At 33.9% G+C, this 72,089-nt stretch overlaps 5 protein-coding genes across 7 annotated transcripts in view; 3 read left to right on the top strand and 2 right to left on the bottom strand.

The window, feature by feature from the left end:
• The window catches only part of LOC110107758 (importin beta-like SAD2), a 27,875-nt gene extending 3,174 nt beyond the window's left edge, over window positions 1-24,701 (bottom strand). Inside the window, exons 1-20 of the mRNA XM_020838130.2 lie at window positions 24,416-24,701; window positions 23,815-23,950; window positions 23,640-23,727; window positions 22,848-23,003; window positions 19,583-19,745; window positions 19,277-19,461; window positions 19,026-19,199; window positions 15,492-15,637; window positions 15,266-15,389; window positions 14,995-15,175; window positions 14,734-14,893; window positions 14,605-14,646; window positions 14,412-14,530; window positions 14,137-14,335; window positions 12,453-12,584; window positions 3,328-3,431; window positions 2,228-2,407; window positions 1,097-1,236; window positions 856-995; window positions 374-528 (exon numbers count right to left, since the gene is read on the bottom strand). Coding sequence (XP_020693789.1) covers window positions 374-528; window positions 856-995; window positions 1,097-1,236; window positions 2,228-2,407; window positions 3,328-3,431; window positions 12,453-12,584; window positions 14,137-14,335; window positions 14,412-14,530; window positions 14,605-14,646; window positions 14,734-14,893; window positions 14,995-15,175; window positions 15,266-15,389; window positions 15,492-15,637; window positions 19,026-19,199; window positions 19,277-19,461; window positions 19,583-19,745; window positions 22,848-23,003; window positions 23,640-23,727; window positions 23,815-23,950; window positions 24,416-24,505 — 2,814 coding nt within the window. The 5' untranslated portion in view covers window positions 24,506-24,701. The remainder of the gene's footprint in view (window positions 1-373; window positions 529-855; window positions 996-1,096; window positions 1,237-2,227; window positions 2,408-3,327; window positions 3,432-12,452; window positions 12,585-14,136; window positions 14,336-14,411; window positions 14,531-14,604; window positions 14,647-14,733; window positions 14,894-14,994; window positions 15,176-15,265; window positions 15,390-15,491; window positions 15,638-19,025; window positions 19,200-19,276; window positions 19,462-19,582; window positions 19,746-22,847; window positions 23,004-23,639; window positions 23,728-23,814; window positions 23,951-24,415) is intronic.
• A 6,285-nt stretch (window positions 24,702-30,986) lies between these two features.
• On the top strand, window positions 30,987-33,153 carry LOC110107754. The gene is made up of 5 exons (XM_028694571.1): window positions 30,987-31,317; window positions 31,447-31,518; window positions 32,354-32,430; window positions 32,824-32,974; window positions 33,046-33,153. The coding sequence occupies exons 1-5, from the start codon at window positions 31,180-31,182 to the stop codon at window positions 33,151-33,153; spliced, it is 546 nt and encodes a 181-aa protein (XP_028550404.1). The 5' UTR covers window positions 30,987-31,179.
• Window positions 33,154-36,258: 3,105 nt separating this feature from the next.
• On the bottom strand, window positions 36,259-44,809 carry LOC110107748 (pentatricopeptide repeat-containing protein At3g62470, mitochondrial-like). Its single transcript, XM_028694598.1, has 2 exons — window positions 42,811-44,809; window positions 36,259-36,554 (listed from the first exon to the last, which is right to left on the bottom strand). Exon 1 carries the CDS (start codon window positions 44,729-44,731, stop codon window positions 42,896-42,898), a length of 1,836 nt encoding a protein of 611 aa, XP_028550431.1. The 5' UTR covers window positions 44,732-44,809; the 3' UTR covers window positions 36,259-36,554; window positions 42,811-42,895.
• A 7,246-nt stretch (window positions 44,810-52,055) lies between these two features.
• Window positions 52,056-62,993, top strand: LOC110107741 (probable inactive UDP-arabinopyranose mutase 2). 2 transcript variants are annotated; one of them, XM_020838104.2, is made up of 3 exons: window positions 52,056-52,298; window positions 61,421-61,550; window positions 61,696-62,993. In XM_020838104.2, the coding sequence occupies exons 1-3, from the start codon at window positions 52,188-52,190 to the stop codon at window positions 62,751-62,753; spliced, it is 1,299 nt and encodes a 432-aa protein (XP_020693763.1). In that variant the 5' UTR covers window positions 52,056-52,187; the 3' UTR covers window positions 62,754-62,993. The 2 variants fall into 2 exon arrangements, with proteins under 2 accessions (XP_020693763.1, XP_028550430.1); XM_028694597.1 differs by lacking the exon at window positions 52,056-52,298 and having other exon boundaries at window positions 61,632-62,993.
• Window positions 62,994-67,310: 4,317 nt separating this feature from the next.
• Window positions 67,311-72,089, top strand: part of LOC110107726 (DExH-box ATP-dependent RNA helicase DExH9) — a 27,759-nt gene continuing 22,980 nt past the window's right edge. The window contains exon 1 of one of the 2 annotated variants that reach the window (XM_020838082.2): window positions 67,311-67,744. In XM_020838082.2, the coding sequence (XP_020693741.1) occupies window positions 67,472-67,744 (273 nt within the window). In that variant the 5' untranslated portion in view covers window positions 67,311-67,471. The remainder of the gene's footprint in view (window positions 67,745-72,089) is intronic. The other variant, XM_020838081.2, reaches the window with a different exon arrangement.

The following is a 72,089-nucleotide window of genomic DNA, read 5'->3' as shown; positions in this document are numbered from 1 at the left end:
ACTCATCAAAGAGTTGGCGTCAGAATTGCTGTTTACAACATTAAAAAGAATTATATTCTAAAATAAAGGTAGTACGCAAGTAAAGAAGAGTGGGAATCTATGGAGCAACCATGCTTGGGTAAATTTTGGACGGGAAACCAAAATAAAACATATAATGAATAAAAATATTTGATTTCATATCAGATCATGAGGAATCAACTACATCAAGCTTTAAGTTTAGCCGCAAAAGAACCAAGGAAAATTCGATTGATATAAAGCCTGGTGCATTGAAAATTCAAGCAATAAGACAAAACCAATATTTAATCTAAATTTTCAAATAAAAATGTCAGCAGTTCTGAAATTTAGTATGAACTTAATATCAAACTAAAGATACCTGTGCAGCTAATTTTTTGAGCTTTCGGCTGTCTGCCTCATCTCCATCCTCCTCCTCATCATCACCCATGTCTCTGTCAGATTCATCATCCTCATCATCGTCAGTTTGGAAGCCATCCATATCATCATCTTCAACATCAGCTTCCTTCTTGGCTTCTGTTAGAAAAGTTCAAATAATTATAGCTTGAACCAATCTTAGGAAGTAAATAACAAAAAGCAAATGAGCACTGGTTTATGCGTTTCAACCGGATTTCATTAACAGAATAACAAATTCCAGAAAATCATTAAAGCATTCAGAGCAACATGGCCACGCATTGAATATATACATGACACCGCACACAAAACACTCCAATGGTGTGCCAAAATAGACAAATCAAGGAAAAAATAAAAACCATAGAAAAACATTGACGGAAATGAATGTTTTGAGAGCGCAATGGTGAAGTCGAAGTTAAAATCATATATGTGATTCAAGTAATAGATCACCTGCAACTTGATCCTTATAAGCCACAAGAAGTTCTAGAGTTGCACAGAACACACGCCCTAAAGCATCTGCTGGCAGTTGTTCCTCGGAAAGTGCAATAAGTGAAGTTAGCCCCAAGCAGCACACCTTCTTGTCATATTCTCTGAAATCATGGTAACATATTGAGGTTGAAATAATGGTGTAAATTGGCCAAGCCACCTTGCGTGTGCTAACAGGAATGTGGAGGAAGGAGAGATCAAGTACCGTCTAAAATTCGCCCTAGCACCACTCTTCTTAATCTCTTGTAGCATCTGAAACCACCTATTGAAAACTTCTGACGCAACACCAAGCTTATGCAGTATCCCAAGGGTCAAAGAACCATTGTAATACAGGGCATCAGCAATCTACAAAAAAGAACCCAAAAAAATTATTTCATTGTCGCAAGACTGTAAGTGAAGACATCATGAAGGTGAACAACACTGCTATGTCAGCAAACCACCAAAAAAATGATTTTAATTATCAATAAGAAAGTCACAAGAAAATGTAGGAGATATTACAAGAATAGAAAATTTGAAAAATAAATACACCAAAATAGGCACAGGATTTTAAGCGATCATTACCCACATAAGCCTTTTGCTTAATGGAAATATATCCTAAAATTTTTATTAATAGAAAGTAAGGCACAATCTTATTTAAATATTAAATTCCACGCATGAGGCTAGAAAAAAAAAATTTAAAGGTCACGGGGCTTAGACTTGAATTATAACCACTATAAAGGTAACAAGTAAATATTCAGCTTAAGTTAGAGCTCTTTTCGTTTCCCATATAAACTATGCCATAGAACTTGATAGAAAGCATCTGGTCTCTAAAACATAATTGATTTTTCATATTATCATGTTTAAAATTTGTCAATTTAGTAACATATTATGTGATTCTACCACTTTTATTTAATATTTGATTATCCCAAATGCCAATTATTTAAGTAACTATTCACTAACGTACAATTACGTATATTTTACGTATTGTACTTATGCTTCTTACAGTCTTTAGAGTTAAATTTGATCAAAGTTATTACCATAGGCTGCCAACAAAAGCACATATATCAGGCTGTTAGGCACTGGATGCTGAACATGTATTAATGGTTTTTAAATTGTGATAAAGAGAATAGATAGAAATAGCAATTCTCCTTTTTCTAGTGCAGACTAGATGGCACACGACATAATAAAGATCCCCATGAACTGATTGTATTCTATAAGGACATTCTTACATGGAAAGAAAAACATTAACAGTTATAATGATTAGGTTCCCGATAACAGTTTCAAGAAGACAAAAAAAAAGAGAGAAGTGGCATACTTGAATCTATTTCGAAAATAAATAAAAAATAATAAATCTTACCACTTCAATTAGAAGGCATCGTAAGGATGACTTCTCCGTTCTTAGAAGGCGTTCAATTGTGATCCGGAGATATGGTTCAACCCAATGATCCAACTGACCTTTACAATTCTGAAATAGCACTTGAATAAGTTTTGGTGCAGGATGGATATCATTATCCTCCATATTTTTGTCTGCCATTATCTGCATATTTTTCAGAAAAACTACAAATTTTACATATATCACCACCAAAGTTTCCCATGTTATTCATTAATTTCCAAGAATAAGGTAGTAGTGCAAACCAAAAACTGGAAGAGTAGAACAGAAAGCTAGAAAGGTTAATTTTATTCTGTTTTCTGATAGTATACTTCCAATCATGTTTGACACATATATCATGCAAGTTTTACTCTAGCGAAAAAAAACTGGAAAAATGACACTTACATTGTACCACTTCCTAAATGGAAAAGATTCACAATTATATCTGCATCCTGAGGGTAATTCTTTAAAAAGGCTTCTTGTAATCCATGCATGCGCAACTACAGCACTTGATGTCAATTTTATAAAAAACGTTAAAATAAGTAAATGTTTTATACTATTCTTTTTTCTTTCATAATTTGATGATGTGGAAAGGGGCTGCTAAAGTCACATATATCTCAAATATAATATCTAATGATTTGAAAAAATTAGTTGTAGTCCAAGTAATTGATTCTAGGCAACGAAAAGGATCTTTTGATGAATCCGGATATCATTTTAGTTCCATTAAAAGTAAAGAAAAGTAACTTCATATGTTGATCAAAATAATATCATGACTACAGCTAGCTAAAGATAACAACAAAACAAATGTTATATACAATTATCAATAATCAAAATAACTTCAGCCATGCTCCTAGTGAGCACATACATTCACATCCCAAAACATTAGATTCTTTTAAATACTAGCAATCATATGGAATTACAAAAATCAACAAGAGATCACTAAGCATACAATAACTGGTAAATTTAAAGAAATCATTACCATATGCAGTCAAATTTCTTCTCAAGCAGCATTATGTGGAGAAACACAGCTAAACAAATAATATAAAGAGATAATTTTGTTTGATAGCATGAAGAAATTCATCACTCACGGAAGAAAGCATATTCCAGAGGCTCTGCTGGTAATCAGGCTCTTTGCTTGTTAGGAAATGTGTAGTGCCTCTGGATATATAGTTGTCCAGCGGAATAAGAATATCTGCAATGTAAGTGGCTTAGACAGTTTCAAGAGTGTTCATAAGATAAATCAGAGAAAAATCACATAAAGTGACCACAATAAATTTTTATTTCATCCAATTGTATTATTAAGATAGCATTTATCAGTAATATGTCTTCATTTTTCCAGATTCATGAAGAAATACATAGCCAAAAATCAGAAAAAGATAGAGAGAGAGAGAGAGACAGAGAGAGAGAGAGAGAGAAAGAAGGGCAATTTGTTAACCAAGTAAACCTAAAAAGAGTTGTGAAACAAATACACTCATATTAATTCTCTTTCATCTTTAGGTATTGGTGTTCTTGTATGCTTTGCTCTGCTACACAAAATACACAACGTTTATCAAATTAGATCAATGACTAACCAAAAAAAGGTCAAAAATAATCCTCCAATTATTCATATGTTTCAAATTTAGTCCCAGAGTATCTTAGTTTTTTCAGTTTAAGCCCTTGACTAAAAGAATCTCAAATGGTCCCTCAGAGACTAAATTAGGATCAATTTTGTATTTCAACTTCAATCAATTTCTACTTGAGGTGCCTTTTGGGAATAGTTTTATATAATCGAGAGACTAAATTGAAGAATGTGATATTCTAAAGCTAAATTAGCCACGTATAAAAAATCAGATGACTATTTTGGGCTTTTTCCCTGACTAACTAGGTAAACACTAGAACTTCTTATCATAAGATGCATAAATTATATACAGGAAGGCATTTTTCAAACTCACTTCCATATAAGAAATATTCAACAAGCAAAATTTATAGTTAAATATAGATGTCTCTATCTCACATAAAATTCATCCTCACAACAGTCCTAAGAACTTCTACCATAAACCTAACCGTCAATGTGATAGGAAAAACTTGGGTTCGCAAGTAAACCTAACCGAAATCAATACCAAAACAAAAGAAAACTGCTGTTTTCAGCAGGAAAACAGCAAATCGCAGCAGTTTTAGTGGAGAAAACTCAAGGAAAATGGAGAAAAACAATATAATTCACTAGTAGATTCAAGAACACAAACAAAGATACAATTTCCTTCAATCCGAGAGGAAGGAATGACTCTCCAAATCTCTAGCCGTAGCCTAGAGCCCAAGAACACAAACCCTAGATCTCCCAACCAAATTCAAATGCAAGATCCTCCCCCCTTTTCCTCCTAACCTCCTAATTAACCATAAAGGAGTTTTACAAAATGTCTAAACAGCCCCTCGCATTCAAAATTTCCCTCCCAAAATTCTTCCCTGGCCCCCGTCGACTTTGCTCCCTCCGCTCGGTTCCGCTTGCGGGTTGCGTTTCCGTCGCGAGAAGACCCGGACCGGTCCGGGTTGGACCGGTCCAGCCGGCCCCTCCTGGGCCGGCGTAACACAATGCTACCCAATTTTACTATAATATCACCATCATCATTGCCAGATTTGCACAGTATTGCTCCTGACAGCAAGTAATCTCCATTGCAATGTCAACATAGCACATCACTTCATAAAATCACCCCGTGGCTAACACTGAAGAAAGTCACTCAACCAACCGCTTTGAATACGAAAACCAATAATACACCGTCCAAACCATGAACAATTAGTATCACAGACTTCACAAACATAATCTGACACAAACCCTCATCTTAAAGAAAATGCAAAGTGTGAGATAAACATGAAATAAATAAAAAAAATGCAAGAACTTATCAATAATTTAAAGGATTTTAATTTGAAAATTACTGTTATAACATTCAAAATAACAATACAATGTTGACATGTTAATAAAATAATGCAATTAAAGAGGAATAATATGATTCAAGATTGGAAAAGAACTATTCTAATGAAAAATCATTTAAAATCAAGAAAAAAAATTTAAAGCAGAAAATATTAAATCTAATAATTCAAAATTTCAAATACACTTCTATCCATGTATGTACGATATGCCCTTTATATGCCAAAACTTCAGACATCCAATGGCTTCATTCACTGATATATAAACTTTCAAAACAGCTACTAGCTATTAAGTCATTAGTTGTACTGGCAGCCTGAGCATTACTACGCAAGTTGTCCTGTAAGATGCACCCTTAACGCAAGGTATAGTGAACATCAATGATTAAAAATAGCGCACACTTCAAGGACCGCCTCATTATGAGGTGAACAAAAAATATCTCAAGGCTTAAGTTACGCCTTTTTTCCTGAGGCATTTGAGATCACCTCAAATTAATTATAATATACTTAATAGTTAACATAACTTAAAGTATACTCATGTACCTTCTTTTTTCTAAGTTAGTTGAGCAATATAGGATTTTGGTCAAGCGAGCAGCTGCGAGTAGAGTGAAATAAGTATCGAGTGCAGAAGGTAGCAAGTAGGTATTCCACAAGGAAGGAATACTAAGAGCATTAGAGTGGTTAGAGAGTGCGCGTATTTCTGTAAGAGTGGTTTTAGGGTTAGTTTTTTTTCTTTTATTTTCTTTTAGAAAAAAGACATAATTTACTTGATTTTCATTTAATACATTTACTTTCATTTATTTTTTTAACTTATTTTTACTCATTTTTCTTTTAAGTAATTTCTCTTATGCTCAATATTTTATTTTTACTTTTTCCTGTTTTTATAAGTTTTCATTTTCTTCAGTTTGAGCTTTGCGCCTCAATCTACCTTGAGGTTTAAATCATGCCTCATTAAGAAAAAATACCTCAATTCCCAATTTCGCCTCTTTAAATTTTGGTAAACACAATCAAATTATAACTAAACTAAAATTGCAATCTATTATAGTAGATAAAATAGTCAAACGCTATCTTATAAATTCTAATTTCTAAGACTATAAACAAATAAGTAAAAAGAAATAAGTTTAATAAAAAGTGATCCAAAAAATCATGAGGCAGAAAATGTCTTTAGAAACATTAACAAACTTTACCAACTTGCCTACTACCCTAAATACATGTTCAAAAAGAGCAAAAGCAAAAAATTGAAGCTCTTCACCCCCTTGCAAAATAAAGGCCACACTTCATGGATTTATATTAACAATAATTTAAATGTCTTTAGAAACATTAACAAACTTTACCAACTTGCCTACTACCCTAAATACATGTTCAAAAAGAGCAAAAGCAAAAAATTGAAGCTCTTCACCCCCTTGCAAAATAAAGGCCACACTTCATGGATTTATATTAACAATAATTTTTAGTATTCCAACGATATAAATAAGACTATAAATAAGAATTTAAATAGAAAATGAATACTACTTTATATCCTCAAAATTGTGAATATTTTCTCCTCATTAGATGCCTTGTATTCGCCTTTTATGCCTCTATGGAGGCACTCATAATCAATCAATAATACACAACATGATTTTTAACCTCTAGGGTGGCAATGCAACAAGGTTAATCTTATAACCCCATCCATCGTTACCGCTCCCCACTCTCATTTATGTCGCAAAACAACACCTGAATACCTCGCTACCTCACAAATCTCAAGCACCATATCGCATAGCTTGCGCCCCGATTGCTCAGACTCTCAAGCACCACATCACTTACTTGTGTTCCAACACACACTCGTCCCACAAAAATTGCTCAATCATCTACCCTAGTGTCTGCTCTCTCACGCATCAGAATCCCAATGCTTGTTCCTTATGCACATCACAAACCCAACTACCCAATCTTTATATATCTATCTATTGTGTATGTCCACCCTTGTAATGCCTCACACAACAACCCCGAAATGCCTCATAGCTCATGCATCCCACACTCACAACACCTCACCTATGATGAGCCTTGGTTGGCTCCCATTTATATGTGCACAAAGCAACTTGATGCTATTCGCCCCCAACTTAAGGCCTAGCATGTTTTGCTTCACCCACTCTCAATGATCTAAGCAAACTCTTAGATTCTATGTACCTCTCTCTTTAAAGTGTCATGACTTCTTCATTTTCTCTCAATGCGGCAAACCCATCTACCATCCATACACAATCTCCTATGATAGAGGGATGTTTGTTTCCTCATTAAATCTCATGACAAATTTCAATGTTGTGATTTATCTCCCCCGATTCATAATGAAACCATCAAATTTTTTAAATGGAAAGCATCTATGTTGTATTCACATGGTTACTAAATAGTCTCGAAATATCCATTACCTCAACTATAATGGTGACTTTCATTTCATTTATTTCTAACAAAATAATATGTGTGCATCTACATCTTATATTATCAGATCTTTTATCTTCAACATTATGATTTTTACATCCAAGAATACTACAATATATTGAAAAGATGATAGGATGAACTTCAACAATACAAATAATTTACCAATGAGTTAAGCATTTGGTAAAATAGAATGAGCTTCTTGTGGTTAATTCTTACTTTGAACTTCATTACTCCATCCAACATTTATAATCTCAAATGGTGCCCAACATCGCCAATATTATCTTCAGAGTTTTTGGGTCACTGAGCTTTCAACTTCCACACCACTAGTTTCTACCCAATCTTCCCTTGCTACTAGGCATCTTGATGGTTGTGGTTGTGGGGTTGAATAAATGATGGTCATGGTAATCAAGGAAAATCCTTTACCCCTTACACTCGTTAGAATATTATGATTTTGTATCATTCAACTCTCCCAAACATGTGTTTCTCTCATGCAATTTCCTTTAATGTTTTTTATTCAATTTCTCATGCTAAAATCACCCACACTCATCTCATACACCCTTTCAACATCTCGTACATTTCTTTTATTCACCTTCTTCCAATCCCTAATATCTTCTTCATGTGAACAACTCCAAGTAAATCCTCTTCATTGATCATCTTTGCATAGCCAATTCACTTTCATCAATTTTTGTGCCAAAAAGTTTTACAACACATGCTCCTCATAGAACCTTTTCATGCGAACATTCTCAAAGCCTTTTATGCTCATTTATTTGTGGCACCTTGGTCACACGTTAATATCTTCGTGTTGGCACAATGTAATCTAGCATCTCAATTATTTATTTCTAGCAGCTTCACAAGCTCGCAATCTTAACGTTTTCCAATTGCTATCCTATAGACATGAAAACTCTCGAGCTACTTGCTTCCTACTCATAGCTCTAGCATCCAAATCCTCTCATCTCTAACTCAAGTATTACTAGTAATGCTAATAGTTCAAAGCCTTTAACTTTACTCCTACAACCACAATTTCAATTTTTCTTGTTTGTCTTTTTTTTTTCGTGAAACTATAAATTACAATCTCTGTTTAAAATTGCGCAATAAGAGGCGCGCCTCTGCGCAATTTGTCCCAAAACCGCCTCGAAGCTTACGCAATTCCACCCCTGGCAGAGGCGTATGCCTCACTTGGACTAAGGCGCGCCTCAGAGGCGCAATTGCGCAACTCTGGGTGAGGCGTACGCCTCATGGGTTTAGGGCCCACCCACTTAAAATGAAGTTTTTTTCTCCTTATACCCGAACGACAATAGCTCTCCCGAAATTTTCCCATCCCGCAAAGCTTCAGTTCGCGAAACAGAGGGCTCCAGCACGGTGCTTACCCGTCGGCTTCCCTTCCCGCCGCTTCTCCCGCCAGCGCCGCCTCTCTCCGGCGAAGTTGAAGTTTCCGGCCGCCCTCTAGGAGTACTCCACATTGAATTTTAAGTATTTTTTTTTTAGTTTAGGGTTTGATTTTTCAAGTGTAAGAAAATCTAGGATTTATGTTTTTTAGATTGTTTTTGTGTGTTTTTGGATTTTTGCTTTAGGAGACATGATTAGAGGTAAAGAAAAGGTGAATACGTCATTGCGGCGTGACCCTTCTTAGAAATATAGCGTGCAAGTTGACGTAGGAGGGGGCGAGAAGACGTATGTCTATTTAAAATGCAATTTTTGTGAGAAAGTAGTGAAGGGCGGAGCAACACGCATGAAGGAACACTTATCATACTCTCATAAGAACGTAGCCCCGTGTGCAAAAGTGTCGGACAATGTGAAGGATGAAATAATTGCTTACATGAAGAAAACTACCACGGAAAAACACTTACAGCAGGAGCAATTTGATGAAAGGGGTCGAACATGGTGCTTATTTTGGGAGCGAGAGTGGAAAGGGGTCTTCCTCCACTATACATAATAGAGGAGCGCAGGGTCCTATGGATCAGTATATGACTAATCCAGGAGAGGATAGAGGACAAGCAGAGATGATGCCTGCGGTTGGTACCAGAGAGGGTTGTCGACAGGTTTGCATGGACATTGGGAGGTTTTTTTTTGAGATAGGGAGCTTGCAGATTTACAACTTGTTCTATTCCGGAATAAATAGGGTTTTTTTGGTCTGAATGCAGCAAAATCAACCATTTCCAAACGGTCTCCAGGTATAGTTATTTTGGTAAATGCAAGACACTTTATTTAGTTCTGATTATCTTTTTTCTTCTTGAAAACAGTTGAATGGTGGATCCAATTTGGTGATTCCACCCCTGAGTTACAGAGTTTTGCTGTAAGAGTGTTGGGCCTCGCTTGTTCTACTTCTGGATGTGAGTGAAACTGGAGTACATATAGTCAAGTGCAAACAAAGAGAAGAAATCGCCTATTAATACTCAGAATGAACTCTCTCGTATATATTACGCACAACAAGAGGTTAAGAGATAGAAGGTTGAGGAATAAGGGGTTGAAGGATGATGAGGACCCGTTGTTGTGTGATGATGTGTCATCTGATAATGAGTGGTTTATAGATGATGAGACAGATTTGCCATTATCAGACTTACAGCTAGAGGATCTAAGTGTGGATGTCTTGAGAGGCGAAGCAGATCAAGTGGGCACATCCACTACACCACACACATCCACTAGCTCTGCAGCACAACAATCAAGTAAAGGTATATTCCACAACTTCTTATATGCTATTGCATTATATTTATATCAAGTGAGCAATTAACATGATAATGATCTTTTCTCTTATTGAACAGGGAAAAGAAAAGTGAGTCATATTGAAGATGATGATGATATGTCATTCATAGATACAATTGGAGAAGAAGATTCTCTTGAAGACCCATTTAGTGATGGGATATGATTGCATTTTATATGTTCTTTGTACTTTGGGAGTTTTATTAAACTAATATTTTATGATTTTGTACTTTGAAACATGATTTTATTGCATATATTTTCTTACTTTCGACTATTTTCATATATCATTTAGATGTTTTTATTGTAAGATAAAATATTGCTATTATTTACCTGCTAAAACCCTTAATTTCTCATTTACGCAATTCTGTGTCCGTGAGGCTTACACCTCAGACCGCCTCAAGGCTTAATTACGCAATTTTAAACCTTGATTACAATATTGATAAACTTCTTGCGTTAATAAAAACTAGTAAATCCAAAGGATCAAATACAATTATAGAAAATATTGGTTAGTGTAAGACTAAAATGATATTTAATGTTCATGATACAAGTTTCCCTCCACCTCAATTTGATTTTATTGGATTTAGTAGAATCCCAAACCTAAAACCTTGTAACTTGATCAATTCTTGTAAATCATCAAACATAAACCAACCTCAAACCAAACAAAACAATTATTTCTATCGGTCATCAATTATAATTAAAAAAAAGAATTATTTATAGTGATCTGAATGTTTTACTTTAGCCAATTTTCATGCCAATCTCAATCAGCCATTTTAATCATTAAACGTTAAGCCTCATGTTGATTACTCGAACACAAAGACAGTTAAATTCTGGTGAATCAGGTCATATTAGATCTTGATAAATTTGTAACCTGATCTCAAGCCCAGGAATATGATCTCCCTCAAACCCAATTTGGCGCTAAAACTGCAATTGCGTCACCACAGAAAACATCTTTGAAAGGGTGGAAAACACATTAAGGAGGAAAAACCAATACAAACCACCTTCAATGACCTCAAGTTGGTACGTTGATGCCAGAATATTGTGGGAAGATAAGAAAAAATCAAATATTTTTTTATGAGATAAAGAAACACTATGATTCGCACTTTGATCAAGCCCTAGATTCCTTCATTTCCCCAATCACTATGTTTCCTAACTTCCACTACAACAGGTGCCGCAGACAACACATAACAGGTTATGCCTCCCTAACTGCATCCATTATTTGCTTTTTTCGTGTAACATGAGGCTTCCTCCAGCATTGGGATTATAGGCAAAGTACTCAACACGTCAAAAACAGTCAAGGGAGGAAGCTATCATTGCAAAAATATCATTCAAATTTGTGTTCAAAAATGATACCTAAAGCATAGAAATGGGGGGAGGGCTGACATCTCTTTCATTTTTACAAGATCAATCATCCAATCCTCTCAGTCTAAAAGCTGAAGAATTGCAGAACTATGAAGCACTGATGCATGGCAAAGTAGGATACAAGAAAATTGGAGATTGAAAGAGAAAGAAAAGGGTCACTAGGTTTAGCCCACACCTTTGCTACCTTCCTTAAGGCTCTTGGTGACAATGGAAAAGCAAGTTTGGAAGCAAATCAGGCATTCTATAGGTCATCCCCTGAAAAATGCACTACTTGCCCAGCTGTTTTCTTTTAATAAAAATTATAATAAAAAGGTCAAGATGCATTTGATCATGTTGATAAAGTCAGCACGTCTTCTAATTACAAAATAAGATAAAAGTTCGTTCATAATCACCATCTTCACTAGCCTTATCCCAACTAAAAAAACAAATAATAGGCATTGTTCAGAGACCTTTTGTATTTTGAAAAGGCACATTAAACTGTGTTCCTTCAAAGAGTTTGTCCACTGAGCGTCACAATTGGTGATCTCTGATGCAAAAGCACAAAAGATGTTCAAATATGAAAACATTTAAAAGGATTTAGGGTGAGATAACGAATGGGGAAGTGGGAATTAAGATTGGACATTAACTCACTACAAAACTAGCATGCAAGTTTATTGATGAACTACTAACTTAAATGAAGTTGCGTCATGGATAACTAAAGCATTCAGATAAGAAAATGTCAAAAATAAAGGCATCTTTTTTGTCAAACAAATACATGAACTAAAAGAGCCATGCTAAACAAAATTGTAAATAAGAAAAAAGCACAAGCTCGATGAACATATCAAAAGGGGCCATATCTGATTTATAAACTCACTATCAAAGTAATCTATAGCCCAATCATTGAGTGCTTCAATCATAAGAGGCCAAAGAGACCACATCTCCAAAGATATCGATGGGGAATAAAACGTCATGTAGGAGACCATCTCTAAGACCTCCTCAAAAACGTCTGTAAAAGCATGTCAAAAAATAAGTGAATTAATAATGATCACAGATAAAAAACAAGGAATATGTACTGCAGCTTGAATAATGCATTGGCAATTTTAAGAAATGAGAAACAAACAATTTTAAGGATGAAAAACAAAAGAACAACCCAAACCTAAAGAACGTCTAAAAAAGGGAAGATTTAAATTAAAAATTAAAAAAAAAAAAAAAAAAAAAAAAAAAAAAAAAACTTGAAAGATAGGCAACCTGAGTTACATTTCTAAGGTAACACGGTAATGTAAAACTAAGAAGATAAAAGGCAAGACTATTACACCATCCTAGCTAGCATCATGCAACCTCACAAACAGCAGCAAATCAAATTTTCATTTACAGGGTATTATAGTACTCGCAAATATCTCGGTTTCAGTCCTCGAGCATTCTTAAATTCAACCAATTTGACCACAAAACCTAAGTAGAATTCAAATAATATTGTACTTTAGACAAATGCCTTCCACATAAATTGTTCAGTAGAGTCATAATCATGCATCATTTATAAAAATCAAACATTTCAATTATAAATAGCATAACTTCAAAAAACGATAGTTCAAAAAAAGCACTAAACCAATGAAACAAGATAATTTTCTTTCATGCTTTCTCTAACTTCACCACTGCTACAAACTCAGAAGTTACAGATCTATGAAAGTCCTTAATCTATGCTGTAAGTTGTGCACTGATGGCCAAAAACATTTAACTGACGAAATAACAACAAGAGCACATGGAGAGCAGAGCTAAAACAATTTCTATTTTACTTGCATGCAGCCCAGGCAAAACGATGCAATTCTAAAAATTTCTCCACGATTGGATCAACTATCAAGAACTATTCTAAAAATAAACTTCTTTTCTGAAAAAAAAATAAAGTTTGCCATCTCAAATACAACAAATTTAAAAGGAAAAGATTTAGGACCTGTTTGGGTAAATGTTATAAAGATATTATGGTTATCTGGAATACTGGATAGTAATGATACTAAGGTAGCAGTTTCTGTTATCTTTCAAATTTAGAGTGCCTGGTTTAATATAATTTTGAGGAATAAAATGGTATTCAGAATAATTAATGATAATTAAAACCTTTTTTTCTTCTTGTCTTTTAAGTGATCGAGAGATTAATGTAATATACATAGCATCCAATTTAGCATATCTAAAACTTGGCTGCTAACATTATACAAATTACCTCAATTGGGATATAACATCAAAGCTAACATCTTATACTTACATCAAAGAAAACATTATTGATTGTATCAAACAACCCCTTAGTACCTTTGGTAGTAAATGATTCAATGATTAATAGAAGAATTTAAGAAGTATTTTTTGTCTGGAATGAATATAAACCATTCAAGCTGGTAAGAAATGTGAATCATCCACGGAATTCCACAGTAAAAGATTTTCTCAACAACAAAAGCTCCCGCCGCGCAACTATTTAAACAAAATAGTAAATTCCATACTTAGCAGACATTACGAATGAGAACACCTTGGTATGGCAAATAAGAATACAAATTACACAGTTCACTAAGCAATGATACCTTGTCCATCTGTAGTCAACATCTTCCGCATAATTGGCAACAATGTTGGCTCAATCTGGACGTAAAGATGAGGAAGTCTGCTCACAGATTCAAGAATTGTGCTTATGGCACGCAAGCAGCCAACAGCAGCAAGAGCACCTGAGTCATCCCCTTCATCTTCAGCTTCGGATGCATTCAAGCACCTCCAAAACGCAGCAGCCTTGACATAACCAGAATAAAATGAATAAACAGAATAAACCAACACTACAGCCCTGAAATAAGAACTATAGCGTTACCAAATTTTGGCATAATCCAAGAGCATATGGAGCCATCTCTTCACCAAATTTATCAACAATCGTTTCAAGAGTGAATACAAGATCCTCATTCTCGACCTCATTCATAAGTTTAAAGAAATCTAGAAAATAAGGCATTAACAAATTATGTAATCCATAGCATCATAAACGCCAAATTAAGAGTGTCAGCGCATACCATCAAGTAATTGAGGAAGCATGGGACGTATCTCATCTAGATCTGAACAAGAAATAATTTATCATTGTTGTATATTTCGAAAAAAAAAATGCTAACACCACAAAAAAAAAATCCATGAAATCATCATACCTTTACATGCTTCAACAAAAGGACGCAATGCAAATATAGAATCTACACGAACAGGAAGCTCTGGATCCTTCAAACCAGAAACAATACAGTGCAATGCTCTACGGAAATTGTTTTGGTCTGAAAAATTAGTGTATGCATATTGACCTGCAACCCATGCTGCCTATAGACCAAATAAACAAGAAGAATCACAAAAAGGTCTTCCTGCAAAGATAAGCAACTTGTGAAAAGTAAAGGTCTCATGAATGCTATAAATTCAACCACCTTAGCTCTAAGGTATCCAACGGGGCTTGTAAATTCAGGGAATACATGTTGCACCAACATACGCTCAAGTTCTGACTTATAAGGCTCAGTTTGCTTTAATTTATCACATAATGTTCCAATTGCAAGAAGAGCGCCATCTTTTTGCCGATATGTTTTTAACTCAATACTCGCCTCATCGTATCTAAATATAATTGCATACAAAAATTAAAATCCTAAATGAAAATGATAGCGGCATCTTATATAACAACCTATATAAATAAGTAACAAGTACCTCCTTAATATCTCCACAATGAATTGAACAAACTTCTGAAGGTTCCCCTTACCACGTTTTCTCACTAATTCACTCACAAAGTCCATAGCTGCAGTCCTTGGACTGTACAGATCTTCAATGATATCTACAAGGGAGAGTCAATATCAAAAGCATAGTTGAATTTATATTAGGAAGAATAAGATTTCAACATGTTCTCTTAAGAAAAAAATTATGAGTGAAAGCTCACCATATCCTTTCCGAACATATTCATGAGGATCTTCATTCCACAATCTCTGATCATTGTCATTGAAGCACATTAATGGAAATATAATCTCAAAAAGAACTATATCCAATTGTGGCTGCAGCAGCTGATACATGCTACTTCTTGAAATACTGCAATAGAAGACAATGATCAACTTGAATTGATGGTTACACAATCAATATATAAATATCTTTATCAGAGCTCAATAATTACAATGGTAGATCAAAGCTACCACCCAACCCATACAGCTCTAATACAACAAATCAATGACAAATATTTGATGACTTCACACCAAAAATTTTAGACAGAACTACAGCAAATCATAATCAAGTATCAGGAGGATTACCCGAGCTAAAAATCATTCCCCAATGGGTCTGAATGCATATATTAGAAGGACACCACCCTAACAATTCAAATTTTCTAAACCTTGAAAGGGACTGCATTGAATTAATCATCTTCTAACTCATTCCAAGTTCTTCCATCGAACTGCCATGAAAAATATGTACAATATGAACCAAAACATAAGCACCAGCAAGTAGTCAAATTGGATGATGCCTGAAAGTGAAAGGTATATAATGCAGATGCTAAACTGCTAGCATTCAAATTATTCAAGGAAGCCAAAGATTTTCAGTTTGTTATGCTTCAGCTTTCTGTCAATTTCCACACAAACTTTGGCCCAAACATGCTCATCCAGTTGTTTAGAAAGTTAGAAGTCATTCCAATTATATGTATCGCATGTCGCCGCATATAAAAAGAATATCTCCTCTTCCTATGGCATTGTCCAACTTTGCAAATTATGATATAGGCTAAAAGAATTTCTGTATATTTCTCTTCCATTAATAAAGTTAAAAAGAACTTGGATAGCCAAATTAAGCATGATAGACAAGAAGGCCTCCCATGTATCTTCAACTTTCATGAGCAAATGAATAGAATAAATTCATAGCCTCTTTGGTGCTACGAAATGACCTCAGGAAATAAACCTAGGAGATAAGAGTATAGTTTCACCAGGATGTACAGTAGAATTTTTCCCTAATGGTCAACACCAACTACGCTAATTTTCTAATTTCTTCAATTTTCAAGCAAGAATGACGGTTTTGGTAAATTCAAAAGAAAACCAACTTACAATATTGAAACTTTCAATAAAACCCCTCCAGTAGCATACATCTCCCAAATGTGTTGGCTTCTTTATTAATATATTTCAATTATATAAGGGCATACTATTCAAATCATTAAAACAGAAGCTACATTTTATTCACCAATGGGCTCTAGCTCAGAAGATATGTTCCCTGATTCCTAGAGTAGTGGTCTCAAGTTGGAGTCCTACCTACATCGTGCTTTCAGTTGAATATTCCATAGCTCTTGCATGGAATTTGGTTTATATCTGGCCTTGAGCCATCCTTATCTGTAATTAGCCTTGTGCCACCAAGTGCTCTTTTTGCAGTTAATATATATGGAGAAATAGCTTTTAAAAAATATTCATTTTATTCACAAGGAGAAATAACTTTACATAGCAGATAATCTTAAATATGAAAACACCCCACCACCCCTAAGGTCCAGAAATCCCTATCGACCATCTGTGGATACCAATTTGTTCAAGGAAAGTCAGGCTTGACCTTCTGCAAATAAACAAATAAAAGCTCCATGTATCATGCATATTACAGCAACAACTTTCAACAGAACCCATCAGTACGAACAAGTTTGATAAAAATGTGGATAAAAGATAATAGATAACAGATCCAGAAAATATTACTGAAAAATGAAACTCCTGAGAACATCCTGAGAACACTAAAGAGTGTTAAGCAACTCAGTTATATGGATGGCGGTGCTTTCACATGCTTGAGGGGATTTGATCGACTAAGTACTTGATCATGGATTCTTTTATGCAAACGACAACTGGTAGCAGAAAGATGCAGCTTGGGATTTTGGACACAGTTACAAAGGCCATGAATGATTGGATAGCCATCATGTTGTCGCATTTTAAAAGTTCATGAAAGGACCAAAAGATAGATGAGCGATAAACTGCGTTATTAAAAAGTAATATTAAATTTACTTGCAACTTTTCAACTTCAGAACTTCTTCAGCATAAAAGCACAATAATAATCACTACTGATACATTTTCCGCAAATCATAACTCATTTTACTGCCTTTTATTAACTTCCAATTTTGTTTATCTTTCTTCCCCAAATCTTCTTTTGTAAAGTAATTAGCATATGCATGAAACTTCAAAGAATTAAGACAGTAACACAAGGAAACTTCACCGCATCTAAAATTCCAAGACAACTCCACATTACAGTCACAGCTTTTTAATACTCTATATTCCCTATTCAAATAGCATTTAATGGTTACTTACTAGATGAGTAAAATTCTTCTACGAATAACAGACTACATTAAAATAAGGCTTTCATGTTTGCCCGATAAATTGCTGGTGATATTCTCTCTCACAGCTATCCCATTCAAAATCAAAAGATGCAAGGTAGTCTGTTTGGGTTTGGTGGTAAGAGGTAGAAGGGATCCCAACACCCAACCAGCGGTTCAAACACTGCAGCTTTGTTACTCTTCACATCATGAATATCTATTTTAAAACTAAGCCAACAGATAACAGAATAGGTCATCAATACACTTCATGACATCAAAAAATAAAAAGAAAAAAAAAATAAATTTATGTAAGGATTTTTATGAACAGCAAGTTATTTCATCATATTACTTTCAACATTTTATATAATAAAAAATGCAATTAAATAAAAGTAAAAGAATAGGAATTTTTTGGGTCAGAAGCCTTTGCCACACATCCATAGCGAATATTTATATCACAACTATCTATGGCAGTAAATTTGCAATAGATTATAGGGAAAACTACAACCAACACAAAAACCTTACTCAAGCCAAAACTTTACTCATGCCATAACAAACTCATTGAGAATTTTAATGAAAGATAAAATATAAATCCCTACTTGTTTAATTGACCTATTGTTTTGTCAAATGTGTTCGGTGCATTGAATAGAGCTTAAGATGACCTGCTAACCAAAAATACCAACTATCCACAACAATTTCTAGCCACTAATACTAACTAGTAAATAGACTAAATTGTTAGTAATAATAAGTGAAAAATATAAAACCACAATTATTATTTTGCATGCTACCAGGTTGAACGAGTTCCATGATCAATAATTCTATTAAATAATAGTTCACTATTTCAAATTATAGATAAATGATATGTTTTACACAACCAGATTGAACCATCAATCACTAAGGAGAACCAAAAAAAAATAACTAGAGGAAATTGATTAATGAAATTTGCCAGAAGAAAATAAAATGAACAAATATCATGTAGAAATATGAATGAAAAGTAAAATCGTTTGAATTAGAAGTTATAGCTCATCATTTTTCTTCACAGATACAAAACTCTGCCTACAAATCAGTCAGAAGAATAACTACAGCAGGTAAGAAGACATGATTGTAAATATATGAAATGATTTCAACTTCAACACTGTTGGAATGAAAGAAGATTTGAAGACCTACCTGCAGTTAAGATACTGAAGAACAAGATTTATAACCCTATCAGGCAAGTATTCACCAGTCCGAATAGCATTAAGCAAGCGTAGATGGCATTCAAGAATTTTTCCAGCATAATTCTTCTGAAACATTTGTGCAAAAACTTTATTTTCTGGATTCTGAAGCTTCATGTCCCCAAACCTGAACCAAACAATCATTTTTCCATTAACCACAAAAAAAAATCTAAGCAATATTGATGATAAAAGTTAAGTGCTAACCGTGTGTATAGACGATTCAAGATGTGAACTGTCCATTTTTTAACTTTCCACCATCCCCAAGATTTCCTGAGCTCAGGATCAGTTGGTTGACCTTCTAAAGGGACTGGTCTTTCTAAAATGTTCAAGAAATGCACCATCCAAGCATTGAAGACATTGGGATCATAAAGCTGTTTTGGTATCTCTAGCTGGGAAAAATATTCATAGCATGCAAAAGGGAATATCTCAAAACGACAGTATTTATCTATCAAAAAATTGAAAATATCCCAGCAATTAACATTAATATAGCATATATAGTAGGCAACTTACATATATTGATGACCAGAATATTTTGCAAATAAGCTTGATCAAGTCTGCTAATTCAATAGGAGGATTGGTGATCTGAATGAGTTTATGAAATATGTTGAGCAAGTGAGGAAATGTCTCTCCCACGATGTGATAGACTGGTAACCGCTCCTCATCAGATTTGAACCTTTTTGAAGGAATTGAAGTAACAAGAAAGAGTATAGATGAAGGCAAACTAAGTAATAATCATCTTTCTAGTAACTTAAAATATAATATTAGTGAATAATCGAAACATGAAATGAATAATGTGTGCATATTCACAAGTTAAACATTACACCAATGATAGTAATAGGCTAATAGCATAATGCAAATACTCAATTATCCACACATTTGTTATTTTGGAACAAGAAATGCCAGTTACTAATAAGTAAAGAAGGCAATAAAAAATTAAACCTTATTATTTTTCGAAGTTAAACATCTAAGAGGCATTTCCCACCACACGCATATGCATACATACATACAGGCATGCAAACATACACACATATAGACATGCATGCATACTGAAATACATTCACATATACATACATATTTACTTATGCACATAAGATGAAATCCCAAAATAGTGACCCCGACAATTCATATTTCTCTAATTTAGTCTCTCAATTATACAAACTTGATCTAAATGGTTCCTTCCATAAAAGTTGTGATACAAAATTGATCCCATTTTCGTCCCTAAGCAACCATTTCTTATCAATTTTGTAATGTCAAGAACTAAATTGAAGAAATGTGATATACTTGAACTAAATTAGCTACATATGCATAGTCAGGGGATTATTTTGGGAGTACATAAACATACATACATATACATACACAATATTTTATGTTGCCTTATCTCTTTTGATCATAGACATATAATTAAAAAATCAACTGTTTCGGCTTAGAAGTTAAAACTCACCATAAATAGTACTATGATGCCAAATGCCATTAAATTTAAAAAAGATTATAGCATGCATCAAGCATACAAAAGTAATAACCTAATTGAAGATCAAAATAGTAAGATGGGTGATTCACTAATTTCATGGTGTAGAGCATTCAAATCAAATTAAAACTTTTTGAACATTTATAAAAGTATATTCAAAAAATTTTAATTCGTTTGATTTCAAAAAAAATTATGTGAATATTTCATTTCAAATTTGATCAGCAATCAAACATTCATTAAAAATTATCAATTAAGTCATAATCTTTAATTGAAGGTGACAACATATAAAGCCTATGATGCACGGACACGGCGACACGGACACGACACGGCACGGACACGGAACACGGTTTTTTTTTTAAAATATGGGACACGGGTACGGCGCGGACACGGCAATACATTTTTTTACATAGTGTATATATATTAATGTAATATCATATTAAAAATGACAAATATAATAAATGAATGACATGATAACTTGTCTAGCTTATAATATAAAATATTTAGTACAAAATATCTAGTACAACCACAAAAATATAAGCAAATAATCACTTACTACAACCATCGATTAAAAAGGCATTCGAGGCTCGAATCGAGGCGGAGGTCGGGCGAACTGAGGCTTAAGCCTCGAATGTCCGGGCGAGGCTTACGCCTTTTTCCACGGAGGCGTACGCCTCAATACGTGAGGCGCCGAGGGGCATCGAAGCAGCGCCGAGGCGCATCGAGGCAGCGCCTCGAAAGGGAGAAAGTTACCTTCAAAGCCAACGAGCTCCCATTGTTTCTTCTTATCAAAATGTCGTAACTTATGATCCGACGGGAAGGGAAAGTCGTCGAAGGAGCGCAGTCGAACAGCCACAAAGGAGCCAAAGAAGCGACGCATGTAATCTCTACACCTCCTATGAAGCAACGAAGCCGAACAACAAGGACGAAAAGAGAAGATGAAAGGCAAACCCTAGACACAGCTAAGTTATTATTGATTAACTTAATTAATATAATTTAAATATTAATAATTAAGCAAATTAATTAAATACTTAATAGTATAATTAGTGCATAAATTAATTGACTAATTAGTAATATAACTATTAATTAAATATTAATATAATTAGCCTAGTTAATATAAATTAAAATATATATTATTAAATATATAATTAATAGTATTAATAATAATTATTGAGTAGCTTGTATCGCTCAGTACATGCTCGGTACCGAGCTAGTACCGCTCGGTACTGAGCAAGTATATGCTCGGTACTGAGCGGTACATGCTCGGTACCACTAGGTACACCCTCGATACCAAGCCAGTACCACTAGGTACATGTTCGATATTGCTCAATTCCGAGTGGCACATGCTCGGTACCAAGCGGCACATGCTCGGCACTGTTAATTACTTTATTTTTATCATTTTTAGGCTTACGCCTCGCCTCGCTTAGCCAAAACGCCTCGATTCCCGATTTCACCTTTTAAAACGTTCATCAAGCATTCAAGCTTCAACTATTAGGATTAGCTTTAAAAAATTATATCGCCAAATATAAGAAATTATATTTTTAAAAAATTATAAAATATTTAAGATACGTGTGTCCGACACGCGTGTCCAATTTGTTTTTAATATTTTTTTAATCGGACACGTTTTCGGCGTGTCCGACACGTTTCGGAGGAGTGTCGGACAAGTGTCGTGTCGGACACGGTGTCGAACACTGCACGCCTCTTTGAGGAGAAGTGTCGGTGCATCATAGTATAAAACTAATAACAAGGAGAATGGACTTTTTCAATGCACAAAAAATAATAGTATATATAGAAAGATTAAGGCCACTTACCCAAAATTTTATCACCTTTAATGAACATATGATAATAGATTACACCAATTTACAAGTGTAAAATGCCTTGTCGAAAAAAATCTTTTTGTATTCGGTATAAAACAAGATATATTGAAGGTATAAATGATGCATATAAATGTTCATAAGGTTTAATTTGATTAAAGCAGTCATATAACATAAAAATAATAATCCATAGTTCACTAGCTACACAATCTATTGAGATGCTAAATTAAATTAATGCTACATCAATGATAAATTTTGTGAATTTTTTGTCTCACTATTTCAGTACCATGGATTAAGATAAGAAGCCTTGAAATGATGGTTGGATGTTGCGTGTTTGAAAAGACAACTGAAAACTTGTGTAGAAATTTGAGTTTTCAAACAAAATGGTAGTAGTATATTAAATATTTGCAGGACACAGAGAGAGCAGCATTGCAAATTTAGCAAACATGGCCATGGAAATAAAATGATATATGCAGATTATGAGAAGAATTTAACTTACTCGTATTTCCTAGAAAGAATCCTCAAAACATACAGAGCTCCAAATACATGTTGGTCTTGCAACTGTAAGTTACACTTAATCCAGTGAAGAAGGTTTGGCCACTGTTCAGGGTAATCAGCGTGGATTATTGTTTTAAGACACTCACCAAGTTGTACTCTGTATTAAATTCAGTCACAGATATTTAATACCAGGAAACTGTTGGGAATGAAAAAGTTGAAAAAAAGCATATACTCAAAAAAAAAAAAAAATCAAGGTCATATAGCAGAAGATTGTAAAAATACAACAGACCATCCAAAATAGCTAGAATTTTCATAGCTTTAATTTCAGTAAGAAGAGTATCCAAATTATCATTCTACCTCAAAGGATTCCAAGATGATTTAGATAAATGCAACCTACTCATAACTTTCAGGCTTAAGGCACTAAAATCATACAATTGATACTGTAATTAATGTCAATATATAGATAAGAAGAGTACAATGATACAAAAACGTAGCATCACACAAGATCACGAGGAAACCCATATAATGAGTGGCTATCTGTGAGGCAAAAAATAATACATTAAGCAGCTTTTTCTTTTTCTTTTTCTTTATGGAGGGGGTTGCAAGGGAGGGCAATAAAAAGTGGAATGTCGAATTGGAAAAAAAAAAACTATGTAATGCACAAATTCATAGTAAAATCATAAGTATCAAAACAGTATTGAGCTATCTAAGGAAGAAACATTTCGGATGTACACAGCAAGAACTTGAAGAAATTGTACAACTAAATTGAGGTGTGTATGAATCACAAACATACCTCAGTAATTGAGGAACTTGAATAATGAAACCAAGGATATTCTCCCTAACAATACCTTTATCACTGGTTGAGATAATTTGGGGATCACCTGCATCATACAAATGAAATTTAAGCCTTTAAAATTTCATGTAATACAAAATTCTCTGATGCGCATAATCTAATTCCGGGTGCCTACCAGACTCATCAGGTGACCAGTTCTTAGCCACAAAGTTCTTGAAATGAATGCTTGCAACTTGGCGCACAGCCAAATCACAATTACCATCCACTATGATCTGCAACAACCTCACCAAATGCTGCGGTGTGTACTGAAACTGAAAAGCGAAACAGGAAAGTGACGGGTCTAAAGCATATGGAAACGAAATTTTATTCGCATCAGGTGGAGCTTAAACCCCCAGCTGAAGTTCATTCAATATTATTTGCCACAAAAATACACAAAGTACAATCATAATTTGACATAATTCAATAAAAACTGCAGCAAGCAGTCCTAACTAACAAAATAATAAATTCGTGTCTTGGTCTATAATAGAAATTCAAGTACAAATACGCCCAGCCAGCCTAATGATCCCTTTTTATTTCATAACAAAGGGAAGCACGGTGATACAACGGAATCAATAGATAGAGCTTACACGAACTATCTCCAATTGGATTATAGTGACAATGGAATCACACAAAAAGACGGCATAGATCTAGCTAATAAAAATAATGATTTTAGCGCGGTGATTGATCGTACAATCGCTGGAGATGACTAAAATGATAGGGAAAGGATCGGTGGATACCTGATTAAGGCTCTCCTCTGCTGCCTTCCGCTCGACTGGATTGGGGCTTAGTGCAGCCTGGAGAATAACGGCGAGGCTCGGGAGGTCCATGGCCGCCGATAATGGAAAAGGAGAACCCCTAGCTGGCGATCTGAATGGGGATTCGGGACCAAGAAGCAATCCTGGGGTTTCTTCTCTTTATTTTACTCGCGGGAGAGATGCGGAGTGGAGGGTTCGTTCAAGCTGTGCCCTGCTTCAGGAACGGAGGCAGAGAAGGAGAGAACCGGAGGGAGGCGGGTATTTAACCCTAGGGTTAGGTTATCTTTGGCTTGTGCACGCACAGGTTAAACTAGCTCTGGCCTGGCTGGACCGGGTCGTCTGGGCCGTTGCAAATGCGCGACCGGCTTTAGATCCGCTCGGCTTTTTTAACAGCTCACGGTAGCCAACGCACTAAATTCCTAATCTGTAGTGAATGAGGGTTGGCTGAGTGGGCACTCGTCATTTCTGAATTTATTATAAATTTGTATTATTACATATTAAATTAGAAATTATATTTTAAGATTACTATCAATCATTTATTTTTTCATGTTAGTTTATTTATGTAAATATCATATATTTTATTTAATAAAAATAAAAATTTCAAATTTATGAAAATTAATTAAAAAGCTTTCTAAACCCTCCATCTCTTAAATTATAAAAACTAGAGGTGTCAATTATTGATCTGATCCGAAAATTTCTGATTTGAGTTGACCCGTTTAGCAAATAGATTGGGTTCAAGATTTAATTATTGATCGTTTGAAAAAATCAAATTGCATTCGGTTTAACCTGAGTTGACATGAGTCTCGTCCGACCTCGCTAGTCCGCAGTCCAACTAGTCCATCAATATTTTATAATATCAAATACACACACATAAAATACGATATGCTATGTGATTAAAAGTAATAAATAAAAAAATTTATATGTCTTAAGTAAATAATAATGATCAGAAAGAATTAAAAAGACTTGATGTGTAATAATTGATTTAATTTTAATTTTGAAATAGTTAACTGAAATATATATTTAGTAATTAATTAATTTGGGAAAGTTTATTTTGTATGCTCCATAATATTTAAAATTAAAGAAATATTAATGCTATATTATTTATTGAAAAAATATACCTTCATTCGAACCAAAATACCCTCGAAATTTGAGGATATGCTTGAGTGTTATAATATAAGGGATGTCCTTCTCATTCTCAGCACCCGCATCTTCTCTGATTATTATCATTTGAGAGTAATGATTATGAGAAAATATTTTAAGGAAACTTTTATAACCCATTCTCTGACATGCCAACAATTGTCTTTGAAGATTAGTTATGTTGCTCATTTTGTAAACTCTTTATCTTCAATGATGTTATGTATTTGCACTTTGACCTCTAAGCCTCAATCGAAGTTAGACATAAGTCTGCCAGCTTCAAATATTGCTCAAAACTTATTCTAACCTTATTAAAATATATTTGGGTGATGATCAAACAATGTTCAAAACTTATTTGAAGCCTTTTCAATTTAAGAACAAGGGCTTCAACAATGGTAAAAAAGATTTGATTATGATTCAAAAATGTTTGGATCAAGGTCCGAAAAAGTTTCATTCAATGTTGATGTTCAAATAACTTTTACAATGTTGATCAAAATTCAATCAATATTATTCAATGAAAATTTGAGCAAAGTTTGAATTTGTTATCATGTTATGATTTATATATTTGAGTTTATTTTGTTATACATGTAGATATTTGTTCTAATCATACATGCAGAGAGACATCGCATGATCAGGTCACATATAGAGTCAGGCTTGCAATGCAGAAAATTATTGAATTTTTCACTCATCAATGAATATGCAACTGAAGATCAATACGAAGGCGAGCATTTTGATTATGTAATTTCTTTGCTTCTTATTCAAATAATATTGATTACTTCTTCAATTTTCAACTTAATGATTTGAACTCACAATTACAAACTAAAAATCCATATGCTATTATTTTATCAAAATATTTAAAATTCTGATCATGTTCAAGTGTATGTTTTATAAATTGATCAAATTTGAGCAATTTATAATGATATCGATGTGATCATATTTGAACACTTCAATAACGAAAATCTCATTAAGTAATCGAGACGTAATTCGACTATGATATATTATAGATGTATGTGATGTTCTGACTGTTATGATTGTACCCAACATATTAATGTGAAATATTTCAAATGTTTTCATTTAATGCAATACTTATTATTGCAATTTTATCCTATATTGTGTCATCTTATATTATATTATGTTATTGCTATTGTAATTATATTCTCATGTATTATATTATGTTTTATAACAAGCTCCCATGTCAGAATATTATATGAACCTTATTTGATCTTACAAATAAACTATTTTACAAAATTTTCAAACAATGCCTTACAAAAATTTTCAAACTATTATCTTTAAACATTCATTGATCATGTCAAAGTATCTTAAAATACATAATAATTAGAATAGGTGATTATACTGATAAGAATGAAAGAATTATAAATAGTAAAAAAGCAATATGTAATTTAATTATAATTTTAAGGTATCAATTCAAAAATATATATTTAATAATTAATTTATTCGAGAAATTTAACTTTATATACCCCATAATATCTAAAATTAGTGAAATATACAAGTTGGCTTATTTCTTAAGGAAATTTGCCATAAAGTTTCATTCAGATCAAAAAAAAATTCAAAATTTGAATTATATAAGTGGTTTTTTATTGTTCCTTTTCTCAGCATTAGTCTTCTCTGAAAAGTCAGATTTGCGAGTAATACTTATGAGACAAAGTTTCAATGAACTGTCTCCATCTCTGCCTCCAGTTAGCCGACGATTACCTTTAAATATTAGTGATGTCATACATCTGGTAAAGTTTCCGCCTTCCATGATGTTATATGTTTGCACTCTGAAAAATAAAACCATAAAGATTTTAGACGTAAGATTACCAACTTCGAACATTTCTTAAAACTTAGTTTAACTTTGATCAAAATATGCTTAACTTATGATTGAACAGTGTTTTCAAAGATTTTTTTTGTTTCTAATTGAGGTGTAAACAATATTTGAAAAAGCTTCGATCATTATTAAAAAAAATTGATTGATCAGTGTAAAAAAAATTTCAATCAATGTTCGAACATTCTCCAACAACTTCTAGCAACATTGATCAAAATTCAATTTTTATTTGATAAAAATTTAAGGAAACTTTAAATTATTTGTTATGCACTCCCTCTTTTGAGATTTGACTTATTTGGCTTATCTTACTATGCACGTGGATTTCTGCTATAATTATACTTACTAAGAGGGAACAATTATTAGGTCCGGTGACCGGACGTAGCTCTACGTTGGTCACCACTGAGATCGCGTCACGTGCTCTTACTCTTTACCGCGCGGCCCGACGACTTGACTCGGACCGGAACCCGGGAATGCTATGTTCGCGTATTGCTAGGTATTACTCGGTATTTGCTCGGTATTGTTCGGTATTGTTTTGCAATAACGAGAAATACCGCTCTGTGAAGACCAATACCGAGTAATAACGAGTTTTTCTAAAAAAACTCGGCATTGCTCGGTATTGCTCGGTATTTGTCTTCACATAATGATATTTCTCGTTATTGCCGAGCAAATCGACAAATACCTAGCCATACCGAGCAATACCTAGCAATATCGGGTTGTCATGGATTTAAAAAACGCATTTGCGACATACCCACTATTCACCGGGTCGGGTCCGCGGTTTTGTGCCTGCTACGTGGCGCGATTTCAATGCCGGCCGAACGTAGCTCTACGTCCGTTCACCAGACCAAATAAAAGTTCCATAAGAGGAGTGTGTTTTGGATATTGTGGTCTTATTCATTTGTATCAAATTTTTTGTCTATTTTGTATTAATTGTTATCATTGTATACAATGTATTACTACAAAATATGATAAATGTTTTTATTTAATATAATGCTTCTTATTAAATTTTTGTCCTTTGTTTTATCTGCCTTATAATTTGTTGTATTATAACTATTATCATACTTTACTATTTGACTAGCTTGGATCATATATTTGAGCATTGTACAAACCTTATTTGATCCTATAAATAAATTATGTTATAAAATTTTCAAACAATATTTTATAAGAACTTTATTCAAATAGATTCAAACATTTATTGGAATATATCTTTGACCTTTCATTGATCATATCTAAATATCTTCAAAATAGATATATTTTTCCCACTTAAGACATTGTAGGGCATGTAAAATCAAATTTCATGTTTGTTCAAAGCATATCCTATTTATTTCTTTGGCAAAAAATCAAATTTATAGCTATGTGAATTGATTGTATGCATTTTATATTTTTATATCTATTTAAATTACATAATTGTTATATCATTTATTTATTTTTTTATGATACATACATGCATATAATATAATGTCACATTTAATATATGTCATATCTTATATTTTTAATAATAGATATATCACATATACATCATTGAAAAATATCTTGATTGGACACAAATCTCGATGCATACAACAACAACATCAAGCTTTTATCCCACTACTTGGGACATATCTCGATGCACATTTGAATTGAAAATTTACAAAATTAATTAATTTCATGGTCGCGTAAACTCTGATTTCAATAAACTTCCAAACTGAATAGATCAATGAGACGAACCCAAGGATATTAAAAATGGTCCCATCCAATCCAAATGAACCCAAATCAAGCACTTTAAGCTGACGTGAGGCAGAGCTCGGGAAGGAGAGAGATTGAAACAGAGTGGAATATTATTTCTTGTATTAAATCAGTAGGTATACATGAGTTTATATAGATGTAGGCAAGCTAGACAGCCACTAGGAAGAGGCCACGTGTGGTGATTACAAGAATGCTAATTACACAGATTTAATATATGGTATTACTTCACAGCCCCCCTCAAGCTGTTGCTTCGGAGGAAGAAACGAGCTTGTCCGTGAGCCATTGAAATCTGGGTGCTGGAATAGCTTTTGTAAACAAATCTACGAGCTGATCTTTAGTGGATATGTGATGAACTTGTAGATGGTGATCCTTGATATGCTTGGTACGCGCGTGAATTAATGCTCTAACAAATAACCTCTTCAAATCATCCTACCATCATCAATTAATGCTCTAACAAATAACCTCGGATATGTTAAGCATCCTTGGCTTCCCTTGACCTCTTCCATACAGGTTAACACCATCAAGTAATGCTTTGGAAAATAACCTCAGACAGGTCCAACATCTTTAATGGATTTATCTCGATCTATTTCACATAGGTTAATGTCATCAAATAATGCTCTGACAAATAATCTCAAATAGTTTAAACATCATTATCAGATTCCCTTGACCTCTTTCATATAGGTTAACATCATTAGGCAATGCTTTAACAAATAACATCAGATGGGTCAAACAATCTTGATGAATTCACCTAAACTTCTTCCACATAAGTTAACATCATCAAACAATGCTCGCACAAATAATCCTGAAAATCTTAAATATTCTGGAAGGATTCTCTCTACCTCTTCCTTAAAGGTTAATGTCATCGAGAAATAATCTAACAAAAAACATCGAATAAGTCAGACGTCTTTGATGGATTTCTCTCAATATCTTTCATACATGTTAACATCATCAAGTAATACTCTGACAGTCGATCTCAAATAGGACATATTTTTAGTGAATTTATCTCAATCTCGTCCATACAGGTTAACATTATCAATCAATGATATGACAAATAATATTGGATAGATCAAACATATTTGTTTGATTTCTCCTGATTACTCTCATGCAATTTAATGTTATCAATCAATTCTCTAGCAAACAACATTGGACATAACAACATTCTTAGTGAATTTTCTCTGCCGCTTCCATAAATGTTAATGTCATCAAGAAACACTCTAAAAAATAACCATGGAAGAGTAAAACATCTTTGATTTATTTCTCCCAACCTCTACCACAAAGCTTAACAATATTGAGTAACGCTATGACAAACAATCTCTGATATGTCAAACAGCTACATTGAATTTATTTCGACTGCTTAGCAGCATCAAGCAATACTTTGGTAAGCAAGTTTGGATAGGTCAAACATTCTTAATAGATTTCTTTTGATCTCTTCTATATAACACTTTGAAGCATCCATCTTCAACCCCTTTTTCAAGGAAAGATTAAAGCCTTTACTCAATTGGTATCATTACTGTATCGATATCATTAATATATAGTTACATTATGCAGCAACTAATTTCTAAAATTATATTACTTGTCATATTTAAAATAAAATAAAAAAAAGAATAATAGTGCACATAATATGATAGCTTTAAATTTTATTTTAATTAAAATTTCATGCCACATGACAATCATCTAATGTACCAATTGTCATCTCTTAATCACATAGACCAATTTAGTATTATAAAAATATATCATATTTCTAATCAATATTTAATGAATCGGTCAAATTTCAAGCCAAGCATCTTTGTATAAAAATAAATTTATTTTAATTTGAATTCAATTAAATTTATAATAAGCAATCCAAATTCCTAAGCTAATTTACACGTATATGATAGGTCAATATTTTGAAGCTTCCTATGAAGTGTGGTCAAATTGCAGGCCTGAGAGGACACGTTCGTCATTTCTTTAAAAGTTGGGGGCATTTAGAAACTGCCTCTGCTTTCCTTATTTAAAGTCGCACGCTTACGTGCAGAAAAGAAGGCAGAAAAGAGGAAGAAAACGGAGCAGAGAGAGAGAGAGAGAGATGGAATTTGGAGATGGTGAGTTTGGATCCTCTTCTTCTTTTTTTTCATCAGTAAACTTCTGTAGAATATGCCTTGAAGAAGAGGATGAGAAGTCCTCAAGCATGGAAACTCCCTGTTCCTGCTCTGGGACTCTCAAGGTAACTAGCATAGACGAAGAGGAAGAAACCCTTTGTTCTTTCAATTGATTAATCAAATTGCTGTACTTTCTATAAAGAAGATTAAGTTCTCTTTAGTATTTTTCCTTAGTTGAGTTTCTTCTTTTTCAGTTTGCTCACAGAAGATGTATACAGAGGTGGTGCGACGAGAAAGGAAATAACGTCTGCGAGATTTGTCTCCAGGTTTGAATCCATATGTATTTAAATTTGAATTCCACGCGCGAAAATTTTCACTGAACTGAATTTTGAATTCTTCAACTGATTTTTCTTGCTGGCAAATTTTCAGCATTTCATCTTTTTGGGATGGAACTTTGTTGGATTTGAGACTTGGCTTGCTGTTCTATTTTTATGCTCTTTGGTCTATTGGATAATATCTTGTTTATATTCTGTCCTTTTTTTCAAATAATTTAAAACGTTATTTTTTTTTTAAATAATGGACATAACAAAGTTTTGTTTTGGAAGTTATATGTGATTTATGATGGTTTCTCAACTGATATTTTGCTTCAAACTTGGCTTCCTCTCTTTCGGAAGTTTGCAAGGCTGAGTTGCTTCAAAGCTTAGAACTTTGACATAGTCATTTACTCGCTTCTTAAGCAACAACCATAGGCATTAATATATATATATATATAGAGAGAGAGAGAGAGAGATCAGTACTAAAGTACATATGTTTGTAAATTTAGATAAAATTAATATGCTCAAATTCGGGAGAAATTATTACGTGCGGAGTCCGGACGTAACTCACATCCAGACTCTAACAAAATGAAGCCACATGGTTTGCACACATCCTGTGTACAACTTGTACATAGGGTGTATATAAAGAAAAATTATACACACCCTGTGTACAAATCAGGTGACTTCATTTAATTGGTGGACGAAAAGCTACGTCTGAACTCTGTACATAATAATTTCTCCAAATTCGGACCGATAGGAAGAGAAAAACTCTATGACCATCAGTGTTATATTTTAAAAAGTCATTGCTATTTTCACTTAATTTATTCTTATTTCATCAATTTTGCAGAAATTTGAGCCTGGCTATGTTGCAACCCTTCCTCCCCCTACTAAGCCCCATTTAGTGGATGTTGTCGTCAGCATAAGGTAATTTTTCTATTATCTGTGCTGTGATTTTCTATATGAAGGATGCTCTCTCTCCTCTCTCATTCACTTTAATTTGAATTACTTTCTTCTCTTTCTCTCTCAACTTTTAATTTGAATTATATTCTTTTTCTCTCTCTACACTTCAGTTTCAATTATTTCCCAAAAATAATGTCCATATCTTCTGTGTCAATTAAATATTTTTTACACCCATTGCTTTCAATCTAGTATTAGTTATATGCTTAAGTAGAAAACCTACTGGAATGGGCACATACCCTAAAGTGGTAGAAGGCTAGATTCCTTGCTTTTTCTTTTTAAGCTCACTTCCACGCCTGCAAAAGTAGCAACAAAAGAATTCACATCAAATGATACTAATAAAGATTGAAAAAATGTCAGAAGAAGCTTGGAGGCGACAAGGCACAACCACCATGAGCCTGAGAGCCATACTGTACTGTTTATCAGAAGCAGCGAAGCTGAAAGAGAATACATTGTGTCATCAGAAGCATACAATCGTAGTGTGACATTGTGCAGATTAATAGTTTTGATGGTGAGTGATTTCTCATATTAAAATTAATATATTTTGATTTTGGAACTAAATAATATAACCTCTTTTTACAGTTTACAATCAGTCTTTTAGTCAGACAAGTCTTTGTTCTGCAATTTGAGAATGCTGAAGACTATGCATTCAATCTAGCAACAGTGAGTATTGTGTATTTTGTTTTCTAACGGAGATTTTGTTTGAGATGGCTTTTTTATTGCTTTTTAAAACAGTTTTATAGTAAAAAAAATTTATTTGTTATACTAAAAGTCAGCTTTAAAAAGCAGTAAGAAAACCGTCCCAAACGAAATCAGAATCTATCAACTAATTTTAAAACTTGAGATCTTATTGTAGGTATTTATTCTGCGATCAGTGGGTATTTTGTTGCCTTTCGGCTTGCTAATGCGTCTGATCACTGTCATCCAGAATGCACAAAAACTTCAGTTTCATGTAAATTTCTTCTCCTAAATTCTGTGAATTTTCTATAGTAAATATTGGCTTCATCCTTACATTTGTTGATTCCATCATCATTCTTATCTCCCAATTTACAATTTGTTATTATTATTAGCAGGACAATGAGGTCTTACAAATCCAGGAAGTGGAAAATGATCTGGAGCAGCAGTAGGAAGGACTTGGATAAAGCTCTTGATAACAAGCCAAACACGTTTACAAAAACATATACACTAGGTAGAAAAAAATAGGGGGAAAATGACCATGATTAAACAATAGAAAAGCTTCACTTTTTTGTTTCTGTCCTTGAACCATTGAGGGCCAAGCCTGGGAGTAAAGTCTCACTGTCCCTGGAAACAAGAAAACCTGAAGAATTGGTTGTTCATTGTAATTTGAAGAATTTCATTATGATTGATTCAAATGCCTACAGTATTAAATCACTTGTTTATCTAACAACTGGAGCTTTTGCTTGATATGTCTTTGCAAAGATGACTGATTTTGAATTAAAGAATCTTTCAAAAGATATCACTGTCATCCAAGCACAAAGCTTAGAATGATCCTTGCACTTAACTTGGATCCAAAGCTACTTACAAAGAAAGAAGAGGGTAAGCAGGCCTAGGAGGGGCAAGCGGAGACTCGAGGAGAGGCAAGCAAAAAAACTTGAAATAAAAGCATTCATTATTCTTAAAGATAAATAAAGGTACAAATAAAAGGAAAATGCATAAATAGCTGAATAAAAGGTAAATATATAATGTCATGATGATGTCCATTACTTATGATTACAACAAATAAAATCTAACACAAAAATTCCAAATAATGCAACTAAATTATTTCTTTGCCATGCTAGATTTACTAAATGGTGTTAAATTGATTGTTATGTTACCCAAAGGAGGGAGAAGCTAACCCATGAAGAGTTAGAAAGGCGGTACTAATTAACTGTAAGATGTACGATGAAGCGATTGATTCTTGTATCATTTAACAAAGAACAATCTCCCCAACAAATAAGGTATTGTCGGGACCATGACAAAGCCAAAATAACCTTAGGCAAGCTTGTACAAACATGTTATAGCATAATTTTGGGGCTCAAAAGTTCCCCAATATAGCAAAAAATCTTCAATATTAAAAATAAGGCTAATCACCTATCAAACATCAAATTTTAAAAAAAAAAATTTATTTGAACTACCTTCCTAATAATTTGATAAGGATCATATGCCCTTGTTACTCCCATGAGCCTATGAAACTTAATAACTTACTTTGATTATACTAATTAATATTTATGAATGAGTATAAAATCACTAGAGACAACAACCAAGGATGTAAAAAATGGACAATCATTTACAAGGGATTGAGGAAAGATAGGCATTGTTTTTCCATTTTTGACAAATGTTAAAAACTCAGTAAAATATGAATATTGTCTAACACTATAATATATATATATATATATATATATAATTTTATTTTTGAAATTGAAGAATTGGCTAAATTGTATATACAATCCAAGAGATGATATATTTGTACATATGATGAGTAATCATACATAAGATCATGATTACTATGGTTGTTGGAATTCAAAAACTACCAATTGGAAAAATAATTGGTGCAAAAATTTGTAGCAGCCTCATGTAGATTTCCTACTCGTCAAAATCACCTTGTTGAAATGATACTAGTAGATGCAATCAATATCTTGAATGAGCTGTAATAGGTATAACTCTATATAAAAAATAATTTGCCAAAATATTTTTGAGCTAATTTTACATACGATATATTTATGCAAATTATAAAATAAAAAACTGTAGAAAATTTTCCTTTGCAACTATTAGTGGCTACATGGTATTTTGGCATTCATTTGGCAACTAAAAACCTATAAATACTCGCTAATTTCAAGGGGAAAACACAATAATTCATCAAATATTTCTATACATGCAATTTGTGAAGGAAAGAGTAATGGAATTCTTGTGCAGGAGATCAAACCACTATATCAATATGCATTCTCTATTTACTTTAATTCTTGCATTTTTACTTATTTACAACTTAAATAATTGTTTTATTTTCATTCCTCAATAACCACACACTTAACTCTTGGAATTTCATGGTTTGAAGAACATCTTCAAAACCTGCATCCATTTCAAGTTCTGGAAGGCTTGGATGTCAATATTTGGCAATCCCTTAAAATGAAAAAAGAAAAGTTTGGTAGAAACAAGATTAAAAAAAACCCACCAAGATTGTCGAAAGAATAGCAATTGATATGCCACTTAGTGAATGGACGCCTGATGAGATAAATCTCGATCAATTGAATGCAAAATCCATTGCTTTTTTTCTCTTCATTTGTGCACTTAAATTCAACAATTATCTATAAGTGTCTCTGCTCAAAACTTGCAAGGAGATATGGATTAGTTTGTTTGTCACATATGAAAGAGATAATAAAGTTCTCCAATTCATATTGACATGCTAGTTCATAAATATTAAATATTCTACATGAGACCTGAAAGTCAATATCAAAAATGTAAAATAGGTTTACTACAAACATAACTGATTGAAAATCTATTAGTAAAGCGTACTCCAACCAAGAGAAAGCAAGGAAGGCTCTTATGAGCCTTGCTAAAGCCACCGTAATCACGAAAGCCCAAGATATCTCTACTTGTTTACTCGATCTTCTACTTGTCGTCACTTACGAATATAATTTGGACAAGAGAAATAAAGATAAGAACAAAAGAATGCAAAGGCTCTAGCACTCAAACCTCCAGAGTCCAAAGAAATTGAGAAAGAAGAAAATTTTAAGTGATGAGGAAATAAAACCAATGATAAAAAGATTCAAATCTTATCTCGAGAACAAAAAAAAAATGGAAGTGGCAAGATGAGAAGAAGCCATCATATGATAGAGGTAAGTCTAGTTCCTGTTAAAACTGAGAATTTGAGAGGGAAAAGCTTGAAATTATTCATTACAATATTCCCTATTTATAGATCTATACAAGATATCCTAATGAGGAGATAATGAATTGCAGAATTAATACATAAATAATACATAAAAAATCTTTCCTAAATTCGTCCCCTAATTATGGCGTGATCCATGAGAGTATCCCACGGATTGATCTTTGTGTCCGTCGGATCCTTTGCACTGGGAACGGCTGGATTTCGACAGCTGGATTTCAACAGTTCCAATATTGATAAAGAGAAGGATAATATTATTTGTTATGATTGCAAAAAGTTAGGAAGCTTATAATAGGATTGTGCAAAACTTGAAGAAGATAAGAAGTAGAGAAGAAAGATAACAAAGAAGACTCAAAATATTATTTGGGTCAACTCAAATTCAAAGTCAACTTCAAGTCAATTAGAAAATGAAAAGCGTAATGTATGCTTCAAAGCCAAAGACGGTATTGAAGAAGTCCTAAAAAAGGATATGCAATAATGAATTTATTTATTAATAATTGGAAAATATGCTAGAAGAAATGAACGATAGTTTTACAAAACTAAAAAAAATCAATTTACAGGAGTATGCTAGTTTACAAATTAGAAGAATGTTTTGTAATGCAAGTTTTGACTTTGATGCTATACACGAAAAAAATGATATGAAAGTTGGGGAATATTTGAAATTCGAAAGAGAATAAGCTATTTTAAAAGCTATAATGAATTTCTAAAATTCACAAGCAAAATCTTCATACAAGACATGGGATCTTAAACCATTGCACAAACAAGAAAACTTCATTTTAAATAGCAAGTCAATGTTCAATGTTATTATTGTTACAAATTTGGATATATATTTCCTATGTGCAATTTGAGAAAATATCATGAGTAAGGATTTATTTGGTTACCAAAACACACACCTACAAGCTACAAAGCATGCACATTTTATTAATGTAAAAGGATCCAACTTATTGTAGAATCTTAAATAAAATAAGCATGTAATTTTTCTTTACAGGTATTCCTTCACAATAAAACTAATTGATGCGTGTGATACCTAAATAGTGATTGCTCAAATCATGACATAAAATTTAATCATATTAATAATGTTAGCACCGAGAGTTGTAAGAAGAATAATGTTTCAGAATAATAAATAAATAAATTATTGGTTTAAGTAATGTCATTAAATTTTCATTTTCTATTGAAAAGACCCTAATAGCAGAAAGTTTAACGCATAATCTATTAAGAATTAGCCTACTTTATAACAAAGGTTTTAACATTATATTTTGTCTTCAAAATGTCTTTTAAAGTTTAATGATAAGGGTTATTTTAGAAGGCTTTAGACATGAGAATATTTATTTTCTTGAGTTTTGACATTGATAGTTTGTATAGTAATGGTATGTAATTGAAAAGCACTTGAAGTGATTCTTTGTTTTTTGGTTGACGGTGATCTAGAAAGATTTGAAAAGCTTAAAATTAAAGAGAATAAAAATGACTAATAATTTACCTAAGGATTGGAAGTATTGTAACAGTCACCCTAATGAATAAATTTTTGGAGATCTATCACAAGGTATTATGTCAAGAAACCTTCTTAGAAGTGAAATGAATCACACCACCTTTATATCAGAAGTAGAACCTAAAGATGTTATAGAAGCTTTTTAGGATGAATATTGGATGATTGCTAGGCAATATGAACTCAATCGATTTGTTAAAATGGTGTATAAGAAATGATTGTTAGACCAAAAAATCAATGTGTTGTTGGAACTAAATGGGTTTTCAGAAATAAATTAAATTATCAAGATTTATTTCTAAGAATAAGATGGAATTAGTAGCTCAGGGGTTTAGCTAAATAACATAAATAGACTTTAATAAGACACCTTTGCCTCAATAACTAGGTTGGGAACCATTATAATTCTCCTAACATATGGATGTTTGAAGTATTTTTCTCAATGTCATAATTAAGTAAGACATGTTCATAGAATAGCCCCTAGATTCATGGTCCTTGATCATCTTAATCACATCTATAAACTAATGAAGGCACTATATTGGCTCAAACAAGCACACAGAGTATGAATTTAATGCCTTGGTATGTCTTCCTTAAACCATGAATATATGAAGGGGAGAGTAGACGCCACTTTACTCTTTAGAAGAACCTATAAAGACTTCCTTGTCATCAAAATCTATGTGAATGACATTATCCTTGGTGTATTTGATGAATTTTAGGGCAATGAATCCTACAAATACATGATCAATGAATTTGAGATGAGAAAAATAAGCAAACTCAGCTTCTTAGGGCTTTAAGTGAAGCAAGAGAAGAATGACACCTTTCTTAATCAAACTAGGTATACTAAAGAACTCCTCAAGAAGCTTGACAAGGAGAGATTCAAGTCCATAGGAACCCCCATGAACCTCTTTAGCAAACTAGCGAAGGATTCCTACTGGAAAAATCCTAAATGTTTAACTAAATCAAAAGCATGATAAATTCATTATTATACCTTACTACAACCAAACCCAACATCATGTTTAGTATTTGCATGTGTGCAAGCTTTTACACAAAATCTAAATAATCATATCTTCTCACATTAAAACACATTTTTAAATATATTCTTAGTACATTTAATCTTGGAATTTATTATCCTTGGAATTTATTATGCCTAATCTTGGAATTTATTATCCTTGGAATGATGAAATATATTGCAACAAAAAGTTATGTTGCACAAGTACTTAGTTTATGCAATAACTACTATATTATGGAATGCACTTAGAACACATCCACATCAAATGAGATAATATAAGCATAATATACTTATAAAAATCCTATACATGACTCACATACTAAACACAAAGATTAGGCATCATTCATTAGGGGTCATGCAACTTGAGATGCAATAGATATTAAATTTATTAGCACTAATAATCAACTAGAAATTATTTTCACGAAACTATCAACAAATGTTACATTTTGTACAACTAGAAACACACGATCCATGCTTAAAATATCATGATTATTTATTCTTAATTTTTTTTTTTTGTCATACATATGATCCTTCCTCATACATACAAGCTATCTCTTGGGTCAAGGGCACATATGATAGTCCAAACAATTAAATTCCTGGATCATGCCTTTCATCCTTATCATATGTATTATAATTCATTATCTATGGTGGAAGGGGAAAGAGTAATCTAAGTGCACGAATTGTATCATAAAAACAATCGGTCACTAAAATAATCATATTTCAATTATCATCAATCAATAGCAATTAGTTACAAATTAAGGATCGCAATTTATAAAAATAGGCAACAAAAATAAGACTGATTGCTTCAAGGAAAATATGATCATATATAATCATAACAAGCATTCAAATTAAATATATATTTTTATCCAAGTAAATAATAAAAAAAAAAACTAATAAGAAAATATAAATTTAAAAAAAATGAGAAATTCAATCCCAAATGGAAACAATCCTAAAATGGCTTGAAAATGATAGTTCAAACCTATTGAGACCTAGTTTATTTTTATAATTAGCCTATAACATTTGGACTTTTGTGAACATATCTAGCCCATTTAAAGGCTAACACTACATCACCTACCCCAAGGTTTAAAGAACTCTCTTAGAGAGTTAAGATATAAGTAGTCATCCAAGAGTTTAGAGGCTAGCTTTTACATTTCCTCCTTGGTTACCAAAGTATCATTTGAATAAGATTTGCTTTTCAACCTAATTGAAAATTTGTGATCAACACTTTTTTTCAAGTGTCACTTCATTGAAAATGATATTTTCAATATTCTAAATGGTGAGACGAAATTAGAATGATGAGATATGTTAAAACAATAGTTGTGCTAGAAATCCCTCCCTTAAAAGAATCAACAAATAATTTCTATATTCAAATATTTCTCATGATACAATATATCTTCAATATTGAAAATACTGTTAATAAATATATTAAGAGACAAATAAAAAAATAGGTAGTGGAACTGATTTCCTACGAATTTTGAAATGCTGTTTCTTATATTTCATTTATGCAAAGAATTCAAGATGTATATGAATCATGACAAAGTGACCATCATAATACTCAGGCAATTTTTTTAACATTTACAAAGTCAGAATAATTTTTATGCAATTTAATTTATTTTCTAATCTCATCATGTAAATAATATATTTGATGATGATAGCAAAATCAAAATTGCATGCAATGGTCAAAGGGAAAAATCATTAATTATGTTTTGCTCGTCGATTTACATATAATGTTATTTTATGCAAATTCATTAGTAGAAGATGTGTATCTCAATTAACCAAGCTTTTCCAACTAAACATATTAATAGATTCCAAGATTTCTACTTACTATAATGTCTTGACCATTTGTTTGGGGTTGGGGGGGAGCTGATAAAAACCTAAGGGTGATATCTAATAATTTTATAAGGTATTACATAAATAAGAATCAAATATAACATCTCTATAAAAAAAAAACTATAATCTTTGAAAGCTTATGTAAATTTACTATTTCTGTATAGAAAGTGTTGCTACATAAGATTCATTTGTAGACTTGTAGTCTTAGTGCATCAAATAAAGTGTGTCATCTTAGAAAAAATACTACCACCAGTATATTATTATAGTCACGAAAAGTACAAGATAATCCTAGCACAAAATTCACAACATACACCCTAGAAGTCAACGGAAGAAAAAAACAAAAGTATACATAACATGCTCAATAATTTTACCCATTTAGTATGTACACAAATAACTACCAATCATAACAATATTCTTTCTTAATGAAGGCTAATAAAGTTAATATTCAATAAAATGTATAATTTTATCTAAACCAACATGGTGTAAAATGCCACCAGAATTTATTGCCTATCTTGAAGAGAGGTCTACCAACTTTATAATGATGTCCAACTCAAATAATATAAGAAACAAACGACAAATATGACATCCTTCTGAATGTGAAAATTTAAGTGAAAGTTAAGACAAATTACATACTCTCTTATATTCTATCACAAACATGCATGTTAATGTAGATGTAAGTTAAAGAGAAAACAACCCCATAATAATGCATTTGTTGATTAATTGTGAATGCCAATTGTCTTGTTCAAGATAAATATGTAATCTTGAAGGTGTCTAATATATTGGTTTATTGTGAACACAAGTTGTCTTTTTTTCAAATCATGTAAGTAGCAGAACAGAAATAATAACATATCCTTGTGATAATGAGAATCAAATGACAGTCGAAACGAGTTATATGCACGTCTTGTATTCTATCACAATCATGCACATTAATATACACAGAAGTTATGCATAAAGAAACTTATAAGGTTATAATAATGCAATCGTTGGTTTATCGATAATAACAGTTGAATTTTTCAAGATAAAGGTGTAATCTTCAAGCATTCAATCTACTTGACATATATATTACTCTATCTTTTGAATATTAATATATTTCAAGGTCTGATGATCAAAAATAACTTTGGAAGCAAGCAATGTTGCCCATATTTAAAAACATGAGTGAGAGCATAAAATTTTCTATCTCAAATATAGTACCTTTGGGCTTTGTTTAACATCATTCAACTTCTCACTCAAGTAAATTCAAGCTGGTTTTTTGTGGGACTTGATTTTGAGGGCTTTAGGTGTTTATTTCAAGTAGCTTTATTTCCCTCACACATACTCGTAAAGAATAAGACATTCAAGTTCTTGTTCTGTCACTTTAGCTAATAAAATGAAAAGGGAAGAAGCCAAGGCTGCTCTCACTCAAACAGATTGCTTTTATTCTTCTTCTTCTTTTTTTCTCAATTTCTACATCTATCATTCTCTCTCAAGCTTTCTTCTCAATTTACCTTGCTCAAATTATTTCTCTCTCGCTTTGATTTTCGATGTCAATAGAATTGAAATATTCACGCACCTCTATAAGTGACTCCTTCCTTTGGAGTCTCACTTCTGATGAATTAAGATATTATTATTATTATTTACTTTCCTTAGCCTCCTTCCTCTCCAAGATTCTAGTTATCAAAATAGAAAGCCAAGCCTTCCCAAATGGCCCCATAAACTGGGCTCTTACTCACTATGGTTACCATTTCACTATGGTGCTAATGATTGAGGTTACTCACCATGATAACTACAATGTGATAGCTGCATATGATAGCTAAGCTACTATGGCTAGTCTATAGTTGTTTTTCCTACAGTTGCTAAGATGCAGTTTAAGGAATCATTCCACTAAGAGAGATCGGGAAAATATCTTTGGCTTATATTTACCTCACGCCTGAGCCTTCAGTAGACTATAAAGCACATCTGGGTTAACTCTTCAAGCAGACTCATATCAATTGTGGGACAGTATAAAATGCATTGCCCTTGCTAAAAATACAAACTTTCAACTAACAGAATGATTGCAATTGTGAGAAGAAAGATGATTTGGCAATAATATAAACCCAAACACGGCTCAAATGCTGATTAGCATCTAAAGCATAATAAAAGAATAGATTTTCAAAGTATGCATATCTAAAATACCTTTGAAACTACATTACAATAAATACAGAATGTCAGCAGGGGCAATGAGGCATTCAAATATCTTAAGGAATGACTGCAAAATAACTCAGAAAAGCCTCCGCCCAGATTGATTAGGTCCTCTCCTTTTAACTCTCTTCTTCATTCTCTCAGACCAATGGTTTAATATGTTTGATGCATCGAACTTCCCTGTGAAACTCATCTTTTGCGCAAGCTCGCTTAGCACATCAGGTCTCCCAGACCTAGAGAAATCGGCGGCCAACTTATTATAGTCCACCTGGGGTACACTCATCCCCTTGTTAATCATCTCCTCTATGTACTTATATGCCTCTTCAGGCCTTCCATGGCGTATATGTCCGCCAATAAATACTGTAAAAGAATTGACATCAGGACAAATCCCCTTGCCCAACATTTCCTCCCAAACTGCAGAACCCATCTTGTAATTATTCCCATGGAAGTAAGACTTCATCAACATATTGTAAGTGTGAAGTGTAGGCTCAAACCCATTTTTTATCATCTTCTTGTATATTCTTACAGCATCATCTGGCATGTTCCGATTGGTCATCAGCTTTATCAGAGCATTATAAGTTCGAGCATCTGGCGGGCATCCCTTCTGACTCATCTCTGCAAGCAAGCTTGAAACTTTATCCATCTGCCGAGCATTTCCAAACCCAACTATTAAGCATGTGTAGGTCGCAACATCTGGTGAGCAACAGGCAGCCAGCATTTCATCAAAGCAACTAACAGCTTGTTCCATTTTTCCAGCCTTACAGAGATGCTGAATTAAAATAGTATAAGTTCGGGTATTTGGCCTAGGGCCTTTTGCCTTCATGAGCTCGAACAGCTTGATCCCCTCGGACCTCCGGTTCCCTCGAATCAAGCCTTCAAGCATTGTATTGTGGGCGACAATGTCAGGCTTGAATCCGCTATCAAGTATCTCATTCCATACCCTCCCAGCTTCGACCAAGTTTTTAATCTTACAGAAACCATAAAGAAGCGCAGTATAAGTGCGAAGATCAGGGTGATACTGATCCTTCATTTTTTGTAACAGTTGATGTGCTTCTTTCCCGAGCTTGGCTTTTGAAAGAGCATCAATCAAGCAGTTGAAAGTATCCAATCCGACATGGAAATCATACTTCTTTATCAATTTGAAGATGCCTATACACTTCTTCATCTCGCGGGCTGCAGCAAAGGCCTTAACGGAGATCTTGAAGGCGTCCATGGAGAGAAGGCCTTCCTTCCCCATCTCTTGGAGGAGGACTACCATGGTCTCGAACTGCCGAGTCTTGCCGAGGATGCCGAGCATCTTGTTGCACGTAGTTGAGTCGTGCAAGAAGCCCGGCCTGGCTGCAGCCCACCGGAAGAAGCGATAAGCCGGACGATGGGCATGGCGGAAGCGGTCCAGAACAGCGACAACGAAGGAGGTATCGATATGGACATCGAGCTCGTCGAGTACCGCCTCCATGTTGCGATCGGAGGAGAAAAGCTCGTCAATCAACTTGCAAATCCTATCCAAATCATTGGAGTTTGGCGGAAGCAGCGGCGGCAACGAGATCGACTCGTCCGAATCTGAATCGGATTCAGATGAGGAGGAGAAAGACCGAATAGGTTTTAGGAGGAGAGGCAACGGTGGCGGGATATGAGATGCGAGATACGGATGTAGCAGTAAAGTCGGAGCTTGACAGTGAGGATGATGGAGGCGGCAACGAGGATGAGAGACAAGAGCGCGAGGCAAGGGCAAAGGAGGACAACGAGGAGGGAAGGTTCCTCCCGCCTTGCCGCAAGCGGCGAATGGCGGACTTTGTCTGAGGCATCGGAGTGGATCTGGAGAGAACGGGGTGGGGATGCCATGGACATGGGCGGCGGCGGCAGCTAACTGGCGGAGACCGGAGTAGGGATCTGGTTTCCTAAAGATGAAGGCCATTCCAGTGCCATTAGGCCATCTCCGACCGAAAAACTCATTCTCACTCCAAAATGTCTGTAACACTCCGATCGAATTTCATTTTCTAAAGTAAAAAAAAAAAACGAATATCAGGAAGGAACAATATTCTGACTGGTGTTGCCAGAACAATTAAGACGCACTTCAGGAAGCATCCACTTGCCATTGTGAACATTAATGGGAGAGCCAAGGGAACTTCAGTCCAAGAGTTAGTATTTGAGCTAGAGGTAAATTGTCGGGCAATGCATTCAGATTCAGTGCCTTATAATTTTCTTTTGCCTAATTCCTTTTTTTTTTTTTGGATTGACATTGACAGCAAGCAACAGGGTCGGTTTTGGTCTCTAGAGAGCCCAACAAGGTAATCTTGTACAGAGGCTGGGGTGAAGGAGACGCATGTGGAGGCATAAAGAAAAATGGTGTGAGCAACATGTCTATGGAAGTCAACGATGGGTTAGTTTCCCATCAGCTAATTGAAGCCATCAAACGGGAATGTGGATTACCATCTGCTGAAGCACAATAAGCATTCGTATCTGTTTGCTGATTGGTTTCAGGTTTGATAATTCTTCTTTCTTTTTACCCTGCTTTCATTCTCATTTTGTAGATAGCATGAATATTTATTGTATAATGGTCAAATGATTTGGGACTGTATGCAGATATGCTGAAATTATCAGGTCATAACTCATTTTGCTGAACAACAACAACGTCAAATCTTTATCCCACTATATGGTTAGCCTTATGAATCCTTTTTCTTCCTTGTGTCCTATTAAGAGTCAAATTCTCATCTAAATCTAATAAAAAAAAATCATCTCTAATACTTTTCATAACTCATTTTGACCAAAAAGTCTATTCTGTTGTTTTCGATGATATGTGCTGTTTCCATTTTAAGCATCGTATGAGCGATCTCTGCCCAGATTACAACTGTGTTGGTTGATACAAGCCTGAAATTTTATGATTCTTCCTAAGCTAAACCCAATAATTGTTGCTGAAACCAAACTGTCTATGAAGAAATTCGGTTTTTCAGTTGACAGTTAAAGTTATGAGTTGAAACAAATGATATGTTCCCAAAATACTGTCTCAAGCAAGCCAAGGATAAAATCTGTAGAAGAACACCAACTCAGTTTTGGGTCAGTGGCATCATAGATCAGGAGGAGGTCGTACATATTCAGTCTAGCCTGCCATACCTTAATGATCCATATTAGATAGCCTTCTACCTTGGGCTTGGGCTTCACTAGACCTAGTCCATAATGGTTATGACTCTAGGGGGAAATTTAATCATTATTGTCAAAGGCGCTAGGTGATGTTAAAGAGAGATGGAACTCAATGCCCAAGGTGCTTGGCACTCACGCAAGTGAACATTTGCAACAACAACAACAACATCAAGCCTTTATCCCACTATGTGGGGTCGGCTACATGAATCCTTTTTCTTCATTGTGTCCTATTAAAAGTCAAATTCTCGTTTAAATCTAATAAAGAAAGGTCATTCCTAATATTTTCTAACCAAGTCTTTTTAGGTCTACCCCTACCTTTCTTAACATAAGTCAAATCTAATACTTCTACTCTCCTAACCGGGTCATCGGAAGACCGCCGTTTTATGTGACCAAACCATCTAAGGCGACTTTCTCTAATCTTATCTTCTACTGGAGCTACTCCAACCTTTTCACGTATATGCTCATTTCGTATCCTATCTCTAAGGGTAAAGCCACTCATCCACCTGAGCATCCTCATCTCTGCCACACTTAACTTATTATTATGCTTCTCTTTTAATGGCCAACATTCGGCACCATAAAGCATTGCAGGCCTCACTATCATCTTATAGAATTTTCCCTTAAGTTTGAGGGGTACATTTCTATCACATAACAAGCCCGATGCATTCCTCCACTTCAACCATCCAACTTGAATTCTGTTGATAATATCCCCATCTATTTCACCATCACTTTGAACAATAGAACCAAGATATCCAAACCGTGTACTATTATTAATGACTTGATCGTCCAAAGTCATAATCCCCTCACTAGGTCTATTGCTACAAAATTACACTCTATAAATTTAGTTTTAGATTTACTCAAGCGAAAACCTTTAGACTCTAAGGTTGACCTCCATTATTCAAGTTTACCCGAAACCTTTAGACTCTAAGGTTGACCTTCATAATTCAAGTTTACCTTCAACTCCCTCTCTAGTCTTATCAACAAGAAGAATATCATCAGCAAAAAGCATACACCAAGGTACATCCTCTTGCAAATGTTTAGTGAGAACATCCATGACTAAAGCAAAAAGATATGGGCTTAAGGCTGATCCTTGATGTAACCCAACCGAAATAGGGAAATACTTGGTCAACCACCTTGTGTTTGAACACAAGTAATAGCTCATGCATACATATCTTTAATGATTTGAATATAAGTGTTATTAATTCATTTCTTTTCAAGAACTCTCCATAGCACTTCTCTTGTAACTTTATCATATGCTTTTTCTAAATCAATTAATATCATATGTAGATCCTCCTTATTCTCTCTATATTTCTTCATCATACCTCTCAATAAATGTATGGCTTCTATAGTGTAGACCTACCCGGCATGAATCCAAATTGATTTTGAGAAACATTAGTATCACGCCGCAACCTACGCTCCATAACGCCGCAACCTACGTTCCATTAACTTAAAAAAAAATATATAAAAACATAATTAAAAAATATAATTAAAATAAATTTACTTATACAATAATTACAATATGATTATAATTATCATTAAAATGATGGATACTATTATTTGTGCTTAATTTTTACTAGTTATCATTAAGTTTAATAAACTATTAAATCTCTCTCTTATGTTAATGTTTCAACTTTCATTAAATCAAACAATAAATTAGTTATTTAATATTTAATATTTCCATAATTTTTCAATTTGTTGAAATTTAAATTAAATTATTTCTGAAGTGATTATCTTAAAGTAATTTATTATTATTTTTTCATTTTAATTATGTGAAGTTCTTTTTTGCAACATTTTTGTTTTAATTTTTTAATGGCATCATTAAAATAAATTAATGCTATTAATTATAAAATGGTTAATTACTACCTACTATTAAAAAATAATGAAACTAACAAATTTATATAAGTAGGATTTCATAATAATTTAATTTAAGATATAATGTTTAAAAATAAATTAAAAATTTAAATGCTAACTAATTAACTTCTTATATGATTAAATAATCTTGCACTATAAAACTACTAAAATTCTGCCAAAATTTAAAATTTAAGGATGTGATTGTTAGGTAATTTCAAGAGAGATAAATGAAAAAGGGAAATTTGAATTTATATGACCAAAGTGCTTGGAATTGAAAAATTGTGCCGAATATTTTATTGTTTTGCAAAATATGCCCAAAATTTCTTTTCATACTAAAATCACCCCCTTATGCAGAGTGCTTGGTGAAGTTTGTCATGAATAAATTTGGTATGAACTAGTTTGAATTTGAACTTTATTCATACTAAGTTCAACAAGATTCAAATAAAGTATGAATTTGATTAGAATATTTATTCACATGTATTAACTCCCACAATTCATTCCCCAGCAAGGTCCTTTCAGGCTAGCCACCTGTCTTGAGTTCTTGTTCATAGCCAATCACTAGTCCAAAATTTTATGCTGTTCTCATTCCGTAATGAAAACTCATATGAGCTTCACTAATCTTGTGATTCTTGTTGTCCAAAAACACATAAAATTGCTATTAATACTTGTTTAATATTGATTAGATTGGTAATTATGAGTCATACAGTGTCAACTGAGTCCTTAGGAAAGTTATATAAGTGGACTCGAGAGGTGAAGTTTAACTTTATCAAAAATTTCCAAGACTGCCATGGCGCCAGGATTGGCAATGCCGCAACATTCAACTCTCTATTTGGGAGGAGAAAATGAGGGAGCATTGCGGCACCAAGAAGCATCGCCACGGCATCATGGCATTGAGCTCTCTGTTTGGAGGATTTTAGGAGAATTTGGAATATTCAGCTGAGCATAGGTGTGACACCTCCATGTTAATTTAGTATTTGGTTCAATCCGTTATGGCCCGAATTTAAAAAGGTAAATATTTGAAATTTTATAATTTGAACCCATTTGCATGTGTTTGGAAGTGTTTTGATGTATGAAAAAGGTCTTCATGTGTTATGGAATGAGTCATAGGGATTTGAAATGCATATTGATGAATTCTAGAATTTCTCCCCTTGGAGCGTCGTAATGTTGGGTGTTTGAGCGCCACGGCGTTGCCTTCTTTTAGCATTCGACCAAGTTCAAAAAGTTTTCCAGATCAAAGTATGTCATATTATGTCTATCTAAGTTTTCAAAAATATGATTTTTTTTCAAATTATTCGATTAATTTTATATTTTGTTTATTAAAAATGAGAATAACATTAAGCCACCATCCAGCGTTGTAGCGCTAGTTCAAATTCCAAAAACTCGAGACTACAACACTGCAATGCCATTATTTAGCACTAGGCGTGCACGGTGCTCGAACACCCAACATTGTGGAGCTCTATGGGGAAAAAATCTAGAATTAGCCAATATGCATTTCAAACCATTGGGACTCATTCCAGAACACATGTAGACATTTTTCATACACCAAAATACTTTCAAACACGTGCAAATAAGTTCAAAAGATAAAATTTCTCGAACTTATTCTAGAATGCTGCAATGCCAGTTCAAATTCCAAAAAAACTTGAGACAACAACACCACAATGTCACTATTCAGCAACTAGGCACCACTGTAGCATCGCTGCACTCAAACACCCAACATTGTAGCACTTTAAGGAGAAAATTAAAAAAATTGCCAATATGCATTCCAAACCCCTAGGAATCATTCCAGAACACATGTAGACCTTTTTCATACACCAAAACTCTTCCAAACACATGCAAATGGATTTAAAACAATAAAATTTAAATTATTTATCTTTTTTAATTTAAGTTAGAACACATCACTTAATTTGGGAGTGTCACAAGTCACAACTCTGCTCTCCATAGAAAAATATTATTATCGATATTTTAAAACTCAGATATTATATCACACAAAAGAATCAGGATAAGATATGAAAAAATGTATGCTGGGAGATTTATGGGCCATAATCTTTTGAAATTATATCTATGATTGAGAATCTTAATATAAAAATTTGTCTGATGGAAGTCATAATGAGCCAAAATCTTTTAATATTATGTCTGAAAGATGAGAAAATTTTATTGGGACTCACAAGGGGCCAGGATCTTGTGAGATTTTTTTTGGAATTGGAGAAATTTGTGATATATATGAACTATTCTGTAATATGACTTTCAATTTATTTAACTGCTAAGTATTATTATTTGAATCTTTGGATAACTGTTATACTCTTATTATTTTGCTAAGCATAATAATTTATTTAGTTGCTTTTAAATATTCTAAAAATGTTCAATAAAATAAATAATCTGAAAATTTTGATCAATGATTGTGGTCTACTGAGTATATATATATATATATATTGATGAAATGAAAGAGATTTTATAAATGAGTTTATTTTCAGTATTCTGAATGTTTTAGTAGCTTTGTTAGTTATTTTTTATTTAAAATATATAGTAGAAGATAATATGAAACATTTTTAAAAATAGATATCAGTATTTATTTGTCACAGCTCAACATAATAAAACATATCCTATTGGGGTCGCTTGTGACAACAATGGCGCAAAGCATATACTAGCGTCGTGATGCTAGACCAAATTAATGATTTTTAATTATTAAAATATCATAAACCATTTTCTAAAAACTATTTCACCCCACCATTTTTTGGAGAAAAGATGAGGAGAAGAGAGAGGAGATAGAAAGAGAAATAGAGGTTTTAGAGGCAAAGAAGTTGAAATTATCCATCGAGCCTATTCAAAAGATCATATAGCACAAGGTGAACCTCTAAACTCTTATCTTTGATTTTAATTCTAGTAGTTTTATAAAAAGATATAGATAAAAATATTTTTTTTTCCTCAAATTTTATGATATTTTCACCACATAACTTTTGGTATGTTGTTGTACACCTTATTCCAAGTATTTTAACAATAAGAACTTAATTTTCCTCTGATTGATTTTTCCTACTTAAATTCCTGAGTATATAATTTGATTGAAGCTTTTCTAACAATTATAACAATTAAATACAAGCCTTAAAATTTCCATATGAATACTCCTTTGAAGTTAGAATTTGAATGAGGAAAGTTTAGTGTGTATAATATTATATAGGCAATGTAATTTTTTAGTGATAATTTTGGCAATTCATATATCATTCAAGTATATCATTAGAATCAAAATTAATTACTATTACATTTATATTTGTACTACCCATAGCATGGCACTAGAGAAGTTATGATATATTGAAAGTGCACTATGTGTTATGCTATAAGTGCTTTATATATTATGTTCTTGCTCCATTTGTCTTATGTGGATGTGGGAGGGATTCTAGCACACTTGTTGAAAAGCATATGTGGGAGGTTATATTGTATTATTTTGTTTTGATTTTGACCCCACTTACTATATGTAGGTATGAGAGGTTAATTGAATGTATAAGTGAAAGTAGAGTTATAAGCAGACATCAGGACATATTCGTTATAATCATGCATTATGTAATATGATAGTTTAATGAATCAGGTGTAAGGAATATTCTGAATTGAATGTTAATAAAATTTAAATTTCTGTATGAACCCAGATGGAATGTGAAGGTTAAGTCCAAATGGAACTCAATAATAAATATTTTATGATATATCTAAAATTTCTTTGAAAGTGGCTCTACAAGTATAAGTAATAACTTTAGATATAAGTAAATTGAAACCCTAGAAAATCATATTATGCTAGTATTTTATTCATTCTTAACAAGTTATTGTGTTTCTAATTAAATTGCAATTTAATATTTTTAATAAACATCGATATATGTGATGGGGGAAGACAAAAGTCTACTGAACTGGTTATACACATAATTTTAATCCACGTTCAAACTATTTTTTCCTGTGATATGTTCTAATAAATAGTTCACATACATAAAATGGGGTTAATTTAATGTGAAAGAAACTTTCATATATATTCCTTTACTAAATAAAATAATGGACATATTTATTTAATTTTAGGCATTATAAAGTCAAAGTTTTTAACAATAATTATTGACTCTTAAATATTTTTATTTTAAGATAATAGTTTTTTATTATATATAATTTTATTTTAATTAATTATCTGATATTTTTCAGATATAAATATAAAATCATAAAAACACGTCTACTAACAATTTTTTTTTTTTCTTTTTCATAAATGAATGCATGAAGTTTGTCCAGTTTAACCCAAAAAAATATATTTTTGCAAGAGAACTTCGCAGCCTCTCCGCACCTGAGGCGAGAGAGAGAGCGAGAGAGGGGGGAGCCGTTGTGGATCCGCATTTGCGCTGGGATCTGTACTGTATAGCCAGTGGATGAAACCCCCCACGCTGCTTTCTCTCACCATTGACTCAGCTCTGCTCCACATCGCCCACATCAAAGATCTTTCTGCTGTTCCCGATTTCATCCTTGTCGAGCTCTTCCTGGTAATCGTTAACGATTCTCCCTCTTCTCCTCTCTTCTGCATCTCCTATTAGTGATAGCTAAGATCACCCATCTTTCGCTGGGATTGGCGCCGTTTCCCCTCCTATGTATGAAACCGGGCTTCAATGGCCCTGCTTTGTTAAGCCTGGAATCGGAGTATATGTGATATGATTGATCCGCGTATTTTTGCTCGGTATATCCCGAAGGCAAATGATTTCTCCATCCCTATTCCTCGAATTATGATTAAAACTGTGATGTGCAAGTAGAAAATAGTAAGTCTAGGGTTTTTTTTTGTCAAAAACTGTTGGCTGCATTGGTTCTTGTATGGATAACGTGAAATTTATTTCATATCTGTGCTCTTTATTGTGCCTCTCCACAGGATTGCCTTTTGTTTTTTTGCGATGAACCAGTAAGTCAATCGAGCTTTTCCCAGTCAATCATATTTTTTTGTCTTCATATATTTTTTCTTCTCTCTTTATTTATATCATACCATCCTTTTCTCATTTTTGAAGTATTACCCGGATTATGTTAGCTATGTTAGTTAATATGATTGATGCGAGATAGATTGTTTTTTTTTGGAAAAAAGAACTATCATCTCCATTTTTAACCCTGCTTTAAAAGATTCAAAATGGCATGTAAGCGTGCATGTGGACCAGTAGGCGAGTCTCAACCATTTTAGCCTGCAGTTATATTTGACTGTCATTTTCATGTGTGTTGTATTCATCACGATGGGAGATTGTTCATAGCGATTGATTGGTCTATTAAAGAAAACATTCTTAAGAAAATGATCTGTAGTTCATGTCTCATTTGGTTCCATGGCCTACAAATGGAAGAAAGTTTGTTTGAAGTTTGGTAAGTCTAACAGGTAAATTATAATATTGAATGACAGGTTGGTGGCTGTTTGAAAGAGTAGACTTTATTGAACTAAGATTCTTTAGAGAATGAGTGTAATTTTGTGAATTATTCTATTTTAAATTTAAATCACGAGATATTTACTCACTAATATGTCGTTTTAAAGTGTTCTTTGTATTTCAAGTGGTCCTCAATATATTCAAAATTGGTCAATCCGCTCAATGCTTTGTGAAGATGAATTGGTTGTTCAATTTGATATAAATACTTTAATTTTCTGCAAATCACATTATCTTTATTGTTTTTCCTTGGAATAATCCAATTTTCACTTCTAAATGCAGCAAAAAGCTTTCTTTTTCCAACTTATGCTGCAATGATACGTTCAAGCAGACACCTATATTAGCAATAATAGCAAATTCAGCGGTTTCAATGTTGTCTAATACAAGATCGATTACTTTTTTCACCAGTTAGTATGGATATGACACTAAATAATAGTTTCACATTTTGAGGCAATGTGATTCTTGGTAATATAAAAGTTCTTTACCATAAGGGAATGCTTGTAAGCTTGAAAAAAGTTGTGCAATAAAGAAAAGGGGAAGCCAAAGTAGCTAATCTCTATCATCATCATAATCTTTTTAATAGAGGTAGATTGGAGTACGATTGATCGTTTTTAATGCAGAGTTTTTGAGTTTAGCCTTTGTTCTTGATATTCCATCACCATTTTTTGGAGCCAGAATGATCATTGGATAAATATCGGTGGCTAGATGATTGAAGATTGCTCTTTTGCTATTTGGGGAACCTGTTTTCAATCCTGCGTGTGTGCCCGCTAGTCCAACTAAATGGCCATTGTAGGTGCAATCAAGGAAGGAGCCTGCAATTCAGTACTTATCATCAAGCCCTAGGTCATAATTTGGAAGTGGTTCATCATCTTATATATCTTCAAAATTTTCAGATTCAATGGGTATGTATGTAGTTATTAGTGGAGAGACTACAGTGGGAGGGAGTACTATGATTTCCAGTACATTTAAGTTTTTCTCCCTTAATAAAAATTAGGTTCTTTGCTATTTTGATAGCTTTACTGTGCGTATAATAAAGAAAAAGCTGGAGACTTGCTTGGCTTATTCAATAAAAAGGATTCTTTATCAAAAATATTAATTGAATAATTACAAGAGGGTTAATGTTGTAGAGATGATGGGGGTAATGAACCAATTGTTTGATCAAAATGAGGGTGTATGTGGATTGGAAAGGAAAGATGGAGTGGCATTTTAAATTTGGCTTAAGAGGGAGAATGCAGTTTATTTGGCATGAACTAAATGAGCACCGAGCAGTTTAATTTATAGGCCTTAATATTCAGCACAGATCAGTTTTTTTTTTTTTTAAAGATAGGAATTTTTTTTACTTTTGTACCTTTTTGAGCTCACAAGTAGAGAGAAATTGAGGAAAAAGAGTATGCAGTTAAGGGGATAGTTTTTGAAAGAATTATTGTTTATTCATTTAATATGTTGTGAAAATGAATATAAAAATAAGGGTCTACACGTCATAAAATTTGGAAATTCAAATTCCAAAAGTAAAAATTCCTATCAATAAGTAGAAAATTCTAATTACAATAAATGAAAATTGAAAAATAATAAAATATGAGCATCTACCCTTATCCCCTTCCCTTTCCCCACCGTCTTATCCTCCAAGGGTTGACCACATGCGGTATAGGAGAGACAAAAGTAGTGAAGGGAAGTACAGATGATAGGCTTGTTTATTTTTTGATTTGTCGCCTCTAGTATGCTCCCTTGTAACTCCTTTTGCTCTCTTGTACTGCATACATGCTAAACCCAGCCATTCCACATGCGAACTTGATTTAGTCATGTTGGTGAGATTTCTTGAACATCTTGTAGATAGCCCTATTTGTATTTGGTGCGCTATCTTGGTGCATTACTGTATTTTGGTCATCTGGTTGCCCAATGTTGGGAAGATCCTCCTGGATTCGCATTAGGTTGGACCTCAACTTTATAATCAATTAACAATCCATATCCTTTGATAGCCTCCTACAACAGATTATAAACAGTCTAAGCTTAACATTATAGAGGCAGCATATATTTCATTATTCCAAAACTAATGCTCCCCCTTTTTGACTTCATTAAAGAAGGCTCTTCCGAATCATGTGACTATATAAGATAATCATTTCACACTAACAAGTCCAGCGTCATCATCATTTACTTCAACTTCCATAAATCAAAAGTTAAAACTTGTTTATGCTTAATTTAAGAGAAAAATAAAAATAAAAACCATCTTCTTCAATTCAAGGAGATTGGAGCAAGATACAAACAATCTTTGGTGAAACCCTAGGTCTAATTATTTAAATCTTTCTTCTTATATAATTGTTCCTTAGAGAAATTCTCTATATGTGATCAAGATTCACTTAAGGACTTCTACCGTCACTCTAAGTCTCAATTTGAGAGCTTGTAAATATAACCTTAAGTTACGTAGATATGGATGTAATGGGAATAATGTTATTATGCTTGATCTGTATTCCGTTCCGTCAAAAGCCCAATGTTTGGGTTTTTGGGTTAAACTCATAAGAGTTAGAGCCTTAGTTATCAACTTATTATTTTCTTAAAGAGTAGTGGCACATTCACTCTTGTAAGTTAAAATTAAATTGGGTAATAAAGCACCAGTTACGAAGGCTTCCTAAAATATTCTAATTAACTCGGATTCTTGAATCACAAACTATAGAAAATTCAACCACTTATATAGAATACTTTGTTGTCTATCAAATACATTCATTCATGGGTATCTTAGGTTTGAGAGAAAATTCACCAGCTACCATTATTTTGAACCCGTATCATTTGGTATCTAAATGTAGATCCTTGCTTGTAGGTTATGAGGAACTCATCATTGTGAAAACTAGGATAGAAACCTAAACCTAGCCAAAGGTGATATTACTGAAAATCTAGTTGAAGGAAAACCGTCCACATCATGCCAAGAAGGACTAGAAGGAAGATGAACTAAACTAAAATGCTTTTTGTTAACTTGGTCAAGTAGATATGATGTGAAACAATCAACGGAATTGCAGGATTTTATTAAGAAATTTATTTTAGCAATGAAATTATAGGATTAATGTTTTACTAAGTTAATGACTTTTAGTTGTCGTGGTTATTGACTTGTTTCAAGCATGCAGTTAAATGTTAAATTAATGGAACAATCTGAAATAATAATAATAAAATAGTAAAACAAACATGTAGCTAAAGATAATCCGCAACTTAACAATTAGAACTTTCACCTTAGAGTTTCCATCTTGATCGCTCTTTGGAAGTAGGGTTAGCGGGGGACGAAGGTTAGCAAGCTCAGTGATGCCACTGAAAGATAGAGGATGTCGGCGGTTGTAATCAATGGAGAGTTGGCCGGAGTTGGAGAGGCGGGTGATCGTCCGGAGTTGGAGAGCCGGCTCCCAAATAATTGGAAGATACGAAGTTCCGGTGGCTGTTGGAGGGCTTGGAAAGAAGTAGGCGGCATCCAAGAACCTTCTTGAAGTCGCGGTCAGCAATCTGAAATGTCCGGGCAACGTTTGAAGACCTTCCGATAGGCTGGACAGAAAGAAACAGGTGCAGATTTTTCCTGGACAGCAACCCGTACTGTTGGGACACAACTTGGACACCTTCTATGTGGTTATGGGTGCTTTGCACCCTAGCAGAGGGACTTCCGACTTCCGAGGTAAAGAACTGCAGGATCCTTCTGTTGGAAACCAAAACTGGCATCGAAAATCTCATGAGAACATGGAGAAATCGTGGGATAATGCTTGGGGAGGGCGGCTGGAGGTGGGATAGGTTTGGGAAGGGGAATTGGGAAGGCTGCTGGGGGGATTTGATAGGTTAGGAGGGGAAGAAGGGGCAGTTAGGGGTGTCAATTTTTGACATGACCCAAAACCCGACCTAGACCCCACCCGAAAAAATCCGGGTTCGGGTCGACCCGTTTGTGAAACGGGTCGGGGTCGGGTTCGGGTTGACTCGGCAGCCCAAAATTGACCCGAAATTTCTATGCCCGGATCTGCTGCCCGCCCTGCCCCAAGCATCAGCTGTCAAGTCGCGTCAGTTCCGAACTCCAAAGCGGCCAATCACGTGCCTCCCGAACGGCCGAACCCGAAGTCTCGCGGTGCGCGTCCCCAACGGCGGAACCGGCGAACCCGAAGCATCACGCTGTCGAGTCGCGTCGCTGGTTCGCTGGCTGTCTGGCTCGGGCTGCTCGGCGTCGCGTGCTGCACTGCTGCCACTGCCGCTGCTGCCACAGCATTGCCGGTAGTAGCGATCGGAAACCAGCGTTTGAGATTTATTTCCGGGTCGGGTCGTGTCAACCCGGCAACCCGTGCGGGTCGGGTCCGGGTTGAAAAAGACGACTCGTTTACAAAAACGGGTCGGGTTCTGGTTGACCCGTTTAGAGCCGGGTCAATTCGGGTTCGACCCGACCCGTTGATCCGAATTGACACCCCTAGGGGCAGTAGATGTTGGGAGAGAAAGGACAAAATTCTGAAATTTCTCTCATATTTTGTTTAATTGTGTGTTAGGGAATTTCAAAATTTGAAATTTGCAATTGGGAGGATTAGGAGGGAAGTAGGTTTGGGATCTTAATTAATTGGATCCTTAATGAGATACCAATTAATGAAGATTGGTGAGGTGGAGAAAATATTTTGGGAAGAAAAGAAAATCTGATTTTTAATTTTAGATTTTGAGTTGGAGGGAGGGAGAATTAATGCGAATTCAAAATCCCCAAATTAGAGTTAGGGAGCCGGCAGTTTTAGGAGGGGATTAAGGGAGCATTAATTGGAATTTGAATTGGATTGGAGAGAGAAATCATGAGGGAGAGAGGGGCCGGCCATGTAGAGAGGGAGTTTGTGTTTAGTATGTGGGCCCCAAGGAAATTAATGTGATTTCAATCAAATCTGATTTTAATTTCAGATTTGATTTAAATTGAAATAGCTTCCAAATGGGGTTTAACTCTCTAGGAAGGAGTTTTAAAATTCAAAATAGATTGATTGCCAACAATGATTCTTTCCTAAATAGCATGGAGGTAATTTAGGGAAGTAATTATGACAAAATTCGAAATTCAAATTTGGTGGGTTGAGGATTACGGGCCAGCGGGTTAAGCATGAAGAGGGGGAGAGGGGAGGGCCGGCTGGCGGCTGGACTGGTGGCCGGCGACTTGGGCGGCCAAGGGAAGGGGTGGTGGGTTGGGTATGGACTGTTTTGGAGAGTAGAAGAGGGTGAAGATGGTGATGCTGGCGAGATGAGCAAGACAAGGGGGTGGGGATGGAGGGGGAGGGAAGAACCGAGGAACTGCGAACCTTGGAATCCACCAAGATTGACGAGTGTTGCAATCACCCACTTAGGGTTGCTCTTCTCACGAACTGACCAAGAGATCATTTAAGAAAGGGGAAATTTTCATTCATAAGCATCATTAGAAAATAATACAAAGACTAGGTCTTCATATATAGGCCTCCAAAGCACAAAATATAAAAGACACAAATGCCCTCAGTCTACAACATGACACAAATCTCTCATAGGGGTACAAATAGAAAACTGAAAAATAAATAAAAAAAACACTAAAACACAAATAAAAACTATGAATCGTAGCCGTCAATCTACGATCCCGCCAATGTCGAAATGTACGGTGGATGTCCTCATCAAGATAATGGCTCTTGTGCAATGTAAAAGCTTCCAAGATAGAACATATCATGGAAGAGTATAAGAGGACATTAAGGAGTACCCAAAAGGACCATATGTCATGCCCCAAGTGTAAACTTGAAAGAATTGCATCATTTTGTCATCTAAATATCAACCAGAACTTGCTAATTTCATAAATACAATAAAAACAACAAAAAATATAAATTCATTTCTATTCATCCAATAATTACACCTTAATCAGAGACTAAAAAACATATAAAGTTATCGTGATGTAGCCAAAGTCATCCATCACTAACACAATATATCATGATTATAAAAAAAGAAAACCAACAAATACAGAAAGAAAGTCTAGCTTTCTGTCCGGATCAATCTCATTGTACAGGTTCCTTACCCTTATCTAAAAACATATAAAAAGCATATAATGAGCACATAACCTAAATAAATACATAATGAGCACATAGCCTAGCAAGCAACCAATAACTATAACTTGAATCAATATAACTTGAATCAATGCACCAAAAAAAAATAAATGCATGTAATCATTCGTTTTCTAAGCAATGTAACATTCAATATGAATAGTATGATATATATATATCATATCATATGCCTTTGTATCAATCTTATCAGTCTTATTGTATACATAAATCATTCATATCCTATATCCTTCAATTAGGCAGTCAATATCATCAATCACTCAATCAATATCATCAACAAATCAATCATCAAATATCATATGCCATCAGACTTATGTATCACCTGTAATCAGTTATATTTATGATCTGTCATTTGTCATCGCTATCATTTGTTTGTCATCTATCATCAGTCACATCTCTTGTCTATTATATCTATCATCTATCATTGATCATCTCTATCACCTGTCACATATTTAAGTTGTTATTTTTTGTGTATAGTTAAAGCATTTATGAAATATTTCGGTTAATTATTTTTGTGTGCATCACTCTTTGGCATGCTATATAAATGTCTTCTTAAACATTATTTAAAATGGTGCAACACTTAACACTTTAGTTATAATTTTCTCCTTTTGAATTCTTTCCCAAGTAAGCAAAGGTGTAAGCTGTTTTGGCTTACTACATCATGTCCAAGTTGCTTGCTAATGTATGAGTAACTAATATATGAATATTAAATAAATTACATTAAATGATACACCATACAAAGTCTATAATTATCAAATCAAGGGCGAGTCACATATGAGTCGAAGGAGCTCATAAGATCAACAAAATTAGGATGGCTAAAAAATGCAATGGAATCTCATGACAGTCTTATAATGTCTTTGTGCATTATATTGAAGTCATATTTGTCCCTTTGGATAATTCAACATAATTGTTATTCTCTGAATCTCTATTAAAAGAATTTCCTTAAGCTTAAATCCCAGCATTGTAATTAAAACTTGATCCTTCATTTGCCTCCAAAGTTTTCGGCGTTCTTCTATCTGAATATTCAATTGTTCTGCGGTGTGATGCAGTGACGTATCCGCTACAGCATTGCGAACCATGTGTTATTAAATACTTTATAATGATAAACTTATAATTTATATTGCTCTTATTTTAGTTTTTCCAGTAAGGAAGAGTGCCCAGCTTGATAAAACAACAAAAAACTAACGCAGAAACTAACCTTTCTTAATTGCAAATATATGTGTAGTGCTGAAAATTAAGTTCCCAGTGTTCTCAATATGCTTTGTGCAAATATCAATATTTATATTTGTCGGAAAAGAAGGATGTGAATGTTGAGATGAGCAAATTGATATTGCAAACAGAATTTTTACTTGAGTTGTTTTATTTCATAGGTTTATGATTTTATTTTAGTTTATTTTGTTATAAATATTCTTATAAGATTATTAAGGTGATCCTTCATGAGAACGCATTGTGTTCTCTAATCCCTGGATTGGCCCAGCTCGGTTTGGTGCTATTGGTTCTCTGTTTTTTTTGCTAATGTTTCTTGTTATGTTCGTTTGGATTCAAGTTCTTTGTGGATTTACTTCTGGAGTTTAGTTGCTTATTGTTTGATGGGCTTCTATGGGACTTTTTGTGGGTATGTGAAGCTTCCACCTGTTAGCTTTGTGCTGTGCTTCATCCTATCATTTACTTTATCCGAATGGTACTTATGTTTACTGTCGCCGTCTTCTCATGATCATGACCTTCTAGGGTAAGTCAAATCTTTGTACTGGCATTTCTTGGATTGGTACTTTGATTATTTCTTTTATTTTATATCTTCTAGTTTAGATTTTAGTTCCAAGTCATCTTGTGTAATTGCTTTTGGTCAAAACTTGTACAATCTTGATTTTTGCAGTGTGATTTTTTATCTGCGTGTGATTTTATTGAAGTTGAATCATTTAGGGTAAATTTATGTGTTTTTTTCTTTTTCATCAAAAGAGAAACTTTTTTAACTTGATGGTTTTAAACTTCAAATTTTGATTCAGTGTGCATTATTTATGATTATTGCATCTTATGTTATTATTTAAAAAACCTCAAACTCTCGGACATCCTGCATCAATACCTGTAGGTTGCATATAGTTGTCTCTGCACTTCTGCAGCCTTGAGAAATGAAAGCTCCTGTACTGATAACAAAATACTTTTGGCTTGCCGCAGAAAACCTTGAGTGCAGGAAAACTAACAGAGAGGGTCCTCAAGTTGTTTATGTCAACTGGTAATGAGGAAATCGTCTCTTTTGTGGAGTCGCTCAATATCAAGCAGATACTAATCCCCGTCCTTCCTACCAGTATGAGGCTTGCAACTGACCATCCACATAACATATAAAAACTAGAAAACATGAGCTTACCTTGTTATTTGTTCTTTCCAGGGTGCTCCGAAAAATTCTAGGAAAACCGATATCTTTCTTTTTTACAGATCATACTAATCGTTAGCTTCAAGCAACAAAATGTTTTTTGAGATTTGCGACAACGAGGTGGACATTGTTATTGCTGCTCTTAAGCCAGATATTACCACATTTTTGGAGGGATGGCGACCCATCTTTTCCAGATTTCACCTTATTATCATCAAAGACCCAGACTTGGAAGCTGACCTTGAGATTCCTACTGGCTTTGATCACCAACTGTACACCAAATCTGACATGGAGAAGATCATCGGTTCCAGTCCCATTAACTTTTCAGGCCATTCATGTCGTTATTTCGGTTACCTTATTTCCACCAAGAAATACATCATATCAATTGATGATGATTGCCTTCCAGTAAAAGATGTTAGAGGCAATCTGATTAATGCTATAGAGCAGCACATGACAAACCTCAAGACACCAGCTACCCCATTCTACTTCAACACACTTTATGATCCATTCCAAAAGGGTTCAGATTTTGTCCGCGGATACCCATTCAGCCTGCGATGTGGCGTCGAGTGCGTAATATCTTCTGGTCTTTGGCTTAATTTTGCTGACTATGATGCTCCTACTCAGGCCGTAAAGCCTCACGAGAGGAATTCGCGATACGTCGATGCGGTGATCACTGTGCCTTTACGAGCGATGATGCCTGTGAGTGGGATCAATTTTGGATTCAGACGAGAAGTGGTAGGGCCTGCGTTGCTACCGGCTTTGCATTTGAAAACGGCAGGGAAGCAGAGGTGGGAAGCACTGGAGGACATATGGTCTGGGTTGTGTGCCAAGGTGGTTTGTGATCATCTGAAATTTGGAGTGAAGACAGGGCTACCCTATGTGTGGAGGAATGCTTCAGGAAATGCATGGGAATCACTGAAGAGAGATTGGGAAGGGGTGAAGCTGATGGAGGAGATTGTGCCTTTCTTCCAGTCGGTGAAGCTGCCAAAAACAATGATAATCGCCGAGGATTGTGTGCTTCAGATAGCGACTTTGGTGCGGGAACGATTGGGACCCGTCGATCAGGTCTTTATGCTCGCTGCAGATGCCATGGAGGAATGGGTCAAGCTCTGGAAGACCTTTGAATCTGAGAGAAACTGAAGAGTTTCTTCTTCTTTTTTTCTTTTTTCAAATTTTCTTGATGCACAGAGATGGAGGTTGTCATGAACAGCAGAAATAAGATTCAGGTCCAGTGATGAACCATTTCTTAGTTTGGAATTGATATGAGGATATTCTCATTAAGACTAATAGTTTCCAGTCTGAGTTTCTCCATGTTAATTTGGTTTATGATGATCTTGCCAATTGGTTTGCTTTGTTCTTTATTGTAATTTGGTACCAACATCCCAGGTGAATCTTTCTGAACTTCAATGTTACAAAGCATTCCTTTTTTACCGTTATAGAAACGACTATAATTAAATAATGCAAAGAAGCTAACGTATAGTTGTTCCATAAAGCTCGCTATAAAGCGAAGAAATTGGGCTGCCTGATAACTCTTCAAAGGTCAGGCAATGCATGATGAATTCTATGATGATAATGAGTTCTTTAATTGACAAATCTTGTGGGATAAATTCTCTGCTTGGTAAGTGAATGCTTTGTTGATTGATAGACGAGTTCCTTTGAACGAGTAATGAATAACTTTGGCGAGTTGAAAATTTGAATATGTCAAATATGATTTTTTTATTGATGTTTACATTTTTGAATAAATTTTAAGAAGAAGCATGATCAAAATTTAAATTATGTGAAGGAGCATAATTTTATAAAAATTTTAAAAGAGGCAAATTAATAAAACAGTTTGGCTAATTTCTTTACATGAAAAACGTCAAACAATTTGGCAAACTTGAATCATATTGTAATATTATTTACGATTTAAAATTTTGTTTGAAAAAAAAATTATTGAGTATATAAGATCTATTAATTATTGGACATTGATTTTAATATGAGCTATAAAATATGCAGCAAATTGTATAATGTATCTTATTTAATATAATTCCAACAAGATTAATTTATAATTCATTAATTCAAAATTTGAACTAATTCTACTTGACAATATCTAACACAGAGTTTATATTTCTTTTATTAAAAATAGTCTTTGACTTAGTTTAAGGTAAGTTTTGTACAATTAAGTTTTAATTAATTGTATTATAAGATCATGGCCATGCTGCACAATTATGATTATAATATACAATTAACCAATACTCTAATTTTCAAGTAAAATTAATATTTGCTTGAAAAATACATATAGTTTACACCCTAAATGCAGTGGGAGAGGTTTTTTGTTGGAAACTCCTAAACCCACCACTTATAATATTAAGATAGAGAGAGAGTTTATTTAGAGAGAGAGAGAGAGAGAGAGAGAGAGAGCATATTGGTTATTACATTCTTCTATTCATCTTTCATTTCTCATTATTTGCAAATCTAATTGATTGAGAGCTAAAAGCTCATAAACCAATTATGATTTTATGTGCAACTAACTAGTGTGCTAGAGTAGCAAACTTCTTAGATGAAGTAAAATTAGATGTAGAGTTTCTCCATTACTCATTAAGGAGAAGGGCTTTTCTACCATCTAATTTTACTTAGTGAGAATCTCAAGAATACTTATGGAGTGAATGTAGGCCGTTGGCGCTAAATCATTATACATTGACTTGCATCTGCTCTATTTTCAACATGTTTACTTTATTACATCTTTTGATGTGCTTTAAATGCTTTGTGTTGAGGTGAAATATATTGTGATTTAATCTTTACTTGTGATACAAAATCTAAAAAATATATTTTAGAAGAATTTTTATTCAAAGAACTTGTTATTTGAGAATGTTTTTGTATATCAAAAGAAAAACATGTTCTATTTGGATATGATTTTATTTTGTTTAAAAAAATTTCAAAATGACACAAATTAACGCCCTCTTAATTGTGTCAATACCTTTCATCCATTGCACAATCCTATTATCCCGTCTTTGGAGTTGTTTGACAATCCTAACATCCAATATTTAATGGTAAATATTTGTTCCTCATCAATTGGATTGAGGGAATTAATGATGTATAGATCTATGGGTATATGTCTCTTTCTTGATGGATATCTAAAATCGTCAATCAAATACTTTTTACTCTTTTATCTCCTCCTTTTACAATTTAGTAACTTAGTCGTACTTCTATGTACAATTATAATTGATGAATTAACATCCCATACATTCTCGACCTCCTTATATGTGAAAAATGGCAAGGAATTGGTCCCTATCTTCTCCACGTACTCCTCCACCTCTTGCTCTATTTCCTTCTTTTTTTGAACATCATCCCCAGCCTCAACTAAGTAAATGGTTGAGTCTATAATAAGCACCTCCTCAGTTTCATTTGTCCTCTTCTTTTGTTATGTACAACACTTTGAACTTAGATCAATTGCTCCAATCATATTTGACTATTCTCTAATCTAAAATGATGGTTCTTCAACTCCTTTACAACCACAAAAAGTTATTTCATCTCTTTGTAGAAGAGCGTGAATTGACTTCCAATTGCTTATGCTTCTTCTTGCTTTCATGATTTCTCCTAAAAAATGGTGGTGTTCACTTTCGTCTTGGTGGCTTTAATTAGGATTGGTTATTTAGGGATATATACAATAAACTTATAGAAGTTTGTTTCATTTTCTATATGCACCAGCTTAAGATGAATAATTTATTCTAAAGAATAAGTTAGTAGTTTATTTAGAATAATGATCTATAACATGAATAAAAAATATTTTGCTTATTTGAAATCATGATCCCCACTTATATCATTATGCATTAGCATTGATAGTAAATATCTTCTTATGTGCACTTTGGTGCTCTTATACAAAACATCCTTGGCAACATCTTTCCAAGGAGCTCAACACATCTCCTCCCTAGCTTAGGATTAATTTTATAAGCCCAATCCTATAGTGTTATTACATATCTAGCTACACCGTGTTTGATTGGGGCAATCTTCTTTAAAATAGTCGCCATATGATGCACAATATTCCTCTTCAGCCTCTTGGCATCTTCTCCTTTAACATCTTACACAATGTATATCTAAAAAATGCTTTCTTATTTCAACCAAGCTAAGTGTCTTATTAAAAATAGTATTTTTTTTTGAATGCTCTCTCCATATATGAAAATTTTGAAGTTTTTGTCTTCACTAAGGTAGTTTTCTAATGACCTACTCTTTTTGTTCATCATATTGAATTCCTTATCGGGTGGGTACTCCAAACCTTACCCCAATGATCACAACAAATTTAAAAAATGCCAATTAATATTTCCTTGACTCCAATGTCAAACACAATGGAGCAACCCTATTTCTATAATCATCAAACATCCTTAATAACAACTAATGAAACAAGGCTTAGAAGAATTGACTAGCCTTAAATTGCCTAATAATTTTCACCATCATAACCCCAATTTTATATGTGACCCAAGCAATATAACTACTCTCTACATTTATAATTCGTGAAAATGGCTACATACATAGAAAACAAACTCAAATGAGTCAATCCTAAGAGAAATAATTATAGCAAAACAAAACAAAGTATGATTGAATCATGATCAAATCATATCCAAACATGATCGAATTATCTTTGAACTCACTTGAAATCATGACTGAATCTTGTGTGAACTATATTTGAAGCTTGTTTAAAACTTTGAACAAGGTTTGAGGATGTTTTTACCATATTTGGAGATGGTACAATTGTGGTTCGAAGATGATTTAATCATGGTTTGAATCATGATCGGGCCATGATCAAATCACGATCAAACCACGATCGAACCATCATTGAACATGATCAAACTAGATTCAAATTATGTTCAAACCATCTTTGAATCATGATGAGGCCTTGTGCTATAAGATGTTTAAACATTGTTTGAAACTTATTTGAAACTTTGAACATAGTTTGAAGATGGTTCAATCATTTTTTAATCATTATCAAAGATGAGTCAAGCATGATTCGAAGGTTGTTCTAGCAAGTTTGTTGCAGGTACTTTGATAACTAACACCATTTTAGTTTTTTGACTTAGAAATGAACAACACATTCAAAGCTAATTAACTAAACATATAATATAACGAGCCTTGAATACATGATGAATAGATAGACTATTTTCGTGAATGTTTGTGGGAGCCCAAACATACATGTTTTGTGATCACTCTATAAAGAGAAAGTGTTGTGAAGAGCATGGGTGTAGGAGTTAATATGATTGAAAGATTTTGTACTTATTATACTATACTTATTATATGAGGTTTTAGACTCCGATTTGTAATAAGCCCAAGAATTTAGATTAGAAATGAAGTTTTAGGCTTATTTCCCATAGGAAATAAAGATTTGACATATTTCCCTAATTGCAAGTAATATAATGCATATGATATCATATTTTCATAATATTTGATTTCTCTATTTATTATAAATTATAATGTATACTATATATATAAAGGGATTATTAATTAGTTTATTATCTCAAATTAAATTAAATAAAAATATATTATACTGTAAAATACTTGTTTTAAAATTTTTTATTGTGTGAATTTTTCAAATAAATTTTTTTGAACCAGAATTGTGAATGTTCTATTAGTTTTCAAACTACTTTTATTAAACAAGGATCATATTCTCCCAAGGATTTTTGCGTTGGCTCTAGGGTTTTAATGGCCTTTACGAAATTCCCCGTCTCCCAGCCGAATTCCTCCCAGACCGGCTGGGAGCTCAGGAGAAGAAACCTGAACAAGTGCTTTGCTTCGACGCTTGCAACCCCTTCGAGCTCCTTTTATTGCCAATTTCTCACTGCTAATCCCCAATATTATTATTCACCTGTTGCTTAAGTTTCTTTCCAGCGATGTCTTCATTGATCAAGAGAAAATCCGTAGATGGTGCGACTCCAGAGAATCCAATACCATATAAATCGCAGAGGAAGGACGAGCCGATGGTTATCGATGACGGTGTGACCTGCCTACACGATGTGTCTTACCCGGAGGGATATGTTGCGTCTCGCTCGGGGCCGACCCGCCCCACCGAAGGGAATTTGAAGCCTGCGAAGGAGTTCCCCTTCGTGCTCGATCCCTTCCAGTCCGAAGCAATTAGGTGCATTGAAAATGGCGAATCCGTAATGGTTAGAAGCTTCAGATTCTATATTCATTCTTCTTGAATTTTTTTACTTTTTAGTTTACTTGATAGATTAATCTTCAGCACCAATTACTCTTCTTTGGTTGTTTTTTTAAAGTCCGGCAAGTTGTCTCCTTTTTGCTTTCTTCTCGCGAGTGTAATCGTGCGATTGGTTCCTCGTTTTCAGCTTTGGTGCATGAAAAATCAAAATGGTTGGCCTTCACTCAAAGAAATCAAAATGGTCAGGTTCGCATGATTCCTCATTGTCAGCTTTAGTGCATGAAGAAACAATGTTTGTCTCCAGCTCTGCAGCCAAATTTTGAGAAGCTGATCAGAGCCTGGAATCGAACAGTTCCTGACCATTTTTCTCATGTTTCTTGTGATTGAAGGCTGACCATTTTTCTCAATCAAATATTCTGATAAGAAAATACCAAAAAAGTGCATTTCCTCAATGCAAAAGCTAGGTCTACTTTGTTTTTTCTCTTGTAGGCATATCAGATATGAGAGAAATCTCCCATTTACATCCAGTGATAGTGTAACGGAGCTCAATGGCTACAACAATAAACCTTCTTCCCAATTCCTCCGTTTAACTTTAATTCAAAATCCAGGAGATCCTCTAATGGGAACAAGATTTATTGTGGAAGTTGTTGAGCTTTGTTATGCTCGGTGAAATTTTTTAAAAGGACCAAATAATATATGTAATTAAGGAAAAAAGCCATAATACAACAACAACAACAACAACAAGCCTTTATCCCACTATGTGGGGTCGGCTACATGAATATTATTACTATATTTTATATTATATTAAAAAATAATATGTGAGATTATTTTTCATATTTATTATACGAGAAATGATTTCACGTATTTGCTCTTAATATTTTAATTACTCTTGCTTTTTTCCACTAATTTTAATTTATATTATCCTTCTCTTAAGAAATATATAAATCAATAATTTTTAAAATTTGTTTTTCTTAGAAAACCAAATTTTGTTTTTATAAGAAAATGCATTTTCTATAGAGAAAGCAAAATGGTTTTTTGTTTTGTTAGAAATCCAAAATTGGTTTTGAATTTTTTATGGAAATCGCAATATTGATTTTGGTTTTCTTAGAAAACCAAAAATTCTACACAAATGCTAATTCCTTTTGGTATTTTTGATAATTTATAATTTTTAACGTAATTACATCTTTTATCCTTAAGTACATAGCAATAATGAGCATTTAAAAAAATTGTCGTTATGCCATCAATGGATAGAAATGTGGATTTCTCTCAACTCTCTGAAGTCTACAAGGCGAACTGTTAGGTAGACCTAGCTTCTGCATTATGGGGATTCATTTCCTTGGCAAGTTTTGGCTAGAATCTTTGGATTGAAAAAAATTGTCATCCTTCAGTTATAATAGACATTTGGAAGAGGCCAAGTACTATTTGTGATGTGATACAACCAGGAGTTAGCGAGAAATTAAGAAGAGCAATTTTTGAAAGCTTTCCAATATAAAGTTATTGTTCACAACAAAGAAAGATTCTAGGAATTCGTAGTTTGAAACTTTCTTAGGCAAAGAAGAACACGTTAGATTAAACAATATAATTTGATCAAACTTCAAAGACAAAGGTAAATTTTATGAGTGCATAACAAAATCTACAATTTAATAATGAGAGGTTTCACTTTGAGGACCTTCTCACTCAGTCACTTGTGGGGTTAGCGGAAGAAGATACCCCACACCAAACAAGAGATCACCATTAGGAAGAAGAAGCCTAAGATCTTCGATGATGGAAAGGTAACCAACGACGAATGGATTGGTGGACGTCCCACAATTGACCACGATCCGATTAGGAGGTGCTCCTAAATTGCCGGTGCCAACGTGAAGGTGATGCGGTCGATGTAGTCTTCCACGAAATTGTCGATGTTCAAGTTCAAATCGAAGAAGGTAGATCGAAGAATATCCTTCCTTCCTTGATTGTCATATATGAACTCGAGATCAATGTCGGGATCAGCCACGCACTAGTGAGCCATGAGAAGAGATATGTTTGACTTCCCTTCTTGCAAGAGAGCTCATGAGATTTGGGGGAATTCCAAGAGGGTGGACAAACAAGAGGGCCAGCCAAGTATGGAGGGAATTAGGGTTTGTGGGGTCTAGGTTTGGGGTTATGGAAAGAGCATTAAATCTGAAATTAATTTCATATTTAATTAAATGAGGAGGGAAAAGAATTTGAAATTCAAATTCAAATTCAAATATGGGTTAGGGGAATTAGGCTTATTAAATCTCTTTAAAATTAATTCAATTAAGAGAATTAAATTAGGGTGTAGGGAAGGATTATAATTCAAATTTTGAATTCGAAAATTTGGAGCATTGGGAGGGCCGGCAGCATAGAGAGAATAAGGGGGAGATTGGGAAGGGTTTAATAGTTTTCTAATGCACTCCTATTAATTAGGGATGAAATAGGAATGACCAATCTAATTTAAAATTAAATTAGATCCCAATTTATAAACTTTTCTAATTCAGCTTTCTTAGTTTAGGAAAGTATTTAAAATTCGAAATTTGAATTTCAAATTATTTAGATCTTTCCAAACCAATTAGGCTATTTTAGGTAGGTGTTAATGATGATTGATTTTTTCATCCAAGGGGAAATAGGAAGGGGGTGGTCGGCGGTGGGGCTAGGGCTAGCTAGGCTGGCTGTTTGGGGGTGAAGGTGGGGTGGCCGTTGGCGGGTGGATGGGGTGAGGGGTGGCCGGCGTCTTAGAGGGGCATTGGGGAAAAAGGCCGGCCGGTGGAGGAGGTGGGTTGGATTGGCCGGCGGTGGTGGGAGGGAAGATAAGGTGGCCGGTGATAGGGAAAGGAAAACGAAGAAAATATTACGAATACTAACTGCGAGTCCCGGAATCCACCGGTGGCTGACGGGTGATGCAAGACCCTCTCGTAGGGTTTCTCCTCTCAAGAACTCACAAAGAGATCAACAAGACAAAAAAATTGAAATTTCATTCATAATCATCATTGACCTCATAAGAGGGAAAAGAGGGCTATAAATAGGCCCCATACAAGAAAAAAAGAAAAGGCCAATACATGCATCTAGTCCCTCAAGTGAGTGTAAAAATGGAAAAGAACACTAAAATCATAAAATTACAATACATCAATTAGAAATAAAACATGCGAACGTAGCCGTAGATCTTCGATGTCTCCTCGCGCTAGAATATCCTGTAGATGTCCTCATCAATTTGGTTCCAAGCTTTATTACTCAAAAGAAAGCTTATATTGAAAAAACATTACTGAGGAACGACTTCCCTGAAGTTGCTGTTGAGTTGGAGCCAATATATGATAAGACAAACATTGATTTTTCATGCAAAAAAGCTTAAAATGGAGGACCAAAAATAGATGATTTGCCATGTATAAAAGTTGAAAATGAGAAGAATAAAAGCTAGAGACGTTCGAAAACTCCATATAAATCTAGTGAGAACCATGGGTTAGAAAAGATGGAGGGTTACAAGGGCAATCCAACAGCAAGGTTGGATTTCATGGCAAACATTCTTTGCAAATTAAATCATCAAATATAGTTCAAAATAGTGAGAGTGAGGCCATTGCCTATCGTAGTGATAGCAATCAATAGGACAAAAAAGCAATGAAGTTTCCATCATGAGTCACCAAAATGAAGATGGAAATAAGAAGAAATTAGTAACATATATCACAAAATCAGTTGATATCCATGAAGAATCAAGATTCATATCTTCTTTTGTATCTAAGATCTAGAAATCCATATGAAAAGAAAACTAACCACTTCAAAATTGCACGAAGATTAACTTACGATCAAATGATAGAAAAAGCTAGCTTTAGGACCACACATTTGTTGATTAGTTCTAGTTCAATTCAAAGAGGACAGAAACCATCTTTAGCAATAAAATATCATCATTTTATGAGAAGGTGGGCTTTCAAAAGCTGCTTGCACTTTATCAATACCGCCATAATGCAATTCTTTGTGAGCATCAAAACTCCCATGTAGTCATATCTAGACACCAGCAACGATTCTTAACTATATTTTTAGTTATGCGGATTGCTAAGATTTTCCTCTTGTCCTATATGATTCTGATCAAACTCTAAAAGTTACATTACAGGCATCCACAAGTGAACCAAAATGTACTTTTGTGAACCCAGTAAAATCCCAAAGCTTCTTACTCTAGAATTCTTTCTCTCTATTCTTTCTATTATGGGTCTTTTATGTTTTATAAGCAAGGTTTTGGTATTGCTCAAGGAAAAATTTTGGATCCAACACTAGTAGACTTTAGATCTTTGTTATAGAATATATTAAATCCCCATTAAATAAAAATATTGTTTAATTTTGAAACGAGATAGCCTATGCTATGATAT

Source organism: Dendrobium catenatum, unplaced genomic scaffold, assembly GCF_001605985.2.
Source record: "Dendrobium catenatum unplaced genomic scaffold, ASM160598v2 fragScaff_scaffold_506, whole genome shotgun sequence".
Taxonomy (NCBI): domain Eukaryota; kingdom Viridiplantae; phylum Streptophyta; class Magnoliopsida; order Asparagales; family Orchidaceae; genus Dendrobium; species Dendrobium catenatum.
Note: the sequence above shows the minus strand (reverse complement) of the source record. Positions and strands in the feature narration are given on the sequence as shown.

Bases quoted from the DNA above. Each gene is read 5' to 3' on its own strand.
- LOC110107748 (XM_028694598.1), bottom strand. From the start codon at position 44,731: ATGGCCTTCATCTTTAGGAAACCAGATCCCTACTCCGGTCTCCGCCAG.
- LOC110107741 (XM_020838104.2), top strand. From the start codon at position 52,188: ATGAAACCCCCCACGCTGCTTTCTCTCACCATTGACTCAGCTCTGCTC. The intron at 52,299-61,420 runs GTAATCGTTAAC...GGCTTGCCGCAG, and splicing joins TCCTTGTCGAGCTCTTCCTG to AAAACCTTGAGTGCAGGAAA. The intron at 61,551-61,695 runs GTATGAGGCTTG...ACTAATCGTTAG, and splicing joins AATCCCCGTCCTTCCTACCA to CTTCAAGCAACAAAATGTTT.
- LOC110107754 (XM_028694571.1), top strand. From the start codon at position 31,180: ATGGAATTTGGAGATGGTGAGTTTGGATCCTCTTCTTCTTTTTTTTCA. The intron at 31,318-31,446 runs GTAACTAGCATA...CTTCTTTTTCAG, and splicing joins CCTGCTCTGGGACTCTCAAG to TTTGCTCACAGAAGATGTAT. The intron at 32,431-32,823 runs GTAATTTTTCTA...AAAAAATGTCAG, and splicing joins GATGTTGTCGTCAGCATAAG to AAGAAGCTTGGAGGCGACAA.